Source organism: Diadema antillarum, unplaced genomic scaffold (assembly GCF_040938485.1).
Source record: "Diadema antillarum isolate AM-2024a unplaced genomic scaffold, OU_Dant_1.0 seq00000063_RagTag, whole genome shotgun sequence".
NCBI lineage: Eukaryota > Metazoa > Echinodermata > Echinoidea > Diadematoida > Diadematidae > Diadema > Diadema antillarum.
Window position 1 is genome coordinate 634,284 of NW_027271166.1, and position 72,089 is coordinate 706,372.

The 72,089-nt window shown below is 38.7% G+C and overlaps 2 protein-coding genes across 2 annotated transcripts; both read right to left on the reverse strand.

The window, feature by feature from the left end:
- Nucleotides 1-9,662: 9,662 nt before the first annotated feature.
- Nucleotides 9,663-19,173, reverse strand: LOC139725855 (uncharacterized). Its single transcript, XM_071636933.1, has 8 exons — nt 18,983-19,173; nt 15,297-15,519; nt 14,530-14,586; nt 13,658-13,824; nt 13,555-13,570; nt 12,339-12,458; nt 10,364-10,436; nt 9,663-9,741 (listed from the first exon to the last, which is right to left on the reverse strand). The coding sequence occupies exons 1-8, from the start codon at nt 19,171-19,173 to the stop codon at nt 9,722-9,724; spliced, it is 867 nt and encodes a 288-aa protein (XP_071493034.1). The 3' UTR covers nt 9,663-9,721.
- Nucleotides 19,174-57,390: 38,217 nt separating this feature from the next.
- On the reverse strand, nt 57,391-67,754 carry LOC139725856 (solute carrier family 2, facilitated glucose transporter member 8-like). Its single transcript, XM_071636935.1, has 9 exons — nt 67,648-67,754; nt 65,276-65,423; nt 64,135-64,341; nt 63,432-63,531; nt 62,049-62,263; nt 61,484-61,742; nt 60,121-60,186; nt 59,298-59,500; nt 57,391-57,890 (listed from the first exon to the last, which is right to left on the reverse strand). The coding sequence occupies exons 1-9, from the start codon at nt 67,752-67,754 to the stop codon at nt 57,738-57,740; spliced, it is 1,458 nt and encodes a 485-aa protein (XP_071493036.1). The 3' UTR covers nt 57,391-57,737.
- Between the last annotated feature and the right edge of the window lie 4,335 nt (nt 67,755-72,089).

The window sequence follows — 72,089 nt, forward strand, 5'->3', positions numbered from 1 at the left end:
GGGCAACAGGTACACCAATGAATAGGCCAATGATGCGACCCGAACTTCCACGGTTTCCTGAAATTTGAAATAAACACAAATAAACACACATTACTAGATTTAGAGGACAGTAAATTTTTATGTAAAGAAAATGGATGCCAGAAAATGGATTATTACTTTCATACAAAAGGTATGCACATTTTGACTATTCACATCTTTCAGGTAAACACTGCGAATAGTTTATTTTTTCCCTTACACTTTAATGTACCGAAATTTAATGTGGTTTTGTGTTTATGCATAATTATGTTTTAAGGTTATTCATTGGTACTTATGTGTGGCAAGATTTGTTAAACTAAAAAATACCCAATCAAATTAAACTTCCCGATGACAGATCTGAATTAAAACATTCATTCGTTAAAGTATTGTTTCTCTCTGTTTTACTTTTTTTTTACTGTTTAGAAACGCAAAATATCAATGTTTCAAGAAACCTCGTGTAATGGGCAGCGTGGTAATTTCTGCCGTCGACGTTCCATTCAACGCTTCTCCGGTAGCGGTGCACCTGAAAGTTTGCTTCGTCCGGTGTGTGGCTGAAACAGTGATTGTCTCGAACCTCTCGTATGTTTCGTCAGGTAGTATTGTCTGGTATGAAACCACAGAACTCAGTCTCTTTCCCGACTCCTCAGTCATGTCAGTCCACAGCACAGAAACGTTAGGTTTGAATCCACTGACGACGCATGTAAGATTTAAAGAATGGGTGTTGGAGGGAGTCTGGTATGTACACCGGCTTTGTCTTGGCTGACTTTGACCACCGCATTCTTCAATGACATGTTTTGATGGCATCGCTGGGTAAGTGGAAAATTATGCACAAAATGATAATCACTTTGTATCCAAATTCGAATCTGTACCCAGCAAATGACTAAACCAGTTGTTCAAGGATTATTTTCGTCCCTTTCGTGGAAATGAAGGCAGTTAGGCTTTTACGATATAGTTTGCTATATTACAAAGTAATGAGACTAAAGTGAGACGAAAATGAGACGAAATATGCTCAGACAATGATAAACCTGACTAGTGTTAACAAATGTAAAGCATACATATATGGCACCCTTACGACTCTGTCTGTTGCCATGATTGCCAAAGGTACTCAGTTTGTCTTCTGTATGCTTGAATGTTTGCATTTCTGCTACAGCTACGAGTATCTTCTGATATATGATGTAATATATGATATAATATGTACCAGCATATTGCTCATACACCTCATGATGAATGCTGACTAGTAAACTTGTTTTAGTGAAAAGGATACGATGTCGTGATTAAAAAACCTGGTGGGATATTGAATCTATAAAATAGAGAGAAAATATTACTTACATCTAATCGTCAAGAAGGTGGAATTTTCAAAGTTCTCAAAACTCTGAAGCACCACCTGGCAGTCGTAACGACCCTCATCGGCTACCATTAGGTCGGTGATGACTAGGCTGAAGTTTTTGTCTATGTCGAACCGTTCATCCAAGCCATCGAAGTTTCCATCGATGAAGCTAGCCTTTGTCGTCTTTCGTTGCTGCTGCGACATGTTCTCCATGACCCAGAAAACAGCGAAAGGTTCTTCCTGTATGTCACATCGCAGCCGGATGTCTTCTCCTTTCCATCCCCGAACGTTGGGGGCAGTGTTTACCACTGAGGCTACATGATGGAAATTTGAGTAAAGTATCGTCTAAGGTTTTGTCATTGCATGCATGCAAAAACATACTGTAGGCCTACAGCTATCATAGAATAGTTATTAACCTTTTAGTTTGCATGCTAATTGATTCGCTCTAAGCTCTAGGCATGTGCCAAACATGACAGTGATACATTATAATGATAAAGAAATTATGGGGGGGGGGGGGTATATTCCTTGGGCCTGGGAAGGGTCAAAATAACCAAGGGCTTTACAGGGTTAAACAAACTAGCCGCATCTAGCCACTGCTCCTCATTTTCATCTCCCTCTTCTTCAACAAAACACTTGCCAATAATTGTGTTACAACTCGTATCCACGTAAAAGAAATTTGAACCTACAAATTAATCAGATTATATGACTACTTTGTTGACGCATTGATTTACTGTTATGTAAAATGTACGCCATATGAATATCAAAGTAAGAGTCTATACACATTACAGTATCCTAGCTAACGGCTGAAAACCATTTATCTCGAGCATGTTCCGTTTTGCTTCAGTTTGTACAGCCACATTGTATTTCATGCATGATCACTTCCAAAAAAAAATATATGTTATTGTTATACTGCACCCACCTATTGTTAAGGCATGCTTTGAATAAGACATGCAAGATTCAAAGTTCGCCCCCGGAGTTCGCCCGGGATTTCCCACTGTCTACAGTCTAAGTTTTACTCTTTGTCATGATAATGCAGTCACACTGTTGTCAATGGTTGTATGCATTGATAGGTAGTATTTGAGAACACAAGACGACTATGCTCCAATACACATATAGCCGTCAATGCCTCAGTATAGAACGCAGACTGATTTCCCTCAGAGGTAAACGCACACATTGAGGCAATTGCAATAGCATGTGATATGAATAACACAATCGATTTGTCTGTCGCGGCTGCTTACATTCGTTCAAACTTTGCTATCCTGTGCAAACTCCCCCATATTACAAGATAATAGATATAACCCAACCTAACAAAAATGAAATATTGAGTGGTTTTCGCTTTCCTCTGGCTCGATCTCCATGTGTGTAGGTAGATGAAGGACGCTCTCCACGCATTTTGCTACTGAATCGAAAGCGAGGATCCGAGTGAAAGTTACTTCATACCCGCAAGGTTTCTCCTAGACTCGTACATCCCTTTCATTTCACTCATTTCTTTCTTTATTTATTTGGGAAATATAAAGTAATACCTAAATTATGACAGAGGAGCAAATAACATCTAATAGAGTATAATTGGAGCCCTTATTCCAGACCGAAAGAAAAATAGAGACATTTACTACAGTAACCGAAACACACAGAGAAACAAACAATTTGCCATTATGTATAATACATTTTGTTTTAAAAAATGCACATAAACCTATTTGCACACACACACACACAAACTCACATACACATCGCAAATGCATATAGAAGCATATAGGGAAGGCGAAACTGGAACTAGGCAAAAAGAAGGATAGTCTTGCGTATACTAGTTACTCGTCGATGCTGTTTGAATACACTTTGTTTATATAGAGCTTTGAATCTGGAAAGTGTGGCACTACATTGGAGACCACGATACAGAATTCCACTCCATGGCGCCAGTGAAACGAATAAATTGCCAACTCAAAGTTGCCTTTGTCAGCAGTTTTCCTAAAATTATAACACTCACGGGTGATATTGTGAATGAAATGAGAAATAAGTCGGGAACATTTTGAAGAATACTTCAGGCAGCACATTGTTATTGAGCTTCAAAAAAGTAAATTGATTATTACTTACTTCACGGAAAGTTCGTTTCTGGAGCGTGTATAATCTGTTAATGTCTATGCATTTCTCACAATTCAAGTACAGTAATTGAGATGGGGTAAAATAATTGAATGATAGATATTTAGCAGTACAAAAAGGATATTATTAGAAGGTACAATGTGTTTGAGTTTTAATAAAACACCAACATTTTTTGACAATTTAGAATAACTATGTTCGAAATATGGCACTTCAAGTGAAGGAATTCGACATGAATTCGAAACCCTAAAAGGAATATTGACTCATCAGTTTTATCAAAAGAACATTAACCATAAAATAATTCATTATGATTATCATCCTTTTTTATGCATACGAAACAATAGTTTTCCACATCTTGGATGAAATATTGTTTTTGCTTTTTTTACATTTGTAGGTCCTAACCATTCGCAGTTCATTATTCATTGTGATAATAAGAGTAGACATACCGGTATTATCTTTATGCGAGTAATGCGAGTAAAATGCAACTGTATCATGAATGCACTATCATTGAAAAAAATGACGATGTAATTCACAAATTCAACAACAAACAAAAGAGGCCCAAGAAATGAGCCTTATGGTTTACCAATATTCGCACTCAGGCATTTGGATTCAACACTATCGACCACCTCATGCTATTTTCGGGCTATTGATGATTGTAATTACTCTCCCAATAAGCCATATACCTATATAATAATATATGATTATTTTCACAAATATAATATTGTAATGATACATGGTGTGAAACGCCTATGAAAGATCCACAGAATCTCAACAACAAAGCTTACCTGCTTAAAACTTTTGCAAATATAATCAGAAATATGGATGACACTCAATGAGGTTGATTTTTTTTTTCCCGGGTATCCGAACTATTCAGGAATCAATGAAATTTTCATTGTTAGAAAGGTATAACGCATTATGTATATGACCACAAGCTTGGTGAATACAGAAATATTATTGCAATAGATTCTTAAAATGAATGCATTCCTTGATAGTTCGGGGGAAATATAATCATCAGTTCAGATGGTTTAGATATATCTCTGAAAATATGTTTTTTGATTGATTTCGTAAATGGAAGTTGGTCATAAAAAGGAGGGTATCATTCCAGATGCAAAATAATCTTTAAAAAAGCATGATCTGTCTGATGTTCATTTTGAAATTTTGTAGCCTACATTTTGCAAGATAATTGTGAAACCGCAGCTTGAATGTCGTCTTTTATAATGTAAATATTTTCTTTTCCAAATACATGTGTTTGGAAACGTACTTCTATCCGCAGTTTACTCAGTGTGAAATGTATTTGTCTGCAAAATATCTTTCAGGAAAAGAAATTAATTCGTGTTATAGTAAGGTTGTTTTGACGGACGAATAATGTAGACAATCATGTTTTTATCAATCTTTATACACATCTGTATATACATACTGAGCAATTTGGTTTTCCAACATTTTATTCATAGTTTTTTATTATTGTTTTGTATATCATATCTATTCATATTTCATTTATTAAACAATATCCATTGTGTTCTAAATTCTAATTGATTTGACATATTTTCCTATGCTGATACGTTTCAGTGGAAAACAAATTTCAAATACCATTACATTGAGAACACGCAGCACTGATATACTGTATGACACATATTAAAATTTCATTTACGCTTCCCACATCAAATGCACGCTGGCATTCGTTGATTTTGTGTCTCTGTGTGCGTGTGTGATATTAATCAAAACCTACACCGTATGAAATGAAATGAAATGAAATGTCGGAATGGTCACTTCAAAGTTCAAAGCATATAACATGTATAATTATTGATGATATATGATGATATTCTCATTGCATTGTTGTTTCACATCCCACTTTCAGTGGTATTATTAGCTAAAGACTGGAAAACGCTGAAGTTGAATGAGTGCATGTATATACGGAGCTCCACTTACCTTCTGTAGCGGGGCAACGGAGCGCAGAAACAATCAATATTAGCAGCAGAACTAGGTCGTATCTCCTTTCCATCATCATGGTCACAGGTACCCAAAGACTGAGGTATATGAAACAACGTGAGTATACGTTTGGCTCGATCCGGCAAACCTGGAAGCGAGTCAAAGTTGTCATAGCTCTCCAAAGAAGCACAGTCCGACACACCCCAGGTGCAATGCGCTCTTTTGGAGATTTACAAGATCCTATTGTAAAGAAGAGCAAGTAGAATAAGCACCCATATCCCGCGAAGCACCCGTCTGCTGGTTTGTTTGTCGAAGTCTGCTTATGTCGCGGATGATGTAAAGTGGAACATCAGTATCGTTGACAATGTCTTTCCACCGGAGACATATAGTTGAAGGTTCACTTTACAAATATACTTGACAGTTTGCTTGTTATAATGCATGGAAAACAATCTTGAATCAAGTGCAGAACTACCATTTTTTATCGACCCAAGAGCTGCTATTTTTCGCCGCGGCCAAAAGCTGTGTTGAAATGTAGTTGCACGAGTGCTATTACAAGTTCAGCGTGCGTGCTGTAGTGTATAACAATGCTGCATAAGAGAGCATTTCTCTTTTGAATAATGTCGCGCCAGTTCAACCCCTTGCAACAACAATACCTTCAACACAATCATACTCACACTCAATTTAGCCTCAGTTCCATGCCATTATAGCTTATTAATACCATTATTCAACTTCAAATGATTCACCCATACCACATAAAATATGTCAACCTTGTCTGTAAATATTTAAGTGACTATTTTCTAAGGAAATAATTCGTGTATGCTGCAGCTACTCACACGTTAATTGAAATAACTTGAAAGTGTCTGTTTAGATAGTAATATTCGTACCCGAAAATAATAATGCCCTAGTGAAGGATGAATACCACAATGATAAGAATACCATGATCTGAATTGATAACATTCTGATAACATTGTATATAGTGTCATCAATTATGAAGAAAACCTAATACAGTGTATCTTCTTTTGCAATATGATAAGAATGATCATTAAGTTTCAAATAACATTTCAATGACATTTAAGAAGAAAAAACTAATATCTTCTTTTGAGATGTAATAAGAATGATCTTAATATAATACAGGTTCCTGTAATATCCATAGTCCCTAGCCCTATTTGCAAAGGTTAAACGTTACGTGGTATCGCTCAGATATGGACCTACCATAGGCCTACATCTGATAGGCAACGAGTGCAGTGAAAACAGTTAAAATAGAAAATAATATTTAAATTGTATGCCTTTTACTATTAACGTAAAATTTAAAAAAAATTAACTATTAATGCGTTTTGTGTATAAAATCAAATTAATACAAACCAAATCTTATCAGATCATATCATATCAAGTCAAGGAGAACTCTTATTCTGTCATCGACCTTGTAGTTAGATCGAAGGGTTTGAAATAAATCTCCATTATGACATTATGGCGCAATCACTTTAAAATGCTCTCATTCGACAACTTGCTTCACATAATCAATATGTTTGTTAAATAAGATCAGTCACACTTTGAGAATCTCTTTAGTGTAGGTATAAAGCATTGTGGATTAGTCACCAGCTGATGAATTACATGAGTAACTTTAGTTCTGCTTAACTCTAAAAGGGCCCCCTCGACGTTTCGCGACGTTTCGTCTCGAGGTTTCTTGACTTTGTTTGTTCAAGTCTCGCGCAACTTTTGAGACCAAATTTGCAACGTCCGCGCATACTTTTGCGAAGCCACGCCCATTTTTGTAGCGGATTGTCGCCCAAAAACGGCACAATTTTCTGATTTTGTGTACATTTCCAATGGAAAACAGTGCCTTGTCATGAAAGTCATAAAAACCTGATCATTTTTACAATTAATCACTTTCATTGATTAATTCTATGCTAATTATGGTAGAAAAGTAATCAATGACAATTCCCAATAAAAAACAAAGAAAAAAAAGTTGAAAACAAAGAAATACATAGGAAATTCTGAAAACAACAAAATACATAAGAATTGAAATGACTTTTGGAAGATTTTGTAATGTACAACTGTTGAATATACTGAAACAGATTTACAGATCAAAAATTAGACTCTCAATGCTATTAATTAGGCTAAAATATGATCTTGAGCTTAATTTGCATAATTAATTAATTAGAATTAGGTCTTGGCATAGCCAAAAAAAGCCCGGCCCTTTTAGGGTTAAGTTGATAGTATATGATCCCTACTATGGATGCCGAAAATTATCTACAATGGTAACTTTATCTAAGCCAGAGAGTATTTCTCGCGAACTAATCTCGTGTTACTTTTGCTTGTTGTGTATTATTAAGATGCATGTCCAATGTTAATCATTACCTTGTATGTCCTTTTGAAAATAACAATGAAAATAAATCTGAATTGAACTGAAAACAAAAATATGATACGATTCATGATAGGTTAAATTTGTGTTATTTGGAATTCATTGTGATCTCTACATTGTGTCACGTATATCATGTTTATTTCACATTTACTGTGCACTATTACCTCAAAATCTTGGACGATGTTATAGATACTCCTTATTCAGTATAACTAAGATGCATACACATCAGCCAATGCTCAAAAATCACAAAAAAACTCGTCGCATTCCTAAAAGACAGACTCGTCAGGGCACGTGTCCGAATGTTTACGAGAATTACGATTTTATTGCTGCAAAGAACAAGTCATGACGACATACTGTGAATACAAAGTATGGTAACACGTTAGTTAAGCTTCCCTTATCTTCAGCAATCTTGTATTAATGGATAACACGTAGAATCATGAGACAATGCGAAGGTCAGATGACCAAACGTTTAGGACATGAAAAACTTCAATTTTCATTTACAATATTGTTGAACAGCGGTGAAGTTTTGTAGCCTTCATAGCAATGAGGTAGAAGAACGAAATACCTTTTCTATATCTTCAAGTACAAAAGTGAGAAATTTTGGCCGCTAGGAGGAGAGTAATAAGTTGAAGCTTGTCATATTCATCTGTTCATAGAAAATTCAAAACTTTCAATAAGAATTAATAATCCTTTTGAAAGAAATGGATCTTAGTGTCATACGTTGTTTAATGCGTTTACACATACCAGTACACAATCATGTTTCTTACAGGCTATACTACATGTAGAATATGCTGTCACACAACCTGACAACAGTTTTTATTGTAATCAAAGGTGATAAATGAAACAAAAATGAAACTGAGTTTCTTGAATAAGAGATAGTCATCAGAAAAAAAACAGATACATATCTGCAAGGCTGCACATCTGAACCATGCTCTAGCGGTCTTGTAAAAAAAATAAAAATGGGTATCGCATTTTTACATTGCTGTTGGTTTTTATTAAAAAGCCCTAATATAACGGATAAAAGTAAGGATCCTGTTAAGTAAGATTATCCTTATATCATGCAGTAGTTTTCATTTGCATTCTCCTTGATAAAAACGAAAATCACAAAACTATCACGTTCCCTTTAAGAATAAAAGATGAAATGTTTATCAGCAGAAATTGTATCCAACACTCCGCTTTTTAATCCTCCTCACCATTTTTCTCATCTGAAAATAATCTATATCAATCTTGTAGTGTCATGATATCACTTAGATAAAGATAGCTTAGATAAGTTAGTAAAATACTTATTCCTGCTGAAATAACACATGGAAATCATTTTAGTGTGCAGTAAATTAACAATATTCACCAGAGCAATGATTTTCGCCCTTCTACACTAGCGAATCGATTCGAAGACAAACCTCATTCATAATGACATTTCAGTGGGTCTTATTTTGATTAAATCCTCGAAAATTAAACGCCAAATTATGAACGCAAAACTCTTCGAGTATGCATTCTAAGTTAATCCACACGCACACTACACGAGATCTGTGTAGCGCACTGAGTAAATTTTGGCCAGTCGTAATTAGGCCATTCGATATTATTGTCTTTCGCAAGTCCTCTTAAAATTGCAGGTCGGAAAGATCGTGAAATTGTTAGTGCTTCTGAGGCGCCAAAAGCTTTATCGCTCCTTACGAAGTGTGGCATCCGAGAAGGAAAGAATCTTGTCATATTCGATGACGTATTGTTTGTCCGCAGAGCTACCACTTGAGCCAATGACAATGGAAAGATGCGCCGACGAAAGACGAAGGAGCGTCTGATGGAAAGACAACACAGGTAGCGAGAGCCTGACCCTGAAAGAACTTTAGTCTACGTGTTCAAAATTCTGATATCTCCCAGCTTTATTCACTCGAGGTGAACGTTTGTGCATGGAGACATGGTTAAAAAAAAATCGTTCAGTTTTCCCTTGAAAAAGTGCTTCCCACGATGACGTCATCTTAAAGTCTATGCTCAGTCCGGTGACGTCACTTGTTTCTTTTGTGCCCTGGAGAGTGTAGCAAAAGAAATATGCAAAGAAACGTGGCTTTGAGATTCACAGTGATTTTTGAAAGAGATAAAATGTTTCTGTATTTTACAATTTGGCAAATGAACAAGAAAAAGAAGATCCATATTCATGTTTCATAAAGCCAATAAACGACATCAAACGACAAGGATTCTACAAGGAATTACGTCTTTTGTTTAGTCTGCTCTATCTAACACATGGCTCCAGAGTAGGTCATGAGGACAATTTCTACATGTGGTGCTTCACATGCATGTTACTTGTTGACTTAAAGTACATCCACAACTATTTTCATGTTTTTAAAGCGAAATCGGCAGTAACTAAACAGCAGAGGCGACAGAGATTGGACAAAATGATTCTGTTCCCTGAACCAATGTATGTAGACAACAAATTTTGAGCAACTATCGTCCGACATGGAGTCTCTCTAGATGGAATTAGCAAATCCTCAACAGTACTCCTCCATAATAATGTCTGCTTCGATAGCCAATTTTATTCTTTCTCCCACCACTACATTATAAAGCTATTTGTATGATGCATCTTTCAGGGATGTGTTTTGTTTGTAACTATAGTAGTTCTTAACGGCTAGGGGCCTAAAGATTCTACTCACTTCTGATCTGCGGCAGTCCGGCATTTGGCGGTGGTTCCTCATCGTCATCATCTGATAGGCATTCGTCCACAAACTGAAATCGCAAGGAGGAGCAGCGAAAGAATGACATTTTCTGGATATTCATGATAACTCTAGCCTTTTGCAAAGGCAGCTCGTAAAGGCCGTGTCACACCTTTCCGGGCAAGCCTTGCGTGCGACTTGCAAAGAGCATTTTTGACTACTCGGAGGTCCCCGTAGATGATCCGCACATGACAGTACCTAGCATGTATCTCAACCGTAGTCGCCCGGAGGTGCGCACGCATATATTTTTACCCGCAACCGTGTTTAGGCCCTGTCACACCTTTCCGGGCAAGCTACTCGGGCTTGTTACGTGTAGGGATTTTCTAGCATATCGGACATTCCTGAGGGCGGAAAAGGATTTGAGCGAGTCAGCGCATGTGTCTTACTTGCTGGACGCGTTCTACTTAAATTATACTTGTGAGTATACTTTGTGACCTTTGTACCAGTCGCGTGGGGGCTGACAACTCAGTGAAGGAATTCCTCTAATGGAAGGGCTGAAATCCCACAGAATTTCATTATCTTGGCTGCATACGGGACTGCGAAGTACCAGTGTGGGAGTTGCCTGGGAAGTGCTGCCGCTAAGGGCCTCCTACTGGCGTTCTGCGTGGACCTCTACGGGCATTCCCACGACTCACCCGGAAAAAGTATTGGTCATGCTCAAAACTTGGCTGCGGTTAAATCGGACTTGCGTGAGCACCTCCGGGCAACTACGCGCTAGATACTGTCAGGTGCGGACCAACTGCGGAGAGCTCCGGGGAGTAAATTTGTTTCCCCGCAAGTCAAGCCGCAAAACTTCCCCCGTACGGTATGACAAGGCATGAATGAAAATTGCAAACATTCTTGTTCGCCCGCTGAAAATCTTCTACGTGCTGGAAACTACCTCCTCGCCACAAGCCCGCGTAGCTTGCCCGGAATGGTGTGACACGGCCTTTATGGACTCGCGTACAGCGAGCAGCGATCGGATCTCGCAGCTCGCCGCTCGCGCGCTGTGTGTGCGAGTCCATTGCTGTCTGTGAGTCCATTGCTGTCTGTGTGCGTGTGCTGAAATTATAGCAAGCTGCCTTTGCAAAAGGCTACAATAACTCTAAAGTACCAATGCAGCATGCCCCCACTCCATACAAACGGACTTTCTGCATTGATAACTTAAAGGGAATGTATGGTTTTGGTTGAGACCTAATTTCAGGTTTCTAACATTTTTTGGTGAGATATTGAGAAACCTCTTATGAAATATGAAAGAGCATCTAATTTAATGAGGAATTCAACATTTATTTGATGAAAATTGGTTTTGAAATGGCTAAGATATCCAAAACAGAGCGATTCTTATAAAGTGTGGGACCCACACTTTTTTACGATCGCTTTGTTTTACTTTGTTTTTGGATGTTTCAGTCATACCAAACCCGATTTTTATCAAATAAACTTTGAATTCCTCTTAGAATGGTATGTTCTGTACTATGTCATAAGTGTTTTCTTGGTATCTCGCAAAAAGTGAAAAGCCCAATTCTCATCTTCGCCAATACTGTACCATCCCTTTAATAATAATCAAATAATAATGCTGTTTCAGGGTATGAAACTATCACCTGCTACCTATATTTTGCAGAAAACCCCATTCAATTTCGTTCTGTGGTTACAGAGAAATGTGGATCTTTGCAAAGCATGTTAAGTGTTTGCGTTTCTTCCAAGTTGGATACTCTTAGCATTCATATGAATAGAAATATCTTGCCTACAACCGTCAGGGCTAATAACAATTGAATTCAAGTTCTGTGCACAACATTAAACCAATACAATCTAGAAAGAAAACATACAAATTCTGTTGATGGAAGTCATGGAAAAAGTTAATTAGCACCTACATTTAATACAGGCATTACATTCAAACAATAGAACGTGGCAAAGTAAGGCAACGTTACAGTGCACTTACCTTCATGTGGACGCTGGAGCTACACATGACCTTTGAACTGTGGAGGGCTGCGACGAAGGAGATCAGGATTTCGAAAAAGGCGATGATCGCTAGAATCACGGCTATTGCCATGTTCAAGCCCTAACGTGAGAGACAAGAAAATAATATGTGATATTGATGTTGTTGTTTTGTTGTTGTTGTTTCATTACATCAGAGCTAAAAAGCGTTAGTAGCCGAATCACACCTCGTGTGTTTTAATTCTGTTTATGCTCTATGTTATACGTATGTGATAACTGCCATTTGCATAAAAACTTGGATGAATTCAAATTCAAATTCAAATTCGAATTCAAATTCAATTAAAAAAATGAGGAGGTGTTAGGTTTTTGTGTTTTTTTGTTTTGTAGCTTTCCATGGCAGTTTTCTCGATCCTCTTCGGCAGATGGAGGACTTACTCCAACTCAAAATCCTCATGTCATAGCGCTTATCAAGTTCTCAGAATTGCAGCAACAGCACTTGCAACGAATTGGCAAAGGCGTTAAAGAAGATAATGTAGATTACTAAAACAACAAGAAGAAAGATGAATAAGCATAACAGAGGATGGAAAATTAAGAAAACAAAGGGGAAAAACAACAACACATGAACGGCAAAGAAAATTAGAAGAACGTCCTGATGTTCAAAGCGCTTTCATTACGTTATTTGCCACTGTAACTGGAGTCGAATCCGCACCCTAGGCAAGTTCACTTCACTTTTTTTTTTGGGGGGGGGGGGGGGGAGGGGGGAGGTATGTCTAAATGACAAGCTAGTTTTACAGGGTATAAACGCTGACAATATTAATGCAACCATATTCAATATAAACTTTCTATTCCTACCGGGTTCCCATTGTTCAAAACAGTTGGCTTGATAATATAAAATGGCAGTGCGCGATGCGCTCGTCCGTCACACATCTCACAACCTAATAATAACAGTGCAGTTGCAATAAAAAGAAAATGATGGTTAGAAAAGGTACCAATAATGCTGACAATATTTTACATGAGGACAACAGTAATGGTGACAATCATTTCATTTCTTTCATTTCATTTATTATTTATTTTTATCAATGATTACCAAATCAAGATTTACGAGGTATATAAGACAAAAACTGAGTCATCTTTCGCGAAAGAAGCACAATTCAGATTGTGCTTTTGATCACCTAGCCTGAAAAGTCCCAGGCAAAGTTTTGACCATGACTGGTTCTTACGTAATTCTGGCATTCACTGGGGGTGCCAGTGTCCGGCATCGTGGTTGTAACGTTATCGTCCGATGCCATCGTCGTCATCGTCTCATTCGATGAACTCGATGACATGGTTGTCATCGTATCTGATGTCGTTGTCATTCTTGTCGTCGTCGTCCCATGCGACGTTGTTGAGCGGCAGTTCTTCTCGAGGCTCATCGAAGACCCTACCTCAAGCCCGAACATCATACACGACATCAGACAAGCGAATATGGAGACGATCATGTAGAGGAATACCTGACGAGGGAGATGAAACATACTTCAAAGTTTTAAGTTCTTCATATATTTGCTCTTTTCCCAACACAATTCGACGTGAATTTTAGATACATTTTACCAACTCGCTGCAATATGCCTACGTTTCACAGTTTAGTTTGAACATCTTACACGAAATGGTGCTGGTCCAACTTACCCCTGCGCGTGACACGTTACTGAGATTAATTCGTGATTGCTAAATTGTTTCAACTTTGAAATATCATTCTCTCTTTTTTCTTCCTTTAATATATTCAATGTGAGAGATTCATTGAAAGTTTTTTTTTTTCTGAAATTGTATTGAATGTATAATATATATACATATACATTGTAGTTGTTCCGCGTATTGGCAGTACTAGAAATAGCAATAATAAAGTCACAACAGAGGAATGCAGGGAATGCATTAATAGCCAATCTTGATTTGGACACCTCACTCTTAATAATCATTGTGAATATTCGCACTGTCATCCCTGAAGAAGAGGAAGGATCCTCGAAAATTCGGATTATTCATTAAATCAAGATTGGCTATTAATGCATTCCCTGCATTCCTCTGTTGTGACTTTATTATTGCTATATATATATATATATATATATATATATATATATGAAAATTTCATATAATATGTATAATGGCCAGATACCAAGGAGAGGAGGGGGGTGCAGAATATTACATTCCACATGATTATAACTTACCGCACACGTGTTTCTAGTGTAAGACCATGCACCGAAGATTCCACATAGGATGCATAGCTGTAGGTTGAGTTAAGTGGGATTTAGTAAAAAAAAAAAAATTACAAACCATTTTTTTCTCTCTGATAAATTTAAACTATTCTACGGGATTCTATTAATACTTTTTTTTTATCCCCACGACATCACCGATTACTTTTATAATAGCATGCAATTGTATAACATGGATAAAGTAATAACTGATTATATCCAGACTTTGAAAGAGGCATTACTCACTGAATGAATAATTGGACCAAAAAGTCAATGGCGCCCTCTATCGGGGATCATGTCGATCACTGTAGTTGATTTTCACGTATTCTTGCTATAAACAAAAGTGACGACCACTGACCACGGCAACATTGAAAATAACGACACTAATGGTAATGATTGATAGCGATTACATAATAGATAACGAAAATGCGTTTACTACTAAATATAACATACAGAAAAGTATATGAATAATTCTATTTTGAAAACAAGAATAAGATCAGGAGAGAAAGAAGAAAAACTACACACTACATTATGAAAGAGTAGCATGACGATACAAAGCGTGATATTCCTTCCTTTGTTAAATTATTCAATGATCGCACTTTGTCTATTGCATTCATGCATCCATGCTACATCCGGTGCAGGGGTGACATCCAGACTGAATCAACTTTCCATTAATATATTCGTCCACAGAGGATTAAATATCCCAATGAAATTAAACGAAGAAGTTTCTAGTGACGGCTCACCGCAACCGACGGCCACACGTACAGTGCGTCCACAATGTCCGATGTTTCGGGTCGGAAGTAGAATTGCAGCGCCCCCAACGTCACAGCTTCCAGGGAAAGAACGAGTTGGAGGATGCCCGTGCTGAGGCCGACCCGGGGGTTGAACCCGTCCAGCTTGCCGTAGCCTGGCTGCTGGATCACGCCAAGTCCTAGACGGTACTTTTTCGCTTTCTTAACTTTCTTTCTGCGATTTTACAATCAGAGATCGAACGTGAAAAACAACATATAGGCTCAAGTAGATTAAAAAAACAGGAAAGCATTGATTTTGATGTCTGTCAGAATAGTACTTGTGAATATTAGTCCTCTACCTTCGAGATGAAAACTGCAACTTAGATTTGGGTGCCCCTCCCTAAATTTTGGCCCTTTGCAGGAACAACAACAGCAACAACAAAACATACCAACCAACAAACAAACAAGCTCTGAAAAAATTAAAAAAAACAATAGACTAAAAACACAAGCGGCTTCTCGTTTGATCCAACTGCGAGCACGTCCCCCTGCCCTAAATATCAAAATATTCTGCTGTTTTGTTTTGTTTTTTCTTCGTCCAAGTACGCTAGAATGTTAGATCTCAGTTTTAGGCCCTATTCGATTTTACAAAGGCAGGCAGTAGATTTCACTAAAAATTCAATCCTACATCATACCAACTATTGATCTTATTGAAAAAAAAAAAAAAAACTAAACTCAAAGTACCAGCAAAATATGAAGTGAAAATTTGGATCAAGGAAATACTATGAGATTGTTTCATGTGTTTTCAGTACAAGGAGTAACTTAGATATAGCAGACACATTAGAGTATGCTAATGGCATGAGGTGATGATGTCATAGCCCAATAAGTATGTCAATGATACACGCACACGCGCGCGCAAAATGACTAGTTTTTTTCTAACATGAAAATAAAATAGTATCTCATGACCTTTAAATCAAACATTTTGCTGGGTTGCAATACACAAAAAAATTCTCAGCTAAAGCCCAAAAGATGAATTTCGATAAAAAGACTACCTTTCGGATCGTCTGTTGATTAAAGTGAATTCGTACGTAACGTGGATTGTACTGCAAGTTTAATATCAATGTCAATCAAACCGACTTCAGCAATGGTATAATAGATGAGCACGGAGGACAACAGATACTAAGTATGACAGTGAAATAGTAATCTTTATGGAGATTAAAAATGTGATAACGATGAAGGATAACGGAATAATATAGTGACAATACCGAAGTCAGGTATTGAAAGCATGTACGTCTGAACAACAAGAAATGGGGCGAAATAACAGAATGAGTAAAGAACGCAGCAATCGCACTGAAAATCGAAATAACGAAAGAATCAATGACATAAACAACACTCAAAACGGTGATGATGCAATGATAACGATATCTCAGTAACAATAATACCAACAATTCAACAATAAACAAACATGTTGTATAGTCACCCTCGATTTCTGTGGTGTAAATCGCAAAATTTATTAGCAGCGGCAGCAGTGATATCTCATCACTGAGAAAGTGGAAATATGAAAATAAATTTGAACTTGAACTTGACTTGAACTTGAGTAGAGTTGAAAAGTAGCATCAGGAATAGCCAGATTTATCATAATGAAAGTTGAAGTAGCAATGAATAACAGACGGTTTTCAAGAGTCAATCAGCAATAAAAACACAGATAAAAACAGAATAAACAACACTTAGAAAAAGAGAAATTTGTCGATCTAACGAGCCCAAGAATGTTGTTTCTGAATATCATCACGGTCAACATGAAAATTGCGATGACCTCATGCATGCATTCCATTCTAAGTTTGCATTACGCGCAGGAGAATTGTAGCAGGTTGTCGTGGTGATGTTTGTGCTGATGATGATCGTGATGGTGGTGGTTATGGTGGTGGTAATGGTGGTGGTGATGGTGGTGGTGATGGTGGTGGTGATGGTGGTGGTGATGGTGGTGGTGATGGTGGTGGTGATGGTGATGGTGATGGTGATGGTGATGGTGATGGTGATGGTGGTGGTGATGGTGATGGTGATGGTGATGGTGATGGTGATGGTGATGGTGATGGTAATGGCGATGGCGATGGCGATGGGGATGGTTGTGGTGCTGCTGCTGGTGGTGGTGATGATAATGATGGTGGTGGTGGTTGTGATGGTAATGATGATGGTGATGGTGATGGTGATGGCGATGGTGATGGTGATGGTGATGGTGATGGTGATGGCGATGGTGATGGTGATGGTGATGGTGATGGTGATGGTGATGGTGATGGTGATGGTGATGGTGATGGTGATGGTGATGGTGATGGTGATGGTGGTGGTGACAGTGGTGGTGATGGTGATGGTGATGGTGGTGGTGAATGGTAGTGGGGGAAGGGGGGCGACCAATGGACGTAAAATCGGCAATAAATATGAAAATTTAAAAATGGTGAGAGAGGACAAAAATGTATGAAAAACCAAAGGAAACAGGACGGTGAAAGTAGAACATCCATACAAAATGATGGCTCGTGTTCTCAAAATAAGGCTTATGATTATTAGATATTACCCTGAGAATTACTGTAGATGATGATGATAGTTACAAGAGAAATGTTACCATAAAAGGAATCTATAAAAGATTATACTATTGTTCGTGTCATGCTGTTAGTTATTATTAGGCATATTAAGCTTTAGGCTGATTAAGTCTGTGAAAAAAAAGGGAAAAGGATCAGGATGAAAATTCATCGCATCTGCTTTTGAGGATTAAAACCATCATGCCATCGAAAAAACGAAAAAAAAAAACTTAACAAAACACCACATACAAAATCATAAACAATGAAAGCACGGATACTTACTTGGGTGCCAGAATTTTACACGGCTTTTGGCTTGAGAATGAATTTAAACAATGTTTAAAGAAATATCTTGAACGTATAAAGTAGGAATTCAAGCACGATTGAATATTGGTGAAATTTACACAACGGCAAGAACTGTGCATATTTTTGTAGGGATTTTTCATGCAATAAAACAATGAGGGGTGCTTTGCTACAATTTTTGTGTTTGTATTTTCAGAACAGGTAAACGATGAAAGTGAATGCAAAGAAACCAAACAGCTTTTTAAAGTATAATATGAGTATTCTTCTAATAGTGTGTAATAATGATTAAAGCGCCATGTCGTTCTTTTCTCACGCTCATTGTCATAAATTGCAGATATTAGGGTATCGATCTTCCGCTGGTTTAGTGATTAACTCTTATTTACTATTAACTCGACAGCACTTTTAGCAATAAGTACTACAAGCACGCAACCCATGCAAGAATCGCTTCATGATTTTTTCTAGCTCCTTTGCCATTTGCAGTTGCCGTAAACACTTTATAATAATCACGATTCGTTGCGTAAGAACAAGTTTTGCATACCGAAAAAATAAACTGTTGGTGATCATATCGAAATATGTAATCTTATCGTATCATGACGATTGTTGAGAAGTCAAAGATTTGAATGAAGTCGAATCGATTCAACAGGATTTAAGGCTGCCAATCACAACAAGAGTAATATCTGACCGAGGTAGTTGATGTTAAGAACTTGGTTTAGCACTAATGCAGTCATCATAGCTACATCTGCTTGCTACTTTAATTCTTTGTAGTTTTGATGTTCCGGTCATCACTGTATGCAACATTACAAGGAAAAATAATGAAAAAAAATCGCTTACCTCTGCGAATTCTTTTGTCCGTTTTGCATCGCTGCACTTCCATTTCCTACAGCCCCTTTCTGAGCCGTCTTTGCCATTTTGTCGTTGCCAGGCTGCTGCGCCTCTACCTTGGTTGCAGACGACGAGTCTTTGCCGCCATTTTGCTGCTGTCCGCCCACTCCGCCGTTTGTGTTTGCGCTGGGCGTCGTCATGGTAATGCAAACTCGAACTATAGGATCCGTGTTTGGTAGGGGAAATGACAAAAAAGGAGTGACAATATAGAAAGAGAATAACAAAGGGAGAAAGGGAGAAATGAAAAGAAATAGAGAGAGAGAGAGAGAGAGAGAGAGAGAGGGAGACAAGGAGGTAGACGGAAAGAGAGAGAGGGAGGGAGAAAAAGGACGGGGAGGGAGAGATAGGGAGGGATGTCAGGCAGCAGAGATAAGGTAAGAAGCAGAGAACGAGGAAAATAATAACAGTCAGATTTCATGATCGTTTTACCTTGTATTGTTGATATATCAATGGCTCTGAAATAATCCCCAGAGGCAATAAAGCAAAGGGCAATCAAAAGCAATCCCTCCATGTACGTCACGAGCTTCGCATGCACATCACCGCCGCTTTGTATATGATATGCGCCGTTCCTATAAATACGCAAACATAATATTAGCATGGCTGTATATCTATTTCCATGGCATGATGAGTCTTCAATGTTAGGTTACCAGTGCTGGGCTGTTCAATTAACCACGCAACATAATAAATGCCCTGGACAGCGTCATTATGGCCAGGCATTATAAGAGATCAATATCCGGTTAGTCTGTTTGTAAATGCTACGTTCAATAATGTTTCTTTATCATTTCTGGCACAATGAGTGAATGAGGAAGAGAAGGGGTGAATACGGAATAGTGTGATATGAGAGTGTTTTTTGTTGTTGTTGTTGTTATTGGATTCATCTGATTAGCGATAATGATTATCCTTATTGTCGTCAATGTTTATGCATGATTTTCCGTTAAAAAGATAATGCATGTCAAAATTGTTCGACGACTCATAAATGGCAGTGCCATAGTCATGATTGTGATCTTATACGTTATAAGGTTTGATTGAATATACTGACAATGATGAAGGGGTTCGTTCGGGTTCGGGTTGGCCCAGTCAATAAACAATTTAACTTTGAAGCTCAATACTGTAGATATCATAAGTGGCGTGTCTAGAATATTCATCAATGTAGCTTTTTTTAACAAAAAAAAAGAAATACAGCATACGCAGAAGCATGCACACACGCGAGCACACACACACACACACACACACACACACACACATACATACACACACACACACACACACACACACACACACACTCCCGCACATACACACACACACATTTCAATGAATATGTAAGAGAACGCATAGCATACACATCATAAATACTCGAACATACACAAGAAATTACCAAAATTCGGTAATTTAATTACATCATAATAATAATGGGTTAGACAATATGATATGAGAGCAAAACATCCTTTCTACAATCTAGGCGAAGTATTTAAGCATTTTTTTTTTCTTTCTTGAAAGACTACATGGACGCGAATTGACAACTGGGTACCACTTTGTATTGCACTACAGATGAATAATTCGCGAATATGCATCAAAGGCACGGAAGATAAGACTGAACATGAAATTATTTCAAGACATCCGGTTTTTTTTTTGTGTGTGTGTGTCTTGTGTAACCAATTGATTTATGTGAGAGATGACGAGTTATGAGGATAACAAAATTTCTAAGAGTGGTACAACATCTTTGAACATTTTTGTGTATATAATTATACCCTCCTTTTACCGCTTGACACCAAGTTTTTAACTTGTGATATACCTAGTGATTTATTGAGAGATTATGAGTTATGAGGGTAAGAAAGTTTCTTAGAATGGTAAAACATCTTTAAACTTTCTTAAAAGTTTTGTCTTTATTTTACCACCTGGTATGACTTTAAGACGCCAGGTTTGTGACTTTTGTTACAAACTGCTTGAGTTATGATATCACGAGGTATCAATGACATTTTAACAGTGGTATATCGCCTTTTTTGCCATCCTTTTGCTACTCAAAGGGCAAGTCCACAGTCATATACATGTGGATTTAGATACTGCAGCAGCATTAGTAGAAAACATAAGTGAAATTTTGAGTAAAATTGGACAAGCCGTTACAAAGTTATTAATTAAGTTTTAGTTCCGGGATGGCTTGATGTGAAGACCTCGGCAGTTTGTGATGTCATGTCTGTGTAGAATTATATAAAGAAATGATAAAGAAAAATCAACTTTTTTTCATTTTTCTCGCATAATAAAAGAACAGATTATGACTTGCCTCTCTCAGAAGGCAGAGGAGTAGTATTACCCTTGGCATATGTCAGTTACAACCGGAGGGGATGTGTACTTTTTTCATGAAATCAAATTTTGTGTTATTCTCTTTATGTTTTCCTTGTATCGTTCTACGCATGTGACATCATCTACTGTAGTACTGTACTGGGTAGTTTTCTCATCCATCAGTGACTACACAAGAACTTTTCAAAATCGTATAACTTTTTAACGGATTGTCTGTTTTCCTCAAACTTTCACTGATGTGTTCTACCTATATTGCTGCACAATCTCAATCCAGGTGTACAAGAAAGTGAACTTGTCCTTTAAGTAATTTGATTTTCATCTCCTAGGGTTGTGTCTTTCTTTAAAAAAATAGGAACGATTTGTTTTCTTCATATCTTATTGCTTTGTTTCTATGAGGACATTCACCTGTACAAAAACAGCTCATAAAAACCCCCCAAACGACAACTTTTACTATTTGGAGTATATTTTATGCTCTTTATGGGTGTCTAATGGTCTCATCAATTGTCCAACGTGAGGTAGCATAGTGGTGTGTGGGCAGATGTGATAATGATTGTGGTATAATGTGTGTGACGGGGGGGGGGGTTGGTGACAGCGGGCATCAAGAGGACACTGAACTGGGGTAAAAATGAACTCATGTAATCGTGCATGCAGTAGTGCTGAAAGTCGAGGTTCAAGGCTCAGTTGGTGGATATGTCTCTGCCTTTCATTAAAAAAATCTCTCAAATTTTTATTCTCTTTTGCTTAAATACTGATTGCCAAATGTTTTCACAATTTCCTCCAGTAGTGTGAGATATAATGTGTGTTCTGTATCATTTCGCATTATTTCACGTGTTAATGTAATTTGTTAATTGTGCCTATATTATGCTATCTAAAGGGCTATTTACCCCACAAGACCTCCGAGCCTTTTTGTTAAGTTCTCTGTTTACATTTCATGTCGACAAAGGCTTAATTGCAGATTGGTAGAAAGAGATGACTTAGTGTATTATTAATTGTATTTGTTTTATATTTTCATATTTGAAATGGAAATAAATAAAAGAAATGAAACGAAACGAAACAAAAATAATGCACAGGGTTCAGGCTCATCAAAGACCAAAGCCCCAACACTAGTCAGTGAGATTATAGACCAATTCGGTTTGGGTACTGCTTTTTCTGGTATTTTCTTACTGGGTGCTTCAGAGAAGTTTAACAAATTAAAGATGATTTGTGCACAGACATAACAACACTCCTGGGTCATTGCATAACCCATTGAAAGTGCGTTTTCTTCTTCTTAGGAAGCCCCCAGATATGAACGCCGTACGTTACAGTGCTCTGAAGTCGGATTCATCTACTGAATAGCTATAAACAGTGAGCAATGTTGTGTGCTATCATGCCGTCACCTCTGTAGAGGGGAAAACGTACCTGTCTCTCTGATATGATATAAAATGGAGGTACCGTGTGTGAGAGAGTCACAACCCAGCCACGTATAAAAAAGATCCCGCTTCATTTATTCATCGCAAAGAGCAGGTGAAAGAGAACCCGCGGCGAAGTGGTCCGCCCAAAGCACACTTGTAAAATTCATACAACAGGTCCCCACGGAAGACCAGCAGCGTCATGATATAGTATACAAATGATGCACAGGATAGAGTGCGTTAGTGTAGGCGTAGTGCACTCGAGGGTATTTACAATTGTGAAACATGCACGAGGCGAAGCCGAGTGCATGTTGCACTACATTGTAAATACCCGAGAGTGAGCTACGCCTACACTAACGCCACGAAATAATCCTGTGCATCATTTGTTTTATAAAATGGGTCGAAAATTCGAAAACTAACATCATTTTTCAGCGTTTTTCACGTACCTTTGTGGGTCAAGACGTCCGAAGATGTTCGTCCCAAACTTTTACGCACGTCGCACTCGCGGAAGTCCCGCACATACAGTATAAGTATAATGGGGGGTTGGGTTTCCGGACACCCGCATGAAAACTTACTTATTTTACATAGAATATGCACCCTTTACCTTAAAGACTTGATATAGACTCCTCATATAGGCCTACTAGACAACATACTCTGAAAACGGCGTGAGAATTAACCTGCTAAATCGTTGGATTTGCTCTTCAAAGTGACTCCATTTACGCGCGCGTCCGGTCCCATAACGCTTGGTCTACTGTACTGTACAAAGTGTACGTATACGTACGTACGCCACATATGTTAACATGCACAAGGGAAGACAGGCCGGCCGGCCGGCAGCCCGAATTATAGACCGAGGGCCCAGAGCATTTCTTCAGCTGAAAAGGGTCACACTTTTTGATGGTCTCATCATATAAGGATGTGGACAAGGGTCAATAAAATGAATTGCTGGCAAGTCACATCCTGTACCGTAAGCCTATATAGGGGCCACAAAAAGGGACCCCGAAAAATGGATTTATTCAGCCGAAGGGGGTCACGGACAAAAGTTGGTGCATATTGTTCCTTTGGGTGTACTTATCATGAAAACAGCAATGCCAGCTATTTTATCTTGTACGGGGCCCCAGACAGCAGCCCCAAAGGGCCCCACAAATATGGTGTTATTCAGCTGAAAAGGGTCACGGCTAATTTCTTTTGCAATGGAAGTAGTACCCATCAGAGATATACAAAACACCAAAGCCAGCTATTTTATCCTGTACGGGGCCCCAGACAGTAGCCCCAAAGGGCCCCACCCCCATAGGCCCTACGTACAAACACACACAAACATTGATTTTATTCAGTTGAAAAGAGTCACGGCTAATTTCTTTTGCAATGGAAGGAGTACCAATCAGAGATATCCAAAACACCAAAGCCAGCTATTTTATCCTGCACGGGGCCCCAGACAGTAGCCCCGAATTGCCCCCTTACCCCCTCCCCCCCCCCCCCCACACACACACACATTGATTTTGTTCAGCTGAAAATGGTCACGGCTACTTTCTTTTACAATCGGAATTAGTACTCATCAGAGATATCCAAAGCACTAAAGCTAGTTATTTTATTCTGTACGGGGCCCCAGACAGTAGCCCCAAAGTGCCCCCTACATGCACACACACACACACACACACACACACACACACACATATATATATATATATATATATATATATATATATATTGGTTTCATTCTGCCAAAAAGGGTCACGGCTAATTTCTTTTGCAATGGAAGTATAGTACCCATCGGATATCCAAAATACCAAAGTCAGATATTTTATCCTGCACGGGGCCCCAGACAGTAGCTCAAAAGTGTTTTGCTTTATTCTCTTTATTGTTTGCATCTCTTCTTCTTCTTAAATATGCGCTTCTTCGTCTTCATTTTCGCGACAACGACAACGTCCTCCTCATCATCATCAGTTTTGCTGTTCTGGCAAACATTTTCCAGCGTATCGGCTACGTTCGATTTTAGAGCGGCGAGAGCGGAAGACATGCGTAATTGAGTCTGGGAAAGCGTAGAAACAGCGTAGCTAAAGCGGCCAACAGCGTTATCGAAGCAGGAATGAAGCGTCGTAGGAACAGGCCTTGATTTTATACGATAGTCGAGATCTTAGTGAGAGCGTCGTTAACGCGGGAAGGTCGTGCTTTGATCAAGAAAGTGCCGCAGCAGCGGGACCATGTCGTCGGTGTCTAGTTTAGACTACTTCCCGTTCTTGTGCCGCTGTTACTACGGTCAGAAAAACCTGGAATTGTTACGCTCATCCCGTGGTATTTACACTTTCACTGCTCTCTCCCCGTTTGAGCTACGATTCAAAATAGGTCAATCTTGATGGGGAGATGGGGAAGAAATTTTGAACCAGTTCAAAATTTCTTCCCGATCTGTAAAATTGCCAGATCCAACCCCATCACCCAAACGCTGCTGCTACGATGCTCCCGGTCCCCGTACACTTTTGCCGCTCTCTCCCGATTTGACAGATTGAATAGATCGGGATGCAGATCTTGATAGTGGAATTACATGTGGGGACACTTTAGGAACACTCCGTGGGGCCCCGTACAGCTATATAACTTGTTTCGGCGTTTTTGATACCTCGTTGAGTACTACTTCCATTGCAAAAGAAATTATAGCAGTGACTCTTTTCACTTAGAATAAAATAATACGGGAGCACTTTCCAGCTACTGCCTGGGGGCCCCTTAAAGAATAAAAATAACTGGATGGGTTTGTGTTTTACGTATCTCAGCTGCTAATTCCACTGCCGAGGAAAATAGGCATACATGACTCTTTTCACCTCAAAACACTTAATTCATTTGGGATGGGAATACCTTGGGGCTATACCTGTCAAGGGCCCTGCATCCGCGCCAATTTCGCACCTCTCTTAATCGAATTCTTTAATGTTGAATTAAATTTAGCAAAAATTTCGCCTAGATGACATGGTAGTTCAATGTCATAATCTCTTCATTCAAGTTCATTTTGAAACATTCACATTACCTCTAACCTTATTCTAAATAACACTTTTTCAACTGAAATCCATATATGAGACAAGCACCATTCCACTATCCGTTCATTCATAAATTCATAATGATATAGTCACGTGATCACATGCTGCGCTCGCTCATTCAAATTGATTTCTGGCCATCTAATTTAACATGTTCTGCAGTCAATTAAACAGATATGTTCATGCTTGACCTCTTTCCTTATTTTCTTTCATCGTAGTTATTGTTTTGTAAGCATCATAACATTCATGTTTTCGTATTCGTTTAAGAGACTTTGACACCATTTTTTTAACGTGCTTTTTGAATCCGAAGAAGCAAGAAGCCACAAATTATCTGGCCGTTACGAGCGCTTTATTACGAGCGGTCAGCCAGTTCCAGGAAGTCAAGGTTCTGATCCTCAATTTTTTTTTTTTTGATAATTCTTTCTACGTCTTCTAGAGATGTGCTGTCATGACTATAAAAAATTAAGTTAATCTGCATTACTGGCACACGTATAGGCCTATAATGACATGTATATGAAAGAGAAGGAGCGTTACAGAACTAGATAAGAAATATGATACTTTTACTGCTTTATAACAGTAATTTATAGATGAAACGAAAACATACATAGAAAGACACGTTACGTGATCTGAAACAAAGAAATAGCATGATTTGAATTTGAATGAACACGTTTGGAATTTGACTGTCTTTCGCGAAATTTAATGACTGAAATACCCTTTTCGGCAAGTCAAGGCGAATTTGAATGAACGTAGGGTACCAGCCAATTTGAATACCCATTTTACGAATTCGAACCTTCTATCAAAATGAACCGACAAAAGTGCGAAATCGGCTGGGAAAACCTAACTGGCTTTGATGTTTTGGGTATCTATGATGTTACATTGTAAGCTAAAGCCTACTTCGATTGTAAAAGAAAAACATCTATGACTCTTTTCAGCTAAATGATGTCATAATAATTGTGTGGGGGAGGGGCACTTTATGGCTACTGTACTGGGCCCAGTACAGGATGAAATGACTGGTTTTCGTAATATGGTCATCTCGGTTGTGCACTATATACAGAAGTATGCTTCCTTTGCAAATTTCTTGGGTATTTTGCTACTGTAACCTATAGGACCCCGTATACAGGATAAGATTACTTGCTTTGGTGTTTGTGATATCTCCGTTCAGTAGGCCGTGATATTTACGTTACAAAAGAATTTGTAAGACCATTTTCAGTTGATTCACAGTACATGTATAATGGATGGGACACTGTGGAGCTACTGTCTGGGGCTCTGTACAGGATAAAATAACTGGCCTTGGTGTCTTGAATATCTCTGATAAGTACTTCTTCCAGTGCAAAAGAAATTACCCGTGTTTGGGGCTATCTGTCTACGGCCCACTACAGGATAAAATAACTGGCTTTGGTATTTTGGATATCTCTGATGGGTACTACTTCCATTGCAAAAGAAATTAGCCATGACCCTTTTCACCTGAATGAAACTAATGTGTGTGTGTGTGTGTGTGTGTGTGTGTGTATGTGGAGAGGGGGGGCACTTTGGGGCTACTGTCTGGGGCCCCGTATATACAGGATAAAATAACTGGCTTTGGTGCTTTTGATATCTCTGATGGGTACTACATACTTCCATTGCAAAAGAAATTAGCCGTGACCCTTTTTGGCTGAATGAAACTAATGTGTGTGTGTGTGTGTGTGTGTGTGTGTGTGTGTGTGTAGGGGTGCACTTTGGGGATATCTCTGATGAGTCTGCCTACTACTTCCGATTGCAAAAGAAAGTAGCCATGACCCTTTTCAGCTGAATAAAATCAATGTGTGTCTGTGGGTGGGGGGGGGGGGGGGACTGGCAATTTGGGGCTACTGACTGGAGCCCCGTGCAGGATAAAATAGCTGGGTTTGGTATTTTGGATATCTCTGATGGGTACTGCTTCCATTGCAAAAGAAATTAGCCGTGACCCTTTTCAGCTGAATGAAACTAATGTGTGTGTGTGTGTGGGGGGGGGGGGGGGCACTTTGGGGCTACTGTCCTGGGCCCCGTACAGGATAAAATAGTTGGCTTTGGTGTTTTGGATTTCTCTGATGAGGTGCTTAAATTGCAAAAGAAATTAGCCGTGGCCCTTTTCAGCTGAATAACATCAATGTGTGTGTGTGTGGGGGGGGGGGGGGGGAGGGGAGGGGGAGGGGGAGGGGCATTTTGGGCTACTGTCTGGGGCCCCGTGCAGGATAAAATAACTGGCTTTGGTATTTTGGATATCTCTGATGGGTACTACTTCCATTGCAAAAGAAATTAGCCGTGACCCTTTTTTAGCTGAATGAAACTAATGTGTGTGTGTGTGGGGGGGGGGGGGGGGGGGGACTCCTTTGGGGCTACTGTCCGGGGGCCCGTACCGGATGAAATAGCGGGCTTTGGTGTTTTTGATATCTCTGATGGGTACATCTTCCATTGCAAAAGAAATTAGCCCTGACTCTTCTCAGCTGCACGAATAAAATCAATATTTGTGTGTGTTTGTACGTGTGGCCTATGGGGGTGGGGCACTTTGGGGCTACTGTCTGGGGCCCCGTATAGGATAAAATAGCTGGCATTAGTGTTTTGGATATCTCTCATGGGAACTACTTCCATTGCAAAAGAAATTGGTCGTGACTCTTTTCAACTGAATAAAATCAATGTTTGTGTGTGTTTGTACGTAGGGCCTATAGGGGTGGGGCCCTTTGGGGCTACTGTCTGGGGCCTCGTACAGGATAAAATAGCTGGCATTGGTGTTTCGGATATCTCGGATTGGAACTACTTCCATTGCAAAAGAAATTAGCCGTGACCCTTTTCAGCTGAATAACACCATATTTGTGGGGCCCTTTGGGGCTACTGTCTGGGGCCCCGTACAGGATAAAATAGCTGGCATTGCTGTTTCCATGATAAGTACACCCAAAGGAACAATATCCACCAACTTTTGTCCGTGACCCCCTTCGGCTGAATAAATCCATTTTTCGGGGTCCCTTTTTGTGGTCCCTAGGCTTACGGTACAGGATGTGACTTGCCAGCAATTCATTTTATTGACCCTTGGCCACATCCTTATACGATGAGACCATTAAAAAGTGTGACCCTTTTCAGCTGAATAAATCTTCTGGGCCCCCGGTCTATTACGAACTAGAAGTTGTTTACAGGATTGACAGCGCGTACGCGTATGCATGCAATTCATCAAAGGAGCCGCCGCGCGCACAGACGATCGGCAATCTACCATAGGATTACAGGCAGTGCAGTTGTACTGAAGTAAAGGAAGGAGGTGTGTCTCATTTCAGCGCTTCCTATTGGCTACATTCTTGAACCCATTTTATAATGCAGCTTATCAACCCTCTGCTGTCTTCTATACGGAAAATGATAACACACACAAAAAAACCTCCAACAACAACAACAACAACAACAACAGAAAACAAACAAACAAACAAACAAACAAACAAAAAACAAACAGCATGTTGATATAAACCAATATCACAAGATCTGAAAAACTCACATCTGTTTTAATGCAGAAGATATAAAATTTTCGTTCAATCGTACGCAGAAAAGGTAATGTACAACGGACTGGAGATATTCTGGAATAAAACCATGGCATCTAGTGAAGATTATCAATGTTATGTGAATTTTTCCCCCCCACTGGGATACTTATTATTCTACATCAGACATATATTCATCTGTACACGTAATACATCATACTATTTCAAATAACATCATATTATATCAATGTAATATTATGTGAATTGGCAAAGTTTTTTAAAATGTTGATAGTGTTACAAATCATTCGTGCACTTTTTCTACATTAAAGAAAGGGATTTATGGACATAGTTACCATGACAACGAATGCATAATGGATTACCGCGGTCTGTTCCATTGTTTGACTCTCTTTATAGGCAAATCGCGGTAGGAGATCGGTTTGCGAGCTCTCAGCCGACCGCATGCTGATGTTAGTCCATAGTAAACGAAACTCTATTACGATGTATCTATCTTTGTAACAATCTTTCTTGTACGTGTGTGTGTGTGTGTGTGTGTGCGTGCGTTTTTTTTTCCCGCGCGCGCCCCCTGTGTGTTAAGGAAAGGATAGGTATCTACGTATACGGGCGGAGTTTTTTTCTTTTTTTTGGGGGGGGGGGGAGGGGGTACAGTTCATAGTGAAATAGTATATTGATATGGTTAGGAAGGATGTTAGGTTACGAAAGGAAAACTGTTTTAGGGGTGGGTTTTATATCTTAGATATCATATCCATTCTTTTTTTCTTCGGTAATTGCTGTACAACTGCCATTTTATTTGTTATATTGAAACAAGAAAATGTATAAATATTTCATTTATCACTAAAAGATTTATTATCTTATGTTGTGCAGCAATAAAAAAAGTGAATCCATGTTTCTTGTATTATTTGATAAGAAGTGAGTAAATATCATTTGAAAAAAAAAATGTAGGGCTATGTGTGTGTGCTAGTGTGTCCCTACATAAATTAGGGTGTTTCACTTACGTATAATCATTGTCTTTTTAGTTTGTGTGTGTGTTTTTTTATCTTAAAGAAATAATGTTCAGCTGTAGGCTGTCGTGTAATTACAAACACTCTCGTAAATTTTATCTCAAATTTCAGAGAGCAGCTGAGGGAGAAAGCCGAGGGTATTCGGCCGAAAGTTAAGAGTACTCAAGACAACCTTATATCCTCCGGCATTGTGCTTTTCTTGTATCTAATTACAGATTATTCCCCTGCACCCACGACGGCAAGTATATTCATGCACCACTTTTATGAGTGAACAAAGTATTGTATGGGAACAATAAACACATACACAAAAAAAGCTTTGCAACTTTTTGCAGACAGAAATAACACAAACACGTTAAAAAGAGATATATAATTATTTATATCAATGAACTAACCATGTCCTCATTATAAATGGAATACAGGCTTGTGTGTGTGTGTGTGTGTGTGTGTGTGTGTGTATGTGAGTGTGTGTTTGTGTATGCTAAAAAACGCTAAAATTGAATCAATGAAGTATGCTTAATGAGATTTCACAGGCTTTTTGTCATGCTGTGTGATTTGTACGATTGAACAGACGTTCTTCAGTCTGATCACGTTAATCAAGGTAAATTTTGTATTGCAAGACATGTCTAAGTTTGTATCGTAACACTGTGACATAGGCCTACATATTTGTAGGCTTTTGTATATTTTTTGTTTATTTGTATGTATCTACATGAGAATCATTGTTTGTATTCGTTTTATTGTGCACACGATGGTAATATCGAACGAAATTTGCATAAAGGATATCAAAAACTTTGGTGTTTTTACCGGCGCTTTTATCACCACAAAAGAAAACGGGAAACATCCAAGAGTACGTTGACTATACATTTCAACTATATTTTCATGTTCCATCATCATTTCATTCTCTCTCTTTCTCTCTTTTTTTTTTTTGGTTTTATTTGTATGTGATCACTATCTTAAATCAGCAACGTGTATTTCACCTCTCACTCTAAATAACGAAAAATCATGAACATAAATTAGATGAACATAAAAGCACGATCAATGTGTTATGTGTTCCTTTCTCTCATATGTTTCATGAGCAGAGATTATCATGTGTATTATGTGTTCATATAATTGCATACATTTATGAACGCAATCATGATCATTAAGACCATCACTACTACTTTTCTCATAAGTATTAGCAGTACAGTTGTATCCGCATTGTGTTTTTAGAATTAGTCAGTGAAATTAGGTCTGAAAGCAGCACGGGGCCCTACATAAATCATCATGGGTACACGCAGGCGCAGACCTTCAAAGTATGCTCTAGCATGCAAGCTGCCTTATTCCCCGCAAAATCTGATAATATATCACCTGTCAATTTACAAACAATCATCGCCTCGTATATACATTTCGTAGACCGATCACCGCCTACATAAATTTTTAGGCCGATCGAATGGCGTATCGCCGATACGACGTTGTTTGCTCAGCATATAACGGGCCTTCCGTTGCTCTCTCTCTCGAAGCGTACGTGTCGGGCGACGCTACCTGAGCGGTTATGCCCAACGTTTGATTATGCCACAATCGCTTCTGTGGTCGCCCAGGGGAACATGAAAGGATAAAACAAATCTCGGGTACTCAAACTGTCTAAATTCATTCGTGAACTCAAGAAAATGAATGGATTTATAGAGCTGCGTTCATCTATATCTCTTCAATTTAAAACTATTACACCTGTATTAACAGAACGATATAGGTTACCTCCAGACTCATGTCATGCTTAGTTTGACTAGGAATGTTTTCAAGATGACAGCGAAGATATTACCAAATGAAGGGGAACATAAGCCACTGTAAGAGACAAAATGAACTATAAATACTATTGTATTTTGGATGAAAAAAAAATTACCCTCTAGTGATTGGTTGAATGAGCGTCACGTGATTATCGGTATTTTCTGCTATGACAGAATGTTGGCATGCTTGACACGACGTCTCATACTCTTTGCAAAATGACGTTATCTTTATGACAACATTTTCCAAGTACATGTAGTATTGCTATTTGTTGCCACAATGCAATTGTGACATGACATCACAAAACAATTCTGACATCGCGCGCTGCTTCGTCTCGCTCTGTGAAATGTAACATTTTCTAACGAAACAATTGTGACATCACAAAGCAATTCTGACATCGCGCACTGCTTCATATCGTCACCCAGCTAACATTTGGACGTTTTCTGAACGTTCTTGAAACCTTCCAAGTTCGTTATTTGGACATTTTGTCAACGTTTCCATAACGTCTTTTTGTGGAAGGTTTTTGACGTATTTAAAACGTTTCAAATGGACGTTATAAAAACGTTTTTTAAACGTTTAAAAAACCAATAAAAACCGTTCGGAATTTTTAAGGATCTGCAGAAAACTTTTTGAACTTATAGACGTCAGTAAAACCTTTTAAGAATATTCAAAACGTTCTGTGGACGTTCTGCGGACGTCCAGAAAACCTTTGAAAACCGTCTAGAACGTTCAAAAAACGTTTTTAAGAACGTCTAAAAAAGTCTTAGGAATCGTTCCAGAACGTTAAGAGAACCTTTCATATCCATCTAGAACGTCCAGAAAACCTTTTATTGGGTATTTAAAAAAATATATATAGTTAGGATTAATGTACCCTAATCCTAATCCTATATAACCCTATCCTAACCTGTTCTTAATGTCCTACCACCTATACCTATCATTCCCAATTGATGAATCTGTATCACATTCTTTTACATACCAGCAAAATGTTGCAATGAATGAAGACATGGTTACTAAATTAAATCACACACCCCTTAATTAGGCCTATTAACACATGAAAATACCTCTTCATAACATAATTTGAAATTGTGAATGACTGAACAATAACGTAGGTAAGTTTATTTTTAACACAGAAAATGTGAACCCAGCGTAAATCTTTAGATTTCAATGTCTTTTATGTATTTCCGCTTATTTCAAATCTTATACATGTATTTTCTAATTTGAATATTCATAAATAGGCATGAATATTAATGATAAAGAAACCAATGACGAACACGTAGCGGACCACATAAAAGCGTTTTTAAACGTTCATTAAAGACGAGGTCGACGTAGCAGACCTAATAAAAACGTTTTGTGGACGTTTATAAAGGACGAAGACGTAGCGTGATGTTTTTAAAACGTTTTCCAAAAAACCTGTGCTTTGCGGTAAATGCTAAGTCCCAACTTTGACGTTGTATGTACGTTTTAAAAACGTCCATTTTATACGAAGACATACGGAACCTCAAAAAAAAAGTTTAGGAAACGTTCTGAAAACGTTATGTGTTTTCTGGGCACTATTATGAAATGTACGAATGTCTTAAAAAAAGCAATCGTGACATTACAAACATCGCACAATATCCACTGGTTCGTAACGTCTTATGATACATGCATTTTGTAACAATTTCTAACAAAACAATTGTGACATCACAAATCAATTCTGACATCATGCGCTGCTTCGTATATGGTCAGTGTAGGATCCCTCCACAACGTCGCAACCACCACACGATTTGTCACATTACATTGTCCCCTTCTTTCGTTAAGATTTTTGATAAAAAATATGAAACAAATAATACATACTCTGCCTCGATGCCTCCAAAAGTACAATTCAAATACTACTATTTTAGAGTCACCTCTGCCCATAATTTTAACCAGAAACTCTCAAGGCAAAGTATGATATTTGAATTCCAGTGCGTGGACACACACGCAAACACACACACACACACACACACACAAACATAAACACACATATCTACATTTGGCTTATTTGTGTTAAAAGCAACAAAATTGCGCTAATGTCTTCGCGTCATGATAATATCCACAGTACACTTGGGCATCGCATGCCAGAGACCCCCATCGATCGATCATGATGGCAAGTGCTGATTGTCACGTGACCAATCTGGTTGCATTTCAACAAAGAGAGCCAATGAATCACTAGATTCCGACCCGCGTATAAATACACACATCCCTTACCGCATTCGTCGACTACGCGTCAATCGCATGCTTCTCATTCATATCGATTTGTCTCTATTACGCGGGCTTTAAAGATAACGCATTAAACGCATTGTACTAACCGTCTTTTACACTGGCAGTACAGTATTCACAAATCACATTGCATGGCAAGACAACGCAATTCACTTCAACAATTCTTTCTTATCATAAACGTTTTCCCAGCACATCACAGTGGCGGATCCAGGGGAGAGCGCATAGGGCACCCTCCCCACCTTTATTTCTTGTTAAAAGAAAAGAAATAAAAAGAAAAAATGGGGGAGGGATGCATGCGCCCCCTCTTTACGGAATTTCTGGATCCGCCCCTGCATCGTATGACATTAGAGGGTTCATATCAAGAGAAGTTATGGGCGCAGTGCAAAGATTGCTTATCTTTCATACACATTTCCGTCTCATCCCGACGAATTTAATAATCCTATTTTGCAAGAAATGGAAAGTGGGGTTGGTTGGGGGTTGGATGATGGGGAATTACTTGGAAACAAAGTTTGCTAAATAAACTGCTGATGATGAAAGTGAATTGTTGATTTCTGATTGTGAAGTCTAGCATCTGCGAGACCAAAAGCCCCGAGGCCATGGACACTTGATATACCTGCTCGGTATATCCTATAGGAATACATGCTTGCGTGCAGTCCGCATGCTCCATTAGACAAGGGAGGTTGGGGGGAAGGAGACTGACGCGAACGTACTTGTTTGCATTGAAAATGAAAGAAAAAAAAAACACAACAACAACCTCAACGCAGACAATCCCCTTCGTGGCTCTCCATAATAATAGCTCCATCCGGCAAATACCATCAATGTCATTTCGGTGCGTTACCTTAAAAATATTATTCAGTTCATCGTATTGTTTGATATGATATCACGCGTGTCCTCGTACGCGAATACGCAAACTAATTGTGATCAATCTTGGTTTTTTTTTTACTTTTTTGTTCTTGATTTTTTTTTTGACGAGTAAACCGAATCGGAAAAGGTACATTTGCTTGCTGCAGTGGTAGGAATACAGCCCATTGAAATTACAATTAGTGAACAGACTCAGTGCTCATAGCTTTGTAAGAAAAAAAAAAACGGGAGTGCTTGATAGTACGTGGGGCAATATACAATTATGATGCCTGCCAACTAGCTGAACAAAATCGCTTCATACAAAAACAAAAACAAAAACTTCTCTTGAGTGACAATTGCGATTATTTTTTTTTCTTTTTTCTTTTTTTTTTTGGGGGGGGATTTGCAGGTGCATGTGTTCCCTCTTTAATACACGCAATGTATAAATCTCTAATATTTTTAACCGTATAATTGTTATCATATATTGAGTCATATTGTTATTATTGCCAGAACGACAATGGTTCATCAGCCTACAGCATGTGGCTTATCCGACCCCAAATCTGCATTAGAGAAGAATTTGCTATATGACTGTATAATTGTACTTTTTTCTCTCTATGTTTCGGTCATTATTGTATCCGTGCTCCCCATCTTAATCTTTAACTCGATTTTAACTGGGACCTACGCCCGACAAGCTCGCTTTTAAGTAGGTTCCTTCATATTTCTTTAGCATCCATTCACAGATTCAAAACTTCATAGATTGACCACTATATGTTTTATATATTTGCAATATTTTATGTATGTCTCCAGCTTGATATCATGTACTTCATTTAATTTTGTTATATTTGATGTATATTTTCATCGAGAAATATGAAAATAAATCGAAATTGAAATTGAAATTGAAATTATTCACTTATCTTATTTTGTGGGAACATGTGAGTGAAATTGATATTCTGAACACGCTGATGACTTACGTTATAAATGGAACAATCGTGACGCCAGCAGAGAGAAATAGAGACCTGCGTGTGTTTCTGTGCTTGTTTCGGATGTAATTCACGTCACGTGGTTTCCGGCACCTTTCAATATATACTAGTGGGCCTAAATATTTCACTTCAAACCCATCGCGATCGCCACCGCATATGAAGTACAACCGATTTCTATTTCAAAACATGCCATTCATTTTTAAGAGCCTGAATATGTATATATACTGTATATATATATATATATATATATATATATATAATTGAAAGAAATTGGACTGAGGCGGGACGTTGCTCTCGATCTTAGTCTCCCTTTTATTTGCCAAGCTTTTGGCCTGTCATTGAGCCTTCGTCAGGACCTACCAACAGAATGATTATTTTATGAATAACCTGATGTGTCATATAATATAATATGCAATTTCACATATTGCCAATCTTCTCAATCATTTACTTTATGTACACAAATCAATCATTCAATTCAATACAAATATCCTATCTAACCTCAAATCATCATCAGAAACATCACTATATCCAAAAAAATATATAAATAAATTCTTATATCATAATACTGCCATATAATAATCATATTGTCTTATAATTCTTAGCATAATGATCACAAACAGAATCATTATACATATATATCATATTCATATGTCTATTTGTATTGCGTATATATATACATCCACATATAAATAAATTCTTATATCATAATGCTGCCACATAATAATCATATTGTCTTATAATTCTTAGCATAATGATCATAATGCGGCACCGCGCACGTTCGGGACCCAGGGAACTATCTCTCACAATATATACATATATACATACTACTTGTATATATGTATACATACAGACACACATCGTTGCCTTGTGGTGACTGAAATCTCTCGTTCTTTTATGATCCTAAACTATAGGGGCATTTTCATAACACGATTTCCACTGGAAAATTGACGTAAATAGCAGGAAAAAAAAACCAAAACAAAACAAAACAAAACAAAAACAAAAGACACTCAACAGAACCCTAAGTTGTCAAACTAAAAATTAAGCTCACACAAAGTGCAAAGAAAATTGATACATGTCTGAGGTCTTCAAACGGTATAAAGTGCAATTATTCAACCCTACCTTTTGGTCCAAACATGATTTTTGACCATTTTGTGATTGTGATTGTTCTTTAGAATCAAAATGTAACAAATTAGTGATTGAAAAGCGCGTAGAACTTGCTACGCAAGTTAATCAACGGTATCATGCAGTGCTGCTTATTTTTTTTTATGTCCGGGGGGGGGGGGGGGGGGGGGGGACAAACCACCTAACAAAAATACTAGAAAGGGTAATGCAACCCGAGTGGGAGTGACCGCTCGCTTCCAGATCACTGCGCACAGGTCGTCTGATGCACCGACGACGCCACGCCACGCCGATAGCCGGAGTCGATGGCGGGAGACTAATTGAAATTTGCGCGAATAAATGCACCAGCATGTTTGTTTGTAGTTCGCCACACGTTTGTTTTCCCTCCCTCTCATCCTCCCTTGTTTATTTTACGTGAACTTCGCACAGGATCTTTTTTTTTATCATTATTATCATAGGGGGAGGGGAAGGGGAGGGGTGTGGGACCAATCGTTCTGGATATCAAAGCAAATGCGTGATGCTTGTTAACTGGAGCGTCGTGATCTAGCAAGAAAGTACTCACACATCCAAACACGCACAAAAACACGCACATACACACACGCACACATACGCGCGCACACACACACACACACACACACACATGCACACTAACGCACACATACACTCAGACGCATCGAATGCATGCAGCCTTACAGGCCCTCCTAATATCTCCTGTAAGACCCATTTCCATTGTGATGATTTCTGCTGATGTGAAAAGGTCTTCGTATCACATAAAATTAAGGATTTGTAATCAAGATAGAAATCAAAATGAAGCTATTTAGCATACATGTATAAAGATTTTTTTTTGTCACCGAGTAAGCTCCAATCCTTGAATAAAAATTGTTCAAATTTCATGATGAGGTTATCAACAACACAGTCAGATAGAATAGCAGTAGGGCCTACTTGGGGGATTTGCATTTTGTCCAGCTCACGATAGCAAGGCAGGTTCCAAAGTAACATTTCCACATATTTCATTGCCTTAAACAGAGTATTATGAAGGCTCAATCCACGAACATTCTCGACGTAGATACGACTTTGTCACAATTGAATTGAAACATTGCCAGTTGGAGAATTAGTTCCGGTAATGTGGAGGACATCACAAGCATTGTGACGTCTCCCCCCCCCCCAAACTTGATCATTATACCACTTTACTATACTGTTCTATATTAAGTCAAGTTTTTCGAACAGATCTGCCGACTTTTTTCCATTCTCTTCCGAAATATCTTTCTAAGTGCTTTATTTCTATGTGCCTTGAAAAGACGAAATAAACGACGAGGATAATTTGAAGTATCACGTCTACTAGCTAAATTTTCTTTTTTTTTTCTTCCCTTAAGATACGTCTCTTTGCTCCCCCATATACAGAGGTGTGAAGCAAGTAAACATAATGAGTTTATTTCCTTGGTTTGTCTCCTACCCCCCCCCCTCTCCCCACTCGCCATCGCCCCTTCGCACTCACTGACTTGTTCAAATAAAGGTGGCTATAAAGCCGGGAACGCCCCTCACGACGAAATGTTCTGTGTGCATTCAAACTGCACGTATCTCACGTAGATATGAACACCGTGAACTGGTTTACTAGATATACACAGCACCACGTGTTGGCCACTCCGACCATCTACATTCATCCCGCGCAATTCACATGAGCGGTGTACATGATTGACATATTTTTATCTGAATAACGGAAGAACAAATAAAACAACAATAACAACAAAATACCGTCCCCACGTAATGTGCATAATGAACAAGGAGGGGGGGGTGTGGATGCGATAGCTCCGTCCATAAACCACTCAGATTAATTATCCTTGGTGCTACAGATTGCATGCATTTAAAGAGTAGAGCGGTATTTTTTTTTTCTAGTAGCAACGGCTTTGTTGGTGGTAGTGAAGGGCTACCTTGGAGCGGTAGGTCAAATCTGACTTCCATATCAAACAAGTACCTATCTTGCTGTTGAGGTCAGCTTATACTACAGGTACCTATATACTTGATGTAACATTCTATAAGCTGGTACATATAGTTATCTGCATATTGGCTTATATGAATGTAATATATATCTACACATATTATAAATATATAATATAATGTATACCATAATAATGATTTATTGATTGATGAAATTCCGTTAACCAGTAGATTACTTTGGAAGTTGAGTTCAAATGTTAAGCTAACAAAATGGTCACGTGTAATCGTTGTATTACCTGCATGCTTGTCTTCTCTTTTGATGCATCACATATCATATTGTTAATTTCATATTGTTGAGTCACTTCCAGCCAGGCAACCTGTTACTATGGTTATATCCCCGCCAGTGGAAGGATGATAGTGCGTATAAAAGTACAATAGTGTTAACACACACACACACACACACATGCACTCGTTTTCACGAGCGTCTAACACCCGCCGTGCGGGGCGGACCGATAATTGCAATCCAAACGCCAATTCATCAAGGAAAGATCTCATTCACGCCCTGTTACTAGTCTGTGAGTGATCGCCCATTTAACGAACGGTGGCGTGACAACATAGAGTAGGCAGGTGACTGAAACTGGCAATGTCACCGCATCATTAGGATGTATTCGACCACACCAAGGTTACAGGCGCTCGCTTATAGCTGAAGTATGTTTTAGCTGAAGAGTCAAACCTTTGAAAACATGCTGAATATCCTCCTAACGAGCCACTTCCGATATGAAGTTAGAAACACACGCGTGAAAAAACATCAAAATTTCATGTGTAAACAGTCATGTTCACATACAGTCATACATACACCCACACACATACACATACAAATGAACAATTTTAGTAGACAAAAATGGACATGGAAAAAAACGATGAAATAAGCAGACTCATACACTATTCGTGCATTATATATATATATATACAAGTGTATATCTTACACATACATGTGTGTGTGTGTGTGTGTGTGTATGCCTAATGAATTCATTGCATATACAGACAATGGCGATTTAGTAATAGTCAATGTGTCGGTTACTGGATGTTTAAAATTTTCATACAATGGTTAAAATCAGATCTTGCATTGATAGGGATATCACTTTTGATCTTCAATTGAATGACTTTTTGGGGGTTTTCTTTTCGTAGTAAGATTGTCTTGCTTCTCGGATCTGATCAATTTAATCCAATCTAACTTTATAAAACGATACAAGTGCGCCTCTGCAATTTCATGTGCCGACACTCCCTGCCTGTTTTTGCTGTTGCTTTGTACGCTATTCGATTCCTTCAATCGCCCTGCTATGCAATATACAGTGATGCATAGATACGAAATTCCAATCAGAGTGGTGACAGCCTGTTGAGCAGCTTAGCCCTTTGAAATCGAAAAAGAAGAGAATGAAAGAAGAACTTGTCTTTCATTTTCTTTTCTGTATGGAGTGTGTCATATTCATGTACAAATACTCCCTGGGGAAATATTAGTTTTCAGGAGCATCGGGTGAATAAGAACAAAGGAGCTGCCCTTCTGTGAACTTCCCCCTTCTCAACATCAAAATCTCGGCGGGATGTATTGTGATTGCCTCAATTTGGCGCCAACGCCAGGTTCAAGAGCAATATCCATGGCAACAGTGCAGACTTTTGACATTTTCCTCATAATCCCCCATCTTTCCCTCAGCGCACTGTCATACATATTATGAACTTTTTTTTCGTGCCTTCGCCAAGCTAAATTGGATCTGGTTCAACTGCAGTAAAAACGAATTTCGTTTGCGCTTCTTGTCCTGAATTACAATACGTTATGTGATATGCTTTAGCAATCCATGCGAGTGAAATATGCCGTATGTACGTTTTATCTAAGAATTGAGATAAAGTATATCATCATAGCTCACTTTCACATCCAGACAAGACCAAAAAAGGAAACTGAAGAGGGCATAAAGTATTTCAGGAGATTGTAAGGTTGGTAATATCTAGTAAAATCTTTATGATTTTATAAAAGCGATGATGTCAACCGACACGGTTTCATTCATCGTTATATCTTGAGTTGAAAATCTATGTTGGCATAAACAGCGAGATATCCAAACGACTCAAAAGATAGTCAAGTACTCATACGCTTTTTTTTTCTCATTTACAGAGCAATTACCTGAGAGACAGTGGGAGTCCATGATTTAGTCTAAACATCATAAATTCGCATTTTTCATGATTTTTTCTCTACTAAAAAAGAAATTGTCACAAGAGGCTGGATTGGCAAATATATGTCAGATAAGATTAATGATAACCATTATATTATGTATTCATGTTAATTCAATATTTCGGTAGACTATTATGTTCGAAAACAAGACAAGACAAGACAGTAGGCCTAATTAATTGGTAATTTGGCGTCAAAAGGGTCCACACATACACACACACACACACACACACACATAGGTGTTAGGATTGTTAATTTGATTGTCTTGTCCACTGCACTTAAATACTTCCCCTGTCTTTATTTACGAAGGCTGCAATTGAATAATGTTTTTAGAAAAAATGAAAAAAAAAACAAAAACAAAACATGTTGCAATGGGCCGTTCTTTCCTTTATTATAGCTGATCGCATGAAGTATGATATTACCGAGAAAGCAATGTTCACATCATAATAATTATTCAGGACTGAGGCATAAAGTGATCATAGAAGACACGTCAATCAGTTTTGTCTCGGGCAAAGAGTAATCTAAACATCACAAGACAAAAATGCACAAAGCCGCACCCACGCCAGCAGCCGAGACACACTGTCAGGCACAAGCTTTGCTTTCTAGTGGATCACTATTTTCCATAACCGAATCTATTTCCCGCACGCCCACGAAGTATATATGTATTGTTCCTCCTAATTATTGTATATATATATATATATATATATATATATATATACATATATATATATATGAAGAGTTTGTTCGCAAAAAACGATAAGTCCATATTTGCCAAACGGAGATATTTGCGATTAAAGGTCAAGAAAAATAAGGAGAATAATAAGAAAATTTTTGCTTCTATTGACCGTAACTTCAAAAATGTACCTTTATATGTAGTGACCAATATATAAATTAAAAGGTATTATTTTGTACTTTATGACAGAGACCGTACTTCAAAATCTTCAAAAATGGACTTATCGGTTTTTGCAAACAAAGTCTTCATATATATATATATATATATATATATATATATACATATATATAGATATATGTTGTTATATAATTTATCTCGGATACTACATGAATCTTTTGCAAATGTTTGAACAATATTATTTCATGACATGTATACTTTGTATTATATTTCAATTTTCGTTGATTGGAAATAAACTATGATTGAAATGAAGTATACTAAATGCATACACACGAATATAATTATGTTAAGAAGCCACGCACATGGTTATAAATGTTTAAAGAACTTCTTGCCACTTTGCATACACAAATGAGAACATTCAAAGTCATGAGTTATAGTAAAAGAATCTTTGAAACAACCTGAAGCAGGTATATCAGATACAGAAACTGTAAATTTGGCACTGAAGTCTGAGAAAGGTTAATAGTGTGCATAACTTATGGTGATCATAATTGTAATGACTACACATTATTGACCGTGATGGCGATGACTGGCCAATAAAGCCATTACAAAAGCATCTTCTACCTGCAACCCTTCAAATTATTGAATACATTGTATACATTGTTCAGATATGATGATAAGTGGGCGTATGCGAATATAGGAACCAACATTGATGCAACATTAGAATTGAAATATGATGGGGTAGACAGTCCTTTACGAGCAGACGATTACAGAAACAAATCGGATACAAGTAAATGAAAGAACAAAGGTCATGGAATGAACGAGGTGACAAAATGATATCAAATAAAAAAAGAACAAAATCTAATATGAGTAGATTACATAATGTAGAAATGTCAAGCTGAACAAATTTGATCTATACACTTTAATACAATATTGTGTACACCCGATAAACTAGTAAATGCATTGCAGATTAAAAAAAAAAAAGATTGTAGTTCACATGTAACTAACTTATTTTGGACTAGGCACTATAGTAAGACACAATGTATTCAAATTTCTTGCACTTACATGTAAGTATAGAGACTGGAAATGAGCTTCGGACATGCCATAAAAAATTTCTTGCAAAGCATAAATGATGAAGCATTAACTTACCAGAGACTAGAAAGCTGCGATGGAAAAATATCGTTTCTTCATGATACCTGGAAAGACAAAAACCACCTGCTGTTCGCAACCACTCGGGACTGACATGTTCATCTGAAGAGAGTTTGACGCCCGTCGTAATCGCGACAAATGGAATTCCTCATGGACGAAGTGACCCCCTATGAGGTTCCTCCCGTTATAATGAGCCTCGTTATAAGGTGGTCTTAACATCCACCGCAACACGACACAACATACGACTACACTGATCAGTGCTCACTCCGCCGATTGGCGCGCGGCGCGCCGTGAAATCGCGCTTAACCCACTGCGTACGACGCACGGGCGTTGCACGTGCATCCAAACATTAGCAGGGATTTCATCAAACCTCGGGGGCTTGAATTTAACTGCTTCTTGGCTTAAATTGACTCGTGGGCCCTGCTTAGCGCACCCACCTGCTGGATCGCTCAGTATAGGAGAGAGTGAGATGGAGAGACAGACAGACAGACAGAAAGAAAGAAGACTGAGCAGAGGGATTAGTAACATTATCATCTCCACGATACCATATCATGCCGTATTAGCAAGCGGGGAAAAAAAGCGAGTAAACAGACCTAGATAAAGACAAGTTACGGTGGAAAATTAGCACAAGCAAATCGGTCTAATGTGTCTACTTCTGGCAAACGAAATGAGAGACGAACACGTTGTGAAATGCTGTTTCTTGAAAGAAAAATAAAAGACAAGTTTCTCCAGACGGCGGTTGGGGAAATTCGCCTCGATTCTGATTGGCGCAGATTAAATTGAGCGATCCTCCAGATAGCCCGTATTGACAAGCTCCTCGCCGAAAGGTAATTGGAAAAGCTGTTCACTGCGCCTCCCTTAAAACATCACGGTTATAGTAGATAAGCAGGCGGATGAGGCAAGCTGCATACAGTCGGATGCCTCATTCAATACAGCTTACAGTCCAGACCATGGAGACGCTGCCAGCGCTCCATCTCAAAGCCACATAAAAAGTAAAAACACTGAATTCACCAATCCTTCTTTTTATACCTGTGTGTCCATGTGCACAGAGTGTTTTTATGCCCCTTTGTCGAACGTACAAGCACACACACAGATAACATACACATGAATATATATATATATATATATGTGTGTGTGTGTGTGTGTGTGTGTGGGCATATATATATAATATTCAATTCAATTACCATTTAATTCAATTCGATTTTATTGTCCATTTCTGGAAATTTGTTTTGTTTGCATGCATACAAATTACATCGATACAAAGCACACGTATAACATAGATACATAGATGTGATAGGCATACAAGATATATATATATATATATATATATATGATCTTTTTTTTTCAAAGAAGAGAACAGACATACACAATTCGGTTTTCAACCTTGAAGTATTCACGTGGTTACCGGTCTGTCATCAATAAATGATGTAGTTCTGGAGAGCGTTTTCAGTCCCTGCAGAAGATACTCGTATGTAGATGGATGGATGGATAGATAAATAGATAGATAGAGGGAGAAAGAAAAAGGGAGAGAGAAAGAGTTGAATAGCGGGAGAGGTATAGAAGGGGAGGGGGAAAGGGAGAGGGAAGACAGGGAGAAAGGGTGAAAGAAAAAAAAGAGAAAAACCCCTTAACCGCACACACACTGAAACATTATTCAAGGAGTGTCCAAAGGAGGACCGAATATTACACTGATCCAGAATTCACGCGACTTCTCCGCGTCCCTGTCTGTTAATTTCGTCATGCGCCGTTGGTAAGCAAATGAATTAGAGATCGCACTTACCGGGTATTGCTTTCGCAAATGGATTGTTCGCGAGTTCCGATTTCATCATCATATTATTCATTTCAAAATGACATGAGCACGCTCGTCGTCCGTTACCTCCCTTGCAATGTCCCCGCTATCCTGCCAAGCTTTCGGTGAGATGTTTACTGTTACATTACCCTCGAGTTGACAGAAGATGTCGCGACGTTTGCGTGTCCTGTGTCACTCCAACGACTTTGGGGAGTGGCTCAGCTAATGTTTTCATTTTTTGTAGTCCGTATATTTCTTTAACATCACACCCGGTATCCAAGGCTCGACATCAGTGATGCCCTGATATTCCGTGTCCAACAGAAATAGATGTCACGCCACTATTATCTGAGAAATTATACGTTTTGATGGTCTGATCGGGCTATCAAAATAATGCCAGTTAGTAAATTTTCTTTATGTGTGTATGTGTGTGTGTGTGTGTGTGTGTGTATGTATGTGTGTGTGTGTGTGTGTGTGTGTATGTATGTGTGTGTGTGTGTGTGTGTGTGTGTGTGTGTGTGTGTGTTTCGTCAAGAAAAAAAGATAATATCTCGCGACTCAGTGCTTGAAAACTGCAAACATTTCAGGTACCTGCTGAAACATTGGTGTTTTATTATAATAGCATGATCACAATGCAGCCTTAGCTAGTAGTGATTTTAAAGAAGGAGTCAAAAGTAAATAAGATTATTTCTTTTTCATCAAATTTCCGTGTACTTACTTGTCTCAATACCCATCCTCATCCAACCCTAAAAAAAAATCTTAGCAAACAGACAAACTAACAAAAACGGCGCACATGAAAGACAGCCAAACTTGTGTACCCAAACTTAAGCATTCACGACTGGCTGGTTGCCGCCCCGAAAAATACTACATGAAGAGATATATTTCCATTCTTCTTATCAAACAGTAATTCATCCCACTCAGACGCGTCGGTCTATCGCTGCTTCCAAGTCAAACATCCCTCGATCCATCGAAATGTCGAGATGAAAGCCCCCAAACAAGGACGGTCCCTCCCCTTGGATAAACACTGAAAGCACACACTATATGCCTTCACCATCACTCTTCCTCGTATATGGAGAAGAGGTATACGGGCGAGACAAGACAAGTGAGTGCTTGAAGCGTTCGGCTTCCAGAATGGGCAAACACGGTTAAAAACATTGCAATGTCCTCTTTTTCTGTATTTCTGTCTTTTTTCTCTTCTATAGAATGTTCTTCTAGTCTAAGGGGATGCTTCCCTTTCTCTTTCTCACCCGCTCCCTTTCCATTTTGGAAAAATCACATCATACAGCCAGGAAAACTCTCGACTTTCCGAGATCACGTGAAATACCGCTTTTTCGAGATCGGTGCGTTCAACGATGAGTGGAAGAGCGCTGTGGCCGTTGCTTTGTGTTCTCTTTTCAGCCGCTTTTGTTTTCAGAAATGCTCGTAAGCCAGTCCAAGTTGCGAGTATTGCGAGTGTATTAAATGATCATTTCTGTGTGTATGCACCGTTTATAGTATACTTGCTCAATATACACATGTGTTATGGATACATGGTACGCATGCGGTCTTCGATCATCAGCTATACCCCCTCTAGATCCCTCTTTCTCCCTCTCTCTCCCCCTTTCTCCCTCTCTCTCCCTCTTTCACCCTCCCCCTCCCCCTCATTGTAAGCAATACCAATCTCTCCTCCTCCCTCCTCTCTCTGCCTCGCTCTCTCTCGCGGACACACACATTTTTTTTTTTTCTGCAGGGGGAATCAAGAACAGCGGCCGTGACTGAGAGGAAGGCTAACCTTGCTATTTTTTGAAAACTAATGTGTATTCTTTTCTGAAAAGCGTAAAGCCAACATGGCAGCGCATTTTCTTACTTTGAGTATAGATGAGAAATCTAATTTTCTTTCATATATTTGCGTATAAAAATGCGCCTCCATGTTGGCTATTTTATATGAATTCTTTTCTAAGGCCATGTCAAAGACGGAAAAGTCATCGCCATTCACTTTGTACAGTCTAGCTCAGTGTGGGAATTCTCGGCGATTGCGTAATGCCACGCTCTATCTCGACTGGTAAATACATGTCTACAGAGGTGTTTCCCTCATTCGGCAATGCACATTCTGCCCAAAAGGTACCGTTTAATTTCAATGGGTGATTTTCAGGCACATGGGTGGTTCCGTTTCAAAGTGGAGATTTGGGAAAATGCTGACAAACTATTCTTGGATGTATCCATGTTTACTTGTCGGTTTATTGAGAGAAGTATACAAGTAAAGAATATAGCAGTGACTTATATACAGAGCAAAGCAAATCCCCCTCCCCCCCCCCCAAAAAAAAAGAACACAAAGAAAACAACAACAACAACAACAAAAAAAGACGGTTGAGTAGAGATATTTGAGGAAATGTGAAATACAAAAATGCGTTCCATGCCAAAGAGCCGGGACAAACCTTACTCGCTATGTAAAGATGTGTGCGTGTGTGTGTGGTAACTGAACTCCTCTGTTTTTACATGACCACTAAAGGATTCATAGGCAAGCGATCACGTGGCCCAAAGCATTAGGTCCCTTCCGAATGAAGAACTAGGCTATGAGGATACAGTGCCTTGCCTGGGGCACAAACCCTGTAGCCAGGGGATTCGAACCAAAGACATCGTTATCAATAATTGATAATCAGCGGTCATATATACTGAGTCAACAGCTCCCCGAATCCCAAATGATCAAGAACATGTCTAATCATTTTCCTTCAATCTCTTTTACACTTTGCGCTGTACCTTCTCTTTAACCAGGTAACCACAGCTAGTGGTTTGATTTTGACGTAGAGCAATTGTAATCATAAACACTGTTCAAAGGTAAAGAGATTTTTTTTTTGCACAAACACATACATACTAAAACCGTTCTTACCTCGTACTTGACCTATATTATATATATATATATATATATATATATATATATATATATATATATATATATATATATATATATATATAAACCTACAAATCGCCATGGATCCGCCACGTACAAATTCATACTCTCCTGGTCAGAGCGTGGGTTGTTCATTAGCAATTTGATAGCACATTATACGGTATTGAAATGTGAAAGTTGACTGCACAATAAAATCTCAATAATAGTTATTATTTATGCCTAGTATGTATACACTCCGGCTACTACTCAACAATTTCGTAATTTTGCCGAATATCCTTTCCCTTTAATTAATCGCTAAAGATAGATAGATAGATAGATAGATAGATAGATAGATAGATAGGTAGATAAATAGATAGATAGATAGATAGACAGACAGATAGATAGATATAGATAGATAGATAGATAGATAGAAAAATAGATATACATAAATAGACAGACAGTAGGGGTGGATCCAGGAATTCCGTAAAGGGGCGAAAACAATATTTCTGGTGCTACTTCCGGGTTTCATCTCATTTTTTTCTTTATATTTTTTTTTTGTTTTAACAACAAAGAGGGGGCGCGTGCCCGGTGCGCCCCCCCCCCCCCCATCCGCCACTTGATAGACAGATAGATAGATAGGTAGATAAATGGATAGACAGAGAGATAGATACACAGACAGATAGAGAGAGAGAGAGAGAGAGAGAGGGGGGGGGGAAGCTGTTGCTGCATCCCTACCCTGGATATTGTCGGTTAATCGCAGAATTCAAAAAGCAACCTCGCAGCATCTGAAGTGACCACTGTTTTCCCCCGCATTCTGCATTAAAGAATGGCAGTATTATCGCTTCGACGCAAGCATACCATTAAATGAAAAGGCAATTAACTAATTGGATTCCAAAGATACAACACTGTGTATTTTTCTGGACGAACTTGCGTAATAGTACAATCAGCCACAGAAAAAAAAAGATGAAATCAAAATAAAATGGTATCAGCCCTGCCTTACCGCTAAACGATCGTGCGGGTCTAGAATGCAAATAGGTTAAGTGCATTAGCTGCGTCCGAAGACCTTGTTTGCTATTCATCAAGAGTATGGCGTATTCAGGAGTTCACATTGAATTAGGTACAGTGCATCATGATCTGACCATTTGGAGGTGGCAGAGCTCCATTTGATTTATGTTCAAGCATTGTTTTACTATCTTTGTTTCGGGACTGTATTTTTATGTTTGTTTCGTCCCAGTATATAAATTGTGATACATGTTTGAAATCTTACTTAGATGTGAACACGATTTCCCCATGCAGGTATATCATAGTTCCATTGGAAATCTTCGTCAAGGGAAATATAAAATCATTCAGAGATTTCTCTTAAGTCCGTAAAGGGATAAGCGTTCAAACTGTTATCTCGTTTTATCCATTTGCAAGAAAATATTTTAGTACACATTGTATGTGGACTATAATGTCACACTGTCTACAGCTGTAAGCACATTACACACGATGATGTCATCATTTTTACTTTATCAATGCTTATGTTGGAGGAGATTGAGACTATTATGTCATCGTATGTCCGATATGGAACAAGCCTAACTTGGGTGCACGTCACTAGACCGACACCCCCGAGTCATACAGCCCATGAGTTCGACACTAAGCAAACAAGGTCCACGAGACCGACACATTAAGCCCCGTGTTGTATCTGTCGAACTCACGGGCTGTATGACTCGTGAGTTGTATGACTCGGGGATTTCGGTCTCGTGGGATTACCCCCTAACATGCGACAATGATTTTGAGAGCGGTAGCTTATTTGAATGATTTCTAGATGTCATTGCCGTAAATGTGACAGTCGAAAGGCACTATACATGTAGCTGTCTATGACTGACTTTAGGGAGTCAATTTCCGAAAATTCAGTCGAATTTTGTTGAAAGTACACTCTAGCATACAATAACTAAGATAAATCTGAATCTGGAGGGTCAGGATGCAACTCTTTGAGATTTTGAGGGTTTTGAGATATTCAAAATGGCCGCCAAAAACTGACACTCTCATAATATATAACTATTTCCTTTGGTTTCTTTGGTGGGGATTGCGGTGTTGGTAGTAATGTGTTGTTGCTGGGCGTGAGTGTGGATGGTGCCTGAGCGGTGTTGGTAGTACATGTAATGTGTTGTTGCTGGGCACGAGTGTGGATAGTACATGAGCGCCTCGGCAGTTTTGCTATCGTCCTGTCGGTTTTTCTGCTGGAGATCGTGGTGTGGGTGTGGGTTGTGGGTGGTGGTGGTGGTTCTTTGTGCGTTGTTCCTGTGGGGGTCGTGATGGAGGGATTTTGCTGGACGTCCGTTCACGGCGGCAATCAGGGAGAATTCCGCCCGACCATCCGGGGGTTGCATCTCTTTTATTGACTCCTGGGTGTTCTGCATGAATGATTCCCGAGTCACCTAGTCTTGTCTTGCCAGCCGCTTTTTCTAAAATCTACAGAGGACACTGTCAAACAGCAAAGTCCCATTATGTAAGGTGCTGTAAAAAGGCCTGCATGAGAAGATCAAACCCCTTATTGTCCGGATCAAGAGTTCACAATGTAGCTACAAAATAAAGAATTAACCCCTTGAAACCACAATCCCAGAGTTCCAGTGATTCCAGTGTACAACGGGTTGCAAGTAGTGATGACAGTTTCAATACACCTGTTGGTAGGCCGTACCGGTTGTAATAAAGGAACTGTAGACACTAAGTATTCCTTAAGTATGGCCGAGGATTGAAGTTCAAAAGACTGGAGTGGACAATGGATAATACAAGCCGGGTTTTATACGGATTGCGTTAGAATATCACGGTTTAGTGTCTAGCCTTTCTGTGCGTACTTTTTCGGGCAACCTGTAGAAATACGAGAGTCACGCCCCATCCATTCACTAAATTCATTGGCAAGGCTTAGATTGTGCCTCTCTTCAACTAAGTACTTGAAATTTGAGATTAATGCACACTTCACACAAACACTGTTGACACATTTGCTTTTTAGAATACTGTTCATGCCTGAATTTACTCGCTCTGATACATAATTTTCCTCCCTCAAACCACATTACCAATAAAATAGTACAGACAATTAATATGTAATGCAAGTTAGTTTCGTTTATCCAAGCATTTTGTAAAACTATGTATAGGCAATGCGCCTCAGAATAGGATACTAGATCGAAGGCGCATTACAAATGCTGTACTTATTATTATTATAATGGAAATGCTCATACATACCAGCGTAGCAGTGATAAGAGAGCTGAGAAAACCCACAACTTTTCGGGGGTTCGGCTCGAAGATTCTTCCTGCCGAAAGGATGGGGGGGGGGGGGGTATTTCCCTTTGACCCAACCGCGAGCACTCTAATTAATGGGGTAACTTGGACTAAGTTTGGTTCACCACCACCACCACCAACACCAACACCACCACCACCACCACCACCACCAAGAACAACGCCAAATGTAAAAACGTGTGAATAATATGTGTAACTGAGTCGTTGCATAGAAATCCACGTACAAGTACTGTACATGACGGTTTGGTATTAAAATCATCACTCCAAACCATAATTGATGAATAAAACAAAGAAGGTCTTCCTCATTGGCAACAACCTCTGCGACTTGCCGTCAATACCAGACTTGTCGAAGACTGGCTTAAAACACGCTGATTTTATGCACATAGTCATTTAATTATTAGAGATCACTACATTTCTCTCTCTCCCCCTTACCCTCTCCCTCCTCCTCCCTTCTCTCTCCCAGCCTTCTCTCTCTCTCTCTTTCAATCCATTCTGTATACACAACTCGACAAAAGGATACAACGTTATGTTCTTTGGTATGTATGATTACATCATAATAAAGTATATTTCATATACGCATTTCGAAAATTACCGCTTGACATTATCATTTTCAACACCTGATACACAAAACATAAGTAGATATTTTTCGAGAAGAAAAGCACACACTTACGTCCGCAAACAACTTTCACGGCACTTGATAACTTCTCGATTACTTGACAAAACGATTATGTGCATAGAGAATATTGATAATTTTGAAATTAAATATTTTATAGCATACATCGTACAAAGTTATTTGCCCAAAGATTACACTTATGTCTCGTCAGACCAACTACCATATCGTTTTCATTTTACCATGACTGTTGAATGACACACTACGTTTGAAGCTCCTTGGTGACACCAAAGGTACCTAAAATCCATTTCCCGGTAGGTTGATCTACTACGTTAGTGGTATTGGGATTACCTGCTACGTATTTTCTCAGAGCATTTTATTGCATTCTTTTATCAAGTGGAAGAATGTACTCTGTAAAAACAGCACAAAACATCATTTTGCCCATCACACATCAGAGGTATATATGAAGCTAATAATGTGGAAATTTTCCAAACGAAGAGGTTTTTTTTTCATCAAAACAAATGTATAGAAAAGTGTATGATGCTCTATATAGGTACAAAATTTAACTATGTCTGGTATATCGCATATGAATATCCGGTACCTTACCGATGAGGGCAGCAGATATAATGCCGCAAAACAGGTTGGAAATTAAGAAGAGAAAAATCAAAGCAACATGCGATAACATGTGTCATCATTTCCTGTCACCAACAGCATTTGACGTTTCCATCATCTCAGCATGAGTAACACACTGCGTGCTACCATTAAAGTGCAGTGAAGGACAGTCGATGTACATATGCCGCTGTACTTTTCACACTGGATTTTTTCAGGGAGGCGCTGAATAGAAAGAGCTGAAGCCAAGGCAAATAAGGTCACAGGAACCGAGACTCCTCAGCCAAATTATTCCCTGACATTGGTTGTCCGTGTATCGCTCTATATCTCAAGTGGCTGTGAATAAGGCATATTTGTGCATTTGTTCAGTTTCTATAAAACAAGATTATGATCTGAGTAGTACATTCCTGAAAATGCCATCTATGTTTGATTTATGCACTGACATACTGAGTATATATGCATTCTGGCCACAAAGAAACAAAATACAGAGTCGCAAATTATAATGATGGTTATCACTTAATACCTAAGAGAGACTGAGGGAGAGATAGAAAAGAAACAGATAGATACAGTATATAGAAAAAAAGAGATAGATAGAAAAAGAGAGAGAAAGAGATAGATATATTGGTAGAGAGATAGATAAATAGATAGATAAAGAGACAGAAAGAGATAGATAGGTATATGGATAAAGAAAGAGATAGATAGATATAAAGACAGAGAGAGAAAGATATCGATATATCTTATAGTCACAGAGAAAGAGATAGATAGATATAAACAGAGAGAAAGAGACATACTAGCAGCAGGATCACATTATAGGTATTGTCACAAGTCACCACTACCTTCCAGACTACATTTAGGGCAAGGCAGAAGACAGTAGGAGATATTACTGCAAGGAAACACATATTTCATCCCTTTGTAGAATGATTAAAAGGAAATGTAGCACCTGAGCGATTCTACAGTTTGTGCAACACAACAAAAGGAAGACATTATGTAACAACCATGAAAGCATCCACCTATTAGTATATCACTTGTAGCCTTTATGCAGGCCTTTTTGCTGCAGTAATAGCTTCTGTTTGTGCTCTGATCCAATAAAGCAGAACAAAAATAGCAATACAGTGCACTGGGCCTTTTCTGTGAAGGCTCGCATCATCCACTCTCAGATATATAAATTTTGTTAAACGACTTTCGCAAACAAGGAGTTAAGTTATCAAGCTTCCCTTTTATGCAAATGTGTCATCTTTTACCACAAAGTTAGCATCCCTGATCACCTTGTATGTAAGCATAATCCTATACCAAAGAGGAATGAAAATGTCAGGATACCATTCTTAGATGGATGAAGTATTGTTACAAAAGTATTCTATTGTAATTGATGTAAAAACTGATCCTGAGGTTAGTCCTGCACAACTGTTTACCCGTACACAGGAAATATGTCAAAATATTGGCTTCATGCATATGAAAAGAATCCCCAAATTCTTTTGTTTTTTTCACACACATTCCCTCAATTTGTTCCTGACATAATTATGTGTAAGGATAATACATGTATTATTCCATCTGCCTTCAGACGGGGAAAAGTTAAGTTGCGCCTTTTCATTATGCTACTTGTACATGTATGAAGCGGAAAATACGTGAAACTTATAGTTTGTATATCCTCCCACTAATAAGACATCATAAATTGTAGTCTTTTCATCCAGCAATGATGAAGCATCATGATTTTATCAATGCATCAACAATTATATAAACTTTGTAAAATAAATTGTCTCATTTTCCTCAGACTTCATTGATGCATTCTTCTAATATAGTCAAACCTGTCTCTAGCAGTCACCCAAGGGAAACGTGAAAAGCGGCCGCTATAGACAAGTTTGACTGTATTTCACATTTATACAAACCATAAACAGTGTACCAGTATAGATCTTGGGGACAATCCCTTTTTAACTGGTACAGGGTGCTATGCAACTCGTTTTTACCCCTTGCTTGGTCGGGTAGGCAGACATTCAAACTGTTGCAGAACACCTGACCAAACATAAATTTATGTCACTTGCTTGACAAGAAAGTCCAAAGATACAAGAAAATGTTATAGAACTCACAGAATCACTTGTAAGTCAAGGGCTTGATAAGAGCAATCATTTGAATAAACGGCAGGTGTACACGAAGGTTAACATGCTCAAACACATTGGAATATCAAACTCGGTTTGATCAAGTGTTGGTGTTGCATGTAGGAAAGTTGCTGGAATGAAATTGAAGTGAGTTGCATCACTAAACAGTCATTACCAATATATTTGGTCTTCTGTATGATTGACTTCATGGGTTGGGGGGGGGGGGGTTGAAGAAAAGGTGGCTTTAAAACTTTTATCCCTCCCAGTTCGGGCACACATATTTACTAATTGCTAAAAAAACACTTGCCCGACTCTGATTTTCACTTGCCTTGGAGCAATTGGGCAAGTGCTTATGTAGCACCCTGTGGTGTTTTCAAGAATTGTTACTTTGAATTGCTTGCATACATCTGCACTGTACATCATAAATGAACAGCCTTGTGAATGAAATCTCACTTAATGCATAACTCATCAATGGCAGTTATTGCAAATTATTATTATTATTATTATCATTATTATTATAATTATTATTACAACTGTAGAAAACTTGTTTAATATACATTACTCTATGAACTACGCATGACATTACATCATAAGATTGCACCCTTACATTAACAAAATCTTTCATTAGCATACCACATCATCCGTATACAAAAATATAATATAGAAAAATTTTACATGCAACCAACATCACTCTAGTACATGTACATGCAAAATATTAAAGCAGTGATGAGCATGCTTCTTTGGAAATGCCTAGTACAGGATTCCCAGTATTACCATTATTATTTTAATGCCCATGTGATAAGACAAGGGCTGTGTCACACAAGACTGTGGTAACTTTACAACTGCCATTCACGCTGCACTCAATGGTAAGTACTATAGCAACACTGTTCCACAGCCAATCAAGGTTAAGAAATCACTGACTGACTTACCACAGTATTATGCAACAGGACCATGGTTCTCTAGTGACAACAATTCTGTGTACAGTGGACTCCCATTATGACAAATTCCTCGGGACCAGCAGTTTTCTTTCGTTTTATCGAAATTTCCTTACAACCAAACAAGTCAACAATACAAAACATAGAGCCAATAATTCTACGGTCTAAATCTTTATTTCACTGAAACTGGAATTTCAGTATAACCGGGTTCGTTGTAACGGGAGTGCACTGTATAGGGAGGTACATACAATTTGCCAGCCTCGGTTAACTTTGAGCTGTGGGTGATTTCCAGTAATGGAATGTTAGCTTTGGGTGCATGATCATGATACACGACTTCAAACATGCCTGCCTGGTATGATGGTGACAGATGTTTATCATTACCAATATGCTATACGTAAATACTTTACAAGCACTGAAGCATAAACACACCAGTAGCAGTAACAGAGTTTGCATTACAGAGAAAAACATGTTTCATGTCTTTCCAAATGTAGTACAATGACATCTTGGTGCCTGAATGATCCTAAAGTTTGTGCTCTTTAGCTATTAGAAAGAAGTCTTCGTACCCATAGAAATTTATCTGTGTACATCACTGACCCTGCATCACAGAACCCACAAACAAGACACAACGATTACTTTCCCAGAAGGCCTTAAAAATTACGGTCAACTGAGTCCTATGGGGTTTTGGGCCATGGTGTTGTCTAGCAGACTTCTGTCTCTAACAGAACTGAATTCAAAGTTTGAAAGTGGAAAGTTAGGTACAACAGTGTAAAACTAGCACTTTTAACAGCTTTGTTGACCGATTTTGTTCTGTTTCAACTTTGTCTTTTTTTTCTTCATACCCATGAGGAATGTAAGCATATGCATAACAATCCGACAGAAACTAAAAGAAAACAACAAAAAACCCACAACGATTAGGAACATCTTTGATACTATGTTATAATCATGAATACAGTTTTTTCAATTATGATACCTAGTTTTTGATTAATCTGAAAATCCCTTTTGCTTAACACCGAGTTCTAAATCTTCGTTTTGTCCCCCTACACAATAACAAGTGAGTCAGCATACTGCAACAGACTCTTAGCTTCAAAGCCCCATTCTCACAAGTCAATAGCATTTCAACACATTTGATTTCCCATTATTCATTAATAGCAGGAATAGAAACATCCAATCTTGATGAGTCATATGTACAATTTTGATGACAAGAAGCCCCTCTTTCAGAATATAACCTTGACTAAAATACCTTGTGACTTTCTCTGGGTTTGTGACACAGGTCAAAGAGTGCTAATTATAGACTCAACCTCTTTAAAGATCCAAATAGTATTATACCCACTGTTTTTGCATATTAAAACTGATGTTTGCTAGACTTCCCCTGAGTTTGTTACCTTGACAATGTAGTGGCCCTGCTTAAATTCACAACATATTCTGATAATGGGATGTTGTTTCTGAGAATACCATGTACGAGGGTGAATAATTTGTGCCACAAGATATGGCTGCACTCACTTTCTTGTGACTTTCAGTGGGTTTGTGAAACTGCATGTACCCATTATGTTTGCATAACTGATGTTTCTTACACTTGTCCTGAGTTTGGTACCTTGACAATGTAGTAGCCCTGCTTAAATTCACAATATTTTCTGATAATGGGATGTTTCTGAGGATACCGTGTAGAAAGATGAATAATTTGTGTCACAAATATGGCAACACATTACAGGGAATTTGCCTTGATATCATGTTGCTTTACAGTATAAAAGAATAGAAAAAATAGAAGTAAATCTGTGAAAATTATGAAAAAGAAATCAGATTAAAAAAAAAACATGAATGACAAAAGATTACAGAGTAATACACAGTGACAACTCTGTGTGACGAAAATGCTATAAAGCAGCTGTCCTTTTCTTTTGTTCAAAAATTTTCACTCATTCTTATTTTACTAAAATAGTTGGGCAATTGGTAAATTTTTGTGCACAAATTCAATGGAGAACTGGTCAACACTTTTATTCCACACAGATGTCAATTTGTATCACCTTATGAAATCTTACAATTTATATATATATATATACAGCTGTATATATTTTTTTGTGAGTGTGCATCTGATTTCATTGCAAAATATTGAGTACTTTTTCTGTTTTCACACAAAGCAACATAATATCAGGACAGAATTCCCCTCTGATCTGGCGGCATTAACCAAAAACTTCTCGGAACTGGGTGTGTCCTTTTTTAATCCTATGGGAAATGGCAACATCTGGGACGCATTAGGACTATGGAGACTTATCTGCTCCGGCGTTCATCCCCTGCAAAACTTGCCTCAATCTCTTCCAGCGAGCGCCCCTTAGTTTCCGGAACAATGAGGGCGACAAACACACCGCCGAGTAAGCAGATGCCTCCAAAGAACCAGAAAATGCCTTGCTTGGTGAACGCTCGCTGTTGGTTGAGAGAGCGCACAGTAGAAATGATCATCATACATTCATTATCTGCAGCAACATTATTCCTGTTCCTCCTGCAATTCTCAAAGAACCTTTAATGCCCCCAAACGAGATTCTTTTTGCAGGTCGACATAGAACAGGCAGGTTGGTAATCCATCTTTGGATCAGTCAACCACATGCTTAACTGAGCAATAAAAATATTGAACGAATTGGAGGTATAACTAGAGCGTGCGCTGATGGGCTTGCAGCGTCTTTTCTTATACACAAAAGAGGCGCCTGAAAGGAGTCAGCAAAATTCAAAATTCAAAATATTGTTATCACGCCTTATAATGGAAATAATAAATGAATTTAACCCTAACTAGGCCGGGCTATTTAGGTAGATGATAGAGCTGGGGGGGCTCCCAGGCCCCCCCCCTCTGGATCTCGGCCGTCGACTGCGCGATCGCAACGAAAATTGGCACACACATTGCCTATGATGTAATCTAAAGTACCATGAAGTTAATTTTTTTCAAAACTATCATTTACACCAAATTATGCTAATTTATGTATAATGATGCATGAAATCAGAAAATTTGGAATAAATCACTAAATAAAGCTCAAAACAGGCATATTTTTGGTGTAAATATTCTTTTTAGTGTCCTTAGCAAATGTAAGAGAAAAAATTGCACCATCAGAAAAAATTTCCCAAGTTTTTATTGTTTTTTGAATTTCTTATGTATTTCTCTGTTTTTTCGACTTTATGTTTTTGATTGTTTTTTCGATGAAATTTGTCCGTGACATTGTTCCAAACAAGAAAATGCATTATTAATTGATTTTAATCAATAAACCCCCAAAATAATCATGCTTTTATGAAATTTGCCTGTAAACACAGTTTGCATTGAAATTGTACACAAATTCACGTTTTTGAGCAATTTTTTGTCTGACATGCATGTGCATATTTATGCGCAACTTCGGAACCACGCACCCGGGCATCGCAAATTTGGTGTCAAAAGATGTGGGAGACTTAAAAGAAAAAAGTCATGAAACGTCGCGGCGATACTTTCTCGCGATAGCGAAACATCGCGCGAAATGTTGAGGGGGGGGGGGCCTCGGAGGCCCCCCCCCCCGGCCTAGTTAGGGTTAAGAAAACACACATTGTAAAATTATGTACGCATACATAATCATATACTTCTAGTAAGCAGCTCTGTAATACTGTAAAACTAAAAACATTCCCAGCATATAACTTTGATTACTTAGAGCCGACAATCCGTCATGAAACTTTCGCGAAACACCACAGGCATTCAATGCCTTGTGTAGACAATTACTTTCGTGTCAGTTTCCTTCCATTCAGGAATCTTGGCTTCTCGCGATATTGTGAAATTTTCATGGATACGCAAAAATATCTGGTTTGACAGTATGCACTTACTTGCATATCCTGGAACTCTTTGGTGATGATAAAAGAACACGTCCAGTTGAAGGCAGTGGCCATGCCACTAGCCGCCCCCTTGGCCTTGGACGGGAAGATCTCGGACATGATGAGCCACGGGATGGGACCCCAGGCCAGGGAGAAGGAGATGATGTAGACGATGATGCTGACCAGCGATATCGGGCTGAACTTGTGTGCCCGCTCTGAGGTTAAATAAGGGGGAGAACCAAAGGCATAGGGTCAACATTTGAACCTTTTGCATACGTACATGCTCAGGCATTTAAGGGACATAAGTTCTCCTTCATACTGTATAAGCTGTTATTTTCGCGAGTGTTTAATTTTTGTGAATTTCGCGAATCACAGTTGGATCGCGAATTTACCAACACGCAAAAATGTCTTGATGCACTTGGATGATAGTGCATTTACATTAGCATAGGTGTCAATGGGGAAAACAACATCTCGTAAAAATGTCTATAACCTCCTGTTTTCGCGAAAATATCTGTACCCGAAAATAATAGCGTATACAGTATACATGTGTGGATTGAGTGAATGCAGCAATATCAACAGGACACATCAGTTAAAGTTTGAGGAAAATCGGACAATCTGTTCAAAAGTCGTGAATTTTTAAAGTTTTTTGTGCAGTCACTGCTCGATGAAAAGAAAAGAAAAAATTATCACTGACTGGCCATAGCTGTGATGGCACATTTGTAACATCATTGTACTGTACAATGATCATAACACATAGATAATGCAGTGGAACAGTGGCAGGAGACAGAGTTATATACTTTCATTATCTTTCTAAAAAGAAAAGTGGTACACATACCTGGATAAATATCTGTCAGCTCATAGTAGAGGCCAAATGTTGTTGCACTGACTGCCATGCCAATTGCTGTCAAAGACAGAGAAAACAAACAAACAACCAAAAAAAAAAAACCCATAAATTAATGAAACACAGAGAAAATGCTTTCTATGCCAGAACACCATTCTTCATTACAGATCATAAAATTTCCACACAATATGTACCAGGTGGCAATGCAAGAACTCTAAGCTAGAGATTTCACATTACATACTTGAAACATATCTACAAGCATGCCACACACTACACAATCATACGACCAGTCGAACGACTCGACATCGCACACTACCGAGTATCCGACCAGACTACACAGCTAGGCTTACGACCGTTCTGGCTTCAGTACATCATACCGAAGAGTATATAAGCGCACGCGGTGGGCACTGTGTGCGCTTGCATTACACTGTACCGTCATTGGCTGAAAGCCCACGACACTGCTTGCGAAAATTTGACATGTCAAATCTCTATGACTGGCACTGAGACCCAGCTGCACGACTGGAAACTGGCAAGGCTGGTGACATCACACTTCCGAACTTAAGGTTGTATGACCGGTCTGATCGTGCTGTGTGCGGCGGGCTTAATTCTCCAGCACACAACCAAGTGCTTACAATGTAAATATACATTAACATAAGAATTTAAACTCCACCTGAGTATACCGTATAATGAATCAGTGAAATGTGTGTTGTGTTCTGTTTTGGAATATGTGTTCAATTATGAATGACACTTAAAGGGATAGTACAGTAAATGGTTGAGATGAGAATTGGGCTTTTAAATTTTTGCAAGATACCAAGAAAACACTTATAACATAGTACAAAGGATACCATTTTAATAGGAATTCAACGTTTATTTGATGAAAATCGGGTTTTGAATAACTGAAACATTCAAAAACAAAGTAAAACAAAGCGATCGTTACAAAGTGTGGGTCCCACACTTTATTAGAATCAATCTTTTTGGATATCTCAGCTATTTCAAAACCAATTTTTTATCAAATAAACGTTGAAATCCTCAATGAATTGCATGCTCTTTCATATTTTATATGACATTTCTCATGATCTCACCTTAAAATATTAGAAACCTGAAATTAGGTCACAACCAGAACTGTACGATCCCTTTAATTCATGACGATTTTCCATTTTATGGACAATGAATAGATAACATGAAATGAAATAAATGGCACCCTTACAATGAAAGGTAATAAAGTGTCATAAAAAGATACAGCATCAAACCACATACATACAAGTAAATATGGTATCTCAGACTGGATGGGAAAAAACTTTCCATTGAGGCCAAGTCTCTTTTTCTGACTGAATGAATGACACCATGGCAAGCTTACCGCCGATGATCAGCAGCCGTTTGCGTCCCATGCGATCCATGAGCACCGCGGCCACGCAAGTGAACAGCACCTGGACTCCGCCCACTATCACCGTGGCGACGTTGGGGTTCATTGAGGGCGCTGCTGTCTCGAAGATGGTGACCGTGTAGAACATGACGGCGTTGATGCCGCTGAACTGCTGGACGAACATCAGGACCAAGGAGATCATGAGGGGCTTGTAGAGTGCTGGCTGTGAAAACTCACTCCAAGAAAATTTATCCTGAGATATAAAAAAAATCAAAATGTACCAGATTAAGAGAAACACAGACAAAATTATACTGAAAGAGGCAAGAATATGCAAATGAATGATGATGCCCATAGATCCTATGGTAGAACTCCACAGGCTTCTTCTCCTCACACAAACAATTCAAGGCTTGGTGATGAGGGCAACACATCTTTGGAAGAAAAAATTCCTCTCAAACCAAAACTTCCAACATAGCAACCTCACATTGGGCTTTCATGCAGACAAGAGGGTATAAATTTCTGCCCATGCAGATGATGGAGTGACAATTGTCACCCAACTCACGTCCGAATTGTCGAGGGCATCTTCAATCTCTCGACACTCGATGTCGACATCGATGAAGGGGCCCCTAAGCTTGCGCAGGACGTAGCTGGCCTCAGCCCGCAGGTGTCTGATGAGGAGGAATCGGGGTGTCTCCGGGATGATGGTGGACGTCATGGCGAGGAGGACGGCCATGGCTCCTCCTGTCAGTGCCAGCCAGTAGTAGGTCAGCGGGATACCTGGGGGGGATACCAGAGTTTGAATGCATCATGAATGTGGCTTGCAGTTTACTCCTTAGTGTGCTCTGAGTGCTGATTGGCAAAAAAAACTCCATAGGACTGTACACACTATCCAAAGTCTCTGGCATAGGAAGACTTATCTTGTTCACACATCACAAAGAGAATTAATCTCCGACTAGATTTGGCATCGAAAGAAATGGTGCTTGGGTAAAGTGCAGCTAAATGAACATATGGGTCCTGTTTCACAGAACTTGTTATCAGTAACTGCCACATTTCTATGACAAATTTGTATATTACACCTGGAATAACTCACTCTTTGTAGAGCCTAAAAAGTGTTATACTGACTTTTATTAGTTCAAGCTGGGATGCAGATGAATATTGATGTATTGCACTTATAACACTTTTTGTGCTATTCAAGTGGAGAATGGGCAAAGGAAATTACATGACACCATATCAAAAACATGTTTTTTAATTGTCACAGTTTGACATTTTAAATATTTCACTTTACCTGAAGAGGCATTGAGACACCAAGAACATTTATGTCTAAGACAAGGTCTACTGTAGTATATTGTTAGAGAATCACCTCAAGAAATATGGAAAAACCTCTTTTTTTTTCCCTCCACAATCTTATGACAGGACAATTACCAATCAAAATCATCAGATACACTGAATTGCCTATCATTATAACATTATTTCACATTACAAAGAGCGATAGTAAGAATTACCCACCTGAGAGTGACAAGTAACGGAGGGTGGATGATTTGACGAAGATCAGGCTAAGTATTGTGCATTAATTGTTTTATAAAGTGGTGACAGATTCCAAACTCTGTGGTAGCCAATTTTGTAAAGATTCCTAGGCCAGTACCAGCTCCAAAATATCTGAACCACACACACAAATTATTGCAATGATTCTAAAACACATAAGCACTCGCAGCTGAGTGAGAGAGAAGCAATTGTATCAGACAAATAGTACACTGACGCCCCATGAAAAGTAAATTTGTTTCTTTAGCTCACAGCTCATCATTTGATTATGATCCATGTCTCCATTTTGTAACATAAAACATTCACACCTGGAGCATTGCTCGACCGGCAAAATGAAACACACAGGCAAATAATATTCATTACCCTAAAAAGAATAAGAAAACAGTGGATAAACAAGCATGCTCACCAATGCAATAGACAAGAAGAATTCCCACTGTGACAGAAACTTGGAAGCTGGAACCGAGAAAGCCGCGCAGGTTGGGCGTCGCCACTTCAGAGATGTAGTTCTGGCGATAACAGAGGATATCAAAATAATGCTGCAAATTTGTTTTATGGCTATACCGATTTCTCTTTAAACCCATTCCAAACAAAATGACTACATTTCATTGTGCACAATACTGCCTGCTCTAGAAACTTTGCAGATTGTGCCATGTGTAAGATGCGGATGACTTTGCAATGTACAAATTTTTCAGGGGCTTTAATACAGTCAACAGACTGTATCGATAGATACTGATCTCACCATATCTTTTTTACACATCTTTCATTTCCTCATATATCTGAGTACAGTTGGAACTAAACCACTAGGGACATGGGAAAAAAGAAGAAAATTGGTCAATCATTGTGCATTGGAAAAAGCTTAACACATAGATCACACAGGGTTGCCAATTTGTAGTAATACTCTCTAAACTTTTACAATTCATAACTTGGTTTACATGTCTCAATTGTTTTTTTTCCAAAAATTATCGTCGATCAATCTACTTCTCTGATATTTATACTTTCATACAATACAAAACCACATAAGAAAAGGAAGGAAATTTCCTTTAAAAACAAAAACAAAAAACAACACACACACACAAATTGGCACTCATAGGGATTGCTGTGGGCCTCACCGGTACTGCCAGAGATATCATGCCCGCCCCCACGCCGGTCAGGACACGCCCTGCATAGAGACACATGATGATCTCCGAGGTGCCAATGAGGACCCAGCCGGCCACAAAGGGCACACAGCTGGCCATGATGGTCACTTTACGGCCAGTAACCTGCAGCAGGTATCCCGCCAGAGGTCCCCCAACGATAGCCCCTACGTTCAGCAGAGACTGTTGTACCAACGAGGGGGAAAAAAGAAACAATAATGATGATGTGAACTCACAACCAGCTTTTAAGTTTCATATCCCTGTTGGGGTGACAAAACCTCGTATCTCAAAAAATCTCAAATCTCAAATGTTCAGGACAGTGAAAAAACAAAACAAACAAACATACAAACAAACAAACAAACAAACACAAAAACAAACATTGCAGCCAAAGAACTGTAATAGATAGGATTACCTTTCCTTTGACATGTCCTGGTGGTTTCATTTGGGGGTAAGACAACAAGGATTTGGACGGGAGATTACTGAACTGATTATCTGGCAATTAATCCAAAAAAGTGATTTTACCACACTTTGAAACACAAAGTCTTGTCACCCCACTGAAATTACCACTGACTCAACATTGATTTCAACATCAGCACCTATTTCAGTCCAAAAATGTGAAGATGCTCTACAGAATTGCACCTAAAAAAAGCAACTGTCATGTTTGCACAATACAAGAAGCTTCTATTGGCCACAAAGCAAATGGGTTAACAAAGGGACAGCTCATGGAATGGATAACCTATACTGTTCAATGTATGATTGCAATGTCTTGGTTACGTTATTCTGATACATGCTCTCTAAGTACGTACTGCAAAACATATATGCATATATCCAAGGCATAAAATTTTTGTGAATCAGAGTCAATGGCCTTTCCAGCGGCTTGAAATTTTTGCAAATTGCCACCGGCATTCAATGCATATATGATTAAGTGGATGAGAACTTTCATGTGCATTTTCATTTCTCGAATCTCGGCTATCGCGAAATTTGCAAACTTGTAACACTACATGCAAACATTCCTTGTTTTACAGTAAACTGTTATCTATTCTATAACTTTACTGATAAGATTTCATTAGTTAAAACTAAGATTCACTTGGAACATTTTAATTTCTTCTATTTTTACCCCAAACCAGGTGTACTGTGAGTCTGTCATGAAGCCAGACATCTTGGGCTGGGCTGGGGACGTGTAGCCGATAGCTAGGCCCATCACGAGGGACCCCTGCAGCACGATCAGTGTCGTCACGTACAGGAAACCATTGCGCACTTTGGACCTGTGTTGACAGTGGAAGATAATTCCGAAATTTAAGGCCAATATTAAGAATAGTTTATAGGAGATATCAAACAAATTAACCCTAACTGCACGGGGGTTGCATCGCGACCGCTGGGAATGTCGCTTCTCGCTTCATGACTTTCCCCCCTGAAGTCTTGCGCACATTTTGATACCACATTTGTCCATATCGGACCTACCTAGGGGGTGTTATGGGCCAATTAGTGTGCGCATGTCATTAAAACGGCTAATCGCTGCATATATTTGTGTACAGTTACATACTGTCAATAGACCATGGCTTGCATTACTTTATAAATTTTGCTCAGGAATTGGTTTTCCACTTGGTTCATGCTTCTATATTGTTCTGAAATAAATTGGGCAAAGTTTAGAAACAATGATATACATAAGGAATATAAAACAATAGAAAACATAAGAAATAAACACAATACAAAACATAACAAAAAAGCTGTTTTTTCTCGTTTTTTTTTTTCTCTGATTTATTTCACATTTGGGAAACATTATTCTTTATTATGACAGTTTTCATGTAATTTTGTACTCGTTTAGGCTGAAATTATGAAAATATCCCCCAAATGCATAAAATATGCATTATGAACAATTAATTAGCTAATTATGCAAAAATTTGCATAATTGATTAAAACTAATTACACCATCAGATTAAGCACGCGAAGATCTATCAGCATGCAAATTTTCAAGTTCATCAGATTTTGCGTTTCCGAGATCAATGGGGGGGCCTCCCAGACCCCCCCCCCCCCCCAGTATTTTCATGGAGCCAAATAGCCCAGTACAGTAAGGGTTAATGTAGTGACAATTACAATTCAGTCATCACTCCTACAGTAAAAAGTGAAGATGGCAGAACTGACACAGAGAATACAAAATCTGTGATGATCGTACATGAGATGTTTGTGTTGAATGAAGGCTATATTTTTCTTTCAGGTACTAGTAAATAACGCTGCACACTGGCACTAGTCTGACGGTCCTGAACCAGTCAAAATCACTGTCAGACCAGTAATTTTTTTCTGAAATGGACCAGTAAATATGGGGAAAAAAAAAACTGGGTACCTTCTGATCTGACACACAAGTTGACCCAGTGGGAAAATAGGTTAGTGTACAACCGTGAGTTACATGTAATCATTTTATCCATTGATTTGCTTTACTCTGGATTCTCACCCCCCAAAAAATCTGCTATTTGGAAGACTGGTATGCCATTCTGTAGATCAATGCACATCAATGCTTACAGTTACCAATTTATAACCAAATCCGAAACTGGAAGGAAGAGAAAGAATGAGACAATGAAGTGGTTTCAAAACTACTCGAGAAATGCAATCATGTATTAAGTTCAAATGTGCTCATTACTAGTCTTTGTATACATATGCACGTATTGCACTAGCTATACACAGCCCTGTTGCTGTACACACGGCATCTGGTCGGGCTAGCATTGCAAACTTGTATAGCATTGTGTAAAATATTCTGTATTCAGTCTTTAGGCAGCTTTTTTTTCTTCAAAATGCCAGCAGTGGAGCAGGAAGAGTTGTACCTGAAGCAATCAATATCACTCAACATATTAATCAAAAGACGAGTCCACTGTTCATAGAAAAATGTTCACCTTTTCACTGCCAGGAATACATAGTACTGTATATTAGGTTTTCATCGGAGATGATTGTGCTTGTCGCAATGTCTTAACCCGTTGAGGACAAGTCCCGAGTATACTCGGGCAGGTGTCTATGGGAAATGCGTGTTGTAGCAAAGTCAGTCCGTCCTCAACGGGTTAAAAATTGCTTTTCTGCACAAAAGGTTACAAGTGGGTTGTGCACATGCAGGTGAAGCATGGCAAGTAATTTTGTATTTTTGATTGCTTTGCTTGTGCAAATCAAAAGTTCTGTAATCTTAAATAATGACATTCAAATTCACATACATGCACATGTAGACGTTTTCCTTTTTTTACTCCAGCATTCTTGTATATTTATGTGGACAGAAAACTGAATGAACAGTTCTATCAGTTCCTTCCCTTTTGCTGCATTCACTTTAAATGGTATGCTGTACAGTGACATGAACAACAAACCCACGATTCCCTACTCATGATGGGGGAACCGTCATACAGACTTATTGGTGCTGTGCAAGTCTTCATCTGTGTGTCAACTGCATTGACTCAAGACCATAAGATTATGTATAGAATGTGTTGAAACATGAATACAGTAAAAGATCCTTACTGGTCTATGCGGCCAGGGTCGCTGAGGAGCGATATCCTCTCAGTCGAGTCAGGGAGGAGACTCTCCTTGTCCCTGAATTGCACGTGAGGCACCGCAGCATCTGCCATCTGTAGCTGGTCGTCAGAACACTCACTACCTACTGTTGTACTTCAGTCTGTAAAAACAAAAAACAAATTAAAAAAAATAGAAGATAATTTATGAAATTAGTTAGAAAGTCACATCCAGTTTCTTAATAGGTGATCTACACTGTATCACTTGGTCTTGGTCTACTCACTTGGTCTCAACCCACATGGTCTGTTCCTGTTTCATAAACATGTACAACCAGTTTGTCTAAGTACATGTAGTAACCATTCAGTCCAATTGCCAATTAGCCTCATTACCAGTTCGCTAACTTCCAAATGGAATATGCCCATTTCGTCTAATTCCCGGGGTATATCAGACGAAATGGGGAAAACTCTAGGTAGACGAAATTGCAATAGAATCGTTCTGGTCATTCGGCGAAACAAACAGAACTTGCTAAACTCTGCATTAGACCAAGTGAGGATTATGGGCATTAGAAAATATTGAGAGTATGATCAAAAGAGTTTAGCCATAGTACTAGTGTTACAAATGAGCTGGGAAGTAGACCATCTGATATTAGACCAAAAGGCAATTGAATCTTCCGAAGGCATGTTAACATGATGACAAAAAATTTCATACATTCCCTTGAGAACAGGGAGAACATGCTTGCTGAAATGTCGGGATTGGGTACGCCCTTTTCAGGGCCAGGCACTTACCCTAGAAAGAACACCGTGAAGCCTTCTACCACCTAACTACACACAGCCCAGTCGCTGTAAGTAGCGCGACAGGGTCGCACAGTGTACTAAGAGCGTCTGGTCGGGCTATCTACCACCCAACGTTCTACCACCAAGGAAGCCTTCAAAGATTTCAATTTACACACAATTTCAAACTTTAGCACACTTGTAACTCTGAATCAGGATCTGGATGTTTACAATGCAGCCTGGCCCTATGGCATGAATACACTTTCAATTGAGAAAGGTTGTGAGGCAGACCATGGGTCATCAGATTATGCACCATGCTCTTCCATTTGCGATAAATGAATGAAGTGGGATTTTTGTCTTGTGCATGAGTTGTGAGTGACTCTCACACGCAGAACCTCCCCGACATCTACAATATCCTATCCAACGGTCAGTGTACGTGTATCACCTCCAAGAGAAATTATGGCACAATGACACACACCATTGTTTACTTGGGTTCTCTAAAACCACGTCTGAGCAGTCAGTGAGGCATCGCAAGTCAGAATCTTGTACTGTGTTACAAACGGGAATATCAACACATCGGACTAATGCCTAACAATTGCTAACACGGACACAGACAGTAAAATTACACGACGGTCATAATGCCGAAGCCAGGCCCAATGCAAGGGCAAGGTAAGGAACCAGGCCAATAAGTGTTGGTTGGTTGAACCAGCTGTAGGGCCCTACTAAATTTAAATTACAAAGTAAACTGGTCAATCAATCTGTCCTACTTGACCTACAAGTATGTCCAATTCCGCGAAAAACTTCTCATTTTACAATAATGACATTTGCTGGGTCAGTTTTTCGCTTCTTAGAAAAACTACCGAAAAACTGACCCAGCAAATGTCATACTCATAGACATAGTATACGCCTAAATGAGACGTTTTTCGCGGAATTACTTAAACGGATTAGACATAGGGTTACTTCCCAGGTCGAAATTCCAATAGAAACCAGTAGAGCTAAAACCAGTAGAATTCTACTGGTTTCTACGGGTCCAGTGGAGACCGATTTTCTACTGGTTTCAATATGGAAAGTGAAATAAAACCAGTAGAAGACCAGTAGGAAATTTGTACTGGAACCAGTAGCAGACCAGTAAGAATTCTTATTGGAACCAGTAGAAACCAGTAGGAATGCTTGATGTAAACCAGTAGAATCCAATGAAGACCAATGAAAAATCTCAATCAAACCAGTAGAAATCTCAATGAAACCAGTAGAAATCTCAACAAAACCAGTAGAAACCAGTAGGAATGCTTGATTTAAACCAGTAGAATCCAGTGAAGACCAATGAAAAATCTCAATGAAACCAGTAGAAATCTCAATGAAACCAGTAGAAATCTCAATAAAACCAGTAGAAATCTCAACAAAACCAGTAGAAAACCAGTAGACGCCAGCAGGACTTTCTTGCTGGAACCAGTAGAAACCAGCAGGATTTCTTTCTGGAACCAGTAGAAACCAGCAGGATTTCTTACTGGAACCAGTAGAAACCAGCAGGATTTCTTTCTGGAACCAGTAGAAACCAGCAGGATTTCTTACTGGAACCAGTAGAAACCAGCAGGATTTCTTTCTGGAACCAGTAGAAACCAGCAGGATTTCTTTCTGGAACCAGTAGAAACCAGCAGGATTTCTTTCTGGAGCCAGTAGAAACCAGCAGGATTTCCAACTGGAACCAGTAGAAACCAGCAGGATTTCCAACTGGAACCAGCAGATACCAGCAGGATATCTTTCTGGAACCAGTAGAAACCAGCAGGATTTCTTTCTGGAACCAGTAGAAACCAGCAGGATTTCTTTCTGGAACCAGTAGAAACCAGCAGGATTTCTTACTGGAACCAGTAGAAACCAGCAGGATTTCTTTCTGGAACCAGTAGAAACCAGCAGGATTTCTTTCTGGAACCAGTAGAAACCAGCAGGATTTCCAACTGGAACCAGTAGAAACCAGCAGGATTTCCAACTGGAACCAGCAGATACCAGCAGGATTTCTTTCTGGAACCAGTAGAAACCAGCAGGATTTCTTCTTGGAACCAGTAGAAACCAGCAGGATTTCCAACTGGAACCAGTAGAAACCAGAAGGATTTCCAATTGGAACCAGTAGAAACATACAGGATATCTTTCTGGAATACAAGTACACATGCTAGCCAATATTTCAGTACATGACACATGCTAGAATGTTCAAAATGTAAAAGTCCATACATGTATATATGTACAAAACACACGCCAATCAAATTCACTCGTTCCATTGCTATGCATATGGTACACCCGACATAATCGTTTAAAACATGCAACTTCTAAATAGAAGTCAGTGGTAAATGAAATTTTAAGTTGAAGAAAGTTTAATACAGGTTCAAGAATACAATTGTAATATGAAAGTAATGCATGACATTGCAACAACTAATGTTGTTCCAGTTGTACCTGTACTTTAACACCTGGCTGCTTTGCCAATCCCAGAGTTCTTAGCTAAGCTAACCTGACCGTATGCATTATTTTGTGACATGGCCCAAAAAAAAAAGGGCAATACCATGTATAAAACTTTGAAAGACTAATTTGTACTGTAAAGCCTCAACATGAATCTGCAAAAGAAACAACAAAGTTTTCAATCATGATTACAAGGCATAGTTGAAATATCGAATGTCTTTTCATTTTGTCCAGCTCTTTGTAAAAATATTTGCACTTAAGATAGTTGCTTTGGTAATACACTGTACTCTACTGTCCACACTTTGCTCAAATACATGTCTCTGACTATCAGTAATGTAAACAGTTTATCCGTAACAAAGTTACTGTACAATAACTTTTGATTTCCTAGCTGACATGGAATACACATATTTTATTTCTATTTGCTAAAGAGATTACATAAAGTTGAATGTTCTAATCATACAACAAATCTAAAAGGATGCAGCAATCACATGTGCATCAAACCAACTATGAGTAATAAAGATCAGTAGTCACTGATGACATGAGAAAAACATACTCAACATAATAAAAATACAATGTAATGGTAGTTGGCAAGGGTACATGTGCACAGGTAAGATAAAACAATTCACCTTGCTAGCATTATTAACAGCATGGACCTTGCACACGTATCGAAGGATATTATACACTGAGAACAGAACAAGTTACATGTAGCATCCAAAGAGTAGCTTTCAAAAGGACACCAGAAGATGGAAGGAAGAGAGAATGGTCCCAGACAACCTGGCATCACAAAATATGAAAGGAAAAGAAATCTGCAAAAACACAAACTCCAAACCAACCAGAGCAGAGCATTTCATTGCAACCCTACTTTTATCAGTAGGCATAATTGGCAGTCTGTACAATAAACATAACTTGTGAGGTAGTGTTACATTATGCAATCTTTGCTTTACAATGAGATGGAACTGGCAAGAAACAGGAAAATATTATACTTTGGAAGACTTTCAACACCTGACTTCTTTGCTGATCCCAGAATTCTTACAGTTTAGCATACAAGATACCAAATTTTCGACATGGAAGAAAGGACAATGCCATATATGTATAATACTTTGAAAGACAAATACAACTGTACTGTAAAGCCTCAACATGTATCCGCAAAAACAAAAACAAAATCTCAAGTATTCAATCATGAATTTGAGACTTAAATTTGAATAAATGAATGTCTGTTCATTCTGCCCAGCTCTT

Coding starts and splice junctions, on each gene's coding strand:
- LOC139725855 (XM_071636933.1), bottom strand. CDS start 19,173: ATGACGACGCCCAGCGCAAACACAAACGGCGGAGTGGGCGGACAGCAG. Junction 15,520..18,982: donor GGACAAAAGAATTCGCAGAG/GTAAGCGATTTT, acceptor GTAAAATCGCAG/AAAGAAAGTTAAGAAAGCGA. Junction 13,825..14,529: donor ACACTAGAAACACGTGTGCG/GTAAGTTATAAT, acceptor CTCCCTCGTCAG/GTATTCCTCTACATGATCGT.
- LOC139725856 (XM_071636935.1), bottom strand. CDS start 67,754: ATGGCAGATGCTGCGGTGCCTCACGTGCAATTCAGGGACAAGGAGAGT. Junction 64,342..65,275: donor CACAGTACACCTGGTTTGGG/GTAAAAATAGAA, acceptor TTGGTACAACAG/TCTCTGCTGAACGTAGGGGC. Junction 59,501..60,120: donor GCTGACAGATATTTATCCAG/GTATGTGTACCA, acceptor ATTTAACCTCAG/AGCGGGCACACAAGTTCAGC.